This window comes from Phoenix dactylifera, chromosome 16 (assembly GCF_051530095.1).
Source record: "Phoenix dactylifera cultivar Ajwa chromosome 16, Ajwa_hap1_PhDact_Kaust_v1.1, whole genome shotgun sequence".
Lineage (NCBI taxonomy): Eukaryota > Viridiplantae > Streptophyta > Magnoliopsida > Arecales > Arecaceae > Phoenix > Phoenix dactylifera.
This window is the reverse complement of record NC_143205.1, coordinates 7044098-7116186: the sequence shown is the minus strand read 5'-3', so window position 1 is coordinate 7116186 and position 72089 is coordinate 7044098. Positions and strand designations below refer to the sequence as shown.

Sequence of the window (72089 nt, the reverse complement as noted above, 5' to 3'; positions counted from 1 at the left end):
TGATCCTTGATGCAGAATTCTTCCAAAGAACTCTAATGGCTTGCTTTCCTTCCTTTCTTATTTTCTCTGTTTTTCTAAATCTCCTTCTAAGCTATTTGTCCTAAAGAAGACCTCTTTGTCTTGGCTTAGGACAACCTAAAAGAGAGATGTTAGAAAGAAAGAAGACTTGTAAGAAAGAAGGGATAAGAGAGAGTTGGTTTTTGGAACGCCAAATGAATGAAAAACACAGGGAGCGCACTCCCTTTTATAGATGGCATACGGATGCATTACCAAGGATGAATTCCATCCATTCACCCATGAGGAGGCGTGTGATTCAAGGGGAGTGCCTCCTAATGAGGAGGCATATCAAATCAAGGGGCGTATCACATGAAGAGGTGCGATAAGGAGATAAAATGGTAGTTATGATTTCATCCTTATCCACTTATCATCTTTTCACGCCATACTGTCTCATTATTTTCATATCATCACGTCCTCCTACGAAGCCCCATCACGCCACCAGCCTATTATGTCCCCATCCTATGGTGGACATAAAAATCAAGGGCTATGATTGAAGGCGCCATCAAGAAAGGAGTTATGTCATCATCCAATGGCTTGATGATGATCCAAAGGCTCTAATCCAAGGTGCTTCATCACGATCCCATTATGTCTTCATCCAATGGCTGATGAAGATCAAATGGTCATGATGTCACGGCTCCTCAAATCAGGGCTCGACCGGACGCGGATCAAGGTATAAACCAGATCGGGTCGCTGGACGGGTTTGAGGTCTGACCGTGCCTTCTGAAGATTTGGGCATCTTGGAGACCAAATCTGGGCCCTAGGATGACCTAGGGAAACGTGTGCAAGATCTAGGAGGAATACGCAAGAGCATGGGGCTGAGGGCACGTGCTCCAAGGTGTGTATTGGCAAGAATACATGCTGGTTCATCATTAGGAGGAAAGCTGTTGCAACGAGTCTGATTCAGTGTTGTGGGCTTATCTCGAAGCATGGACTGAATCAGAAAATTGGGATGCATGGAAATATGTGCCACTGATGGAGGTACGTGGCATAAGTCTCCAAAAGGCAAGGGACACGTTTTATCATGTTTTCATAACTAAAAGATGTGTGGTTAGAAAACGTGGCTGTAACGCTGTTTCCACGCGTTCTCATGTTGAGGGGCATTTTGGGAACTTGATAGAAGTTCGTTCAAAGTGGGAAAGGTGCCATCTGGAAGGATTCTTCATCCCCCCAGGTTACCCAAGCAATTACCGCCAAAAAGAGAAATCAATCATCGGATTGATTTGGTGCATGGAGCACGTCCTCTGATGCAAACCTCAACGAACCTGCCGTGAGACCCAACAACAAAAGTTTGGAAAATCAATTTCCAGATCGTCCAAAAAGGTTAAAAGAAAAGGAATATAGACCCCGTTGCTATAAAGAGCAAGAAACCTATATTATCAAAGGATTAGGAATATTGACCCCGTGACTATAGAGAGTCAGAAACCAATATTATCAAGGGTTGGAGGTTCAAGTGGTTGTACTTGAAACTACCGTAAGTTCTACACAAGAACAATAGCGAGAAAATTCTCACAAAAAGATTATATTTCGGAATTGTTTGATTACAAGTGAAAACACCAAGTATTTATAGGCAAAACAAGCCTTGGGTGCATTGAACCATCTAGAAAAAACATTAAATGAAAGTTGGTGAAGATGAAAGGAATACTACTTAAAGTCTTGGCAGCAATTAATTAACCTTGGGAAGTTGCAGCAAAACTCCCAACCATTTTGACTAGGTTCATCCTTCATTTGCAAGCCTCAAAAATGTCCTTCAGCCTTCCAAAAGCCTATGATAAATGCACCATAAAGAGGAGTCCGAATTTGAAAGGATTAGACACTTCTTTTCCATATTTAAATAATTAATTAGGCTGGATATTGTCGAAATGGACTTGCCACATATTAACCATCTTCAAGTCCAAATCTTCATGTGGACTAGAACCTTCTCCTTGGGCTTGAGTTAATAAAGTTTGGACAGCTTCTTGAAGTTTCTTGGCCCGAGCTCTTGTGATTGGCCCAATTGGAATCTCCACATCATCTTGAGCATCTTCTTTGTCCTTGTCAAAGTCCTTGAGCTGGATCATATCATTCCCTCCTTCTTGAAAAGGATTCGTCCTCGAATCAAGATCTGCATAAAAGGGAGAAAGATCAGAAATATTAAAGGTAGAACTAATATCAAACTCACCTTTAAGATCAATCTTGTAAGCATTGTCATTGATCTTTTCCAGTACTTCATAAGGACCATTCCCACGTGGATTGAGCTTTGATTTTCGTTGGCTAGGGAATCTCTCTTTGCGAAAATGTACCCAAACCAAGTCTCCTGGTTGGAAAATGACTTCCTTTCTCCCTTTATTGGCATGCGCAGCAGCTTGCTCATTTCGTTTAAGGATATGTTGGCGTGCTTCTTCATGGATTTTCTTCACCTTTTCAGCTTTCTTCTTCCCATCTAAACTGGTAATCTTGTTAACAGGTAAAGGAAGTAAATCCAATGGAGTTAATGGGTTAAAACCATAAACAACTTCAAATGGTGAATAAGAAGTAGAAGAATGCACAGTTCTATTATAAGCAAATTCAACAAAAGGAATGCAATCTTCCCAAGTCTTCAAATTCTTTTTAATTATAGCACGCAACAAAGTACCTAAAGTCCGATTCACAACCTCTGTTTGACCATCTGTTTGAGGGTGACAAGTAGTAGAAAATAACAAAGTTGTTCCCAACTTACCCCACAAAACTCGCCAGAAATGACTAAGGAACTTAACATCCCTATCACTAACAATTGTCTTAGGGAGACCATGAAGACGAACAACTTCCCTAAAAAACAATTCAGCAATATGAACGGCATCATCAGTTTTATGACAAGGGATAAAATGCGCCATTTTAGAAATTCGGTCTACAACAACAAAAATTGAATCTTTTCCCCTTCTAGTTCTAGGTAAACCTAAAACAAAATCCATAGAAACATCAGTCCAAGGGTGACTAGGAATAGGTAAAGCTTTATATAATCCATGAGGCTTCACTCTTGATTTGGCCTTTTTGCAAGCGACACATCTGTTGCAAATTCTGTCAACATCTCTTTTCATGTGAGGCCAAAAGAATTGTTCTTTCAAAATTTCCAGAGTTTTAAAAAACCAAAATGTCCCATTAATCGTCCCTCATGAGACTCCCTGACAAGAAGCTCACGTAAAGAACACTTCGGAACGCAAAGCTTATTTTCCCGAAATAAGTACCCATCTTGCTTGTAAAATTTTTCAAAAGGTTTTGTTTCACAAGCTTCAAAAACTGTTGAAAACTCAGAATCTTGTGGGTACAACTCCTTGATATGTTCAAACCCCAAAAACTTTGCTGAAAGAGTAGATAGAAGAATATACCTTCTTGATAACGCATCAGCAACAATATTATTTTTACCTTGCTTGTATTGGACAACATATGGGAACATCTCAATAAACTCAACCCAACGAGCATGCCTTCGATTAAGCTTACCTTGGCTCTTCAAATGCTTCAAAGATTTATGATCGGTGTGAATAACAAACTCCTTTGACCATAGGTAGTGTTGCCACGTCTCTATTGCTCTCACCAATGCATAGAGTTCTTTGTCATAGGTGGAGTAGTTCAAGGCAGCTCCGCTCAACTTCTCACTAAAGTAAGCCAAGGGTCTCTTATCTTGTATTAGGACAGCACCTATACCAATACCAGAAGCATCACATTCGATTTCAAAAGTTTTAGAGAAATCTGGTAAAAGTAATAAAGGGGCAGAACTTAGCTTTTCTTTCAAGGTGTTGAATGCTTTCTCTTGTGCTTCACCCCATTTGAATTCAACACTTTTCTTGATGATTTCTGTCAATGGAGCAGCTATAGTGCTAAAGTTTGGAACAAACCTTCGGTAGAATCCCGCCAAGCCATGGAAGCTCCTAACTTCGGTGATGGTAGTTGGTGTAGGCCAGTCTTTGATCGCCTTTACCTTCTCTTCATCAACGTCTACACCTCTAGTACTTACAACAAAGCCAAGAAACACAACTTTGTCCAAACAAAATGTACACTTCTTAAGGTTAGCATACAATTGCTCTTTTCTTAGCTCAAATAAAACATTCTTTAAATGCCCTAAGTATTCATGCAAGTTCTTGCTGTAAATCAATATGTCATCAAAGTAAACAACCACAAATTTTCCAATAAACTTACGCAAGACATGATTCATTAAGCGCATAAAAGTGCTGGGTGCATTAGTTAATCCAAAGGGCATAACTAACCACTCATAAAGTCCATGTTTTGTTTTAAAAGCAGTTTTCCACTCATCTCCCTCTTTCATTCGAATTTGATGATATCCAGATTTCAAATCAATTTTAGAAAAGATAGTGGAACCATGGAGTTCATCAAGCATGTCATCAAGACGGGGAATAGGATAACGATACTTTACCGTTATTTTGTTGATAGTACGGCAGTCAATGCACATCCTCCAAGTTCCATCTTTCTTGGGAACTAGCAAAACTGGAACAGCACATGGGCTCATGCTCTCTCTAACATGACCTTTGTTCATCAACTCTTCAACTTGTCTTTGCAATTCTTTTGCTTCTTCGGGGCTGCATCTATAAGCTGGTCTATTTGGAATTTGGGCACCCGGAACTAGGTCAATTTGATGTTCAATGCCTCTAATTGGTGGCAATCCTGGTGGCATCTCTTCTGGAAAAACATCTTAAAATTCCTGTAAAAGAGATATGGCAGTACTAGGCAAAGAATCATCAAGGTTAGTTGTTGAGAGATAAGCTTCCTTATACAAGATCAACATCATTGGCTTCTGTGAAACCATAGCTCTCTTAATCTCTCTTTCTTTTGTATAGAAATTCACTTTTTTTTCCTATTTCTTTTTCTCACTTTTCTTATCAGATTCTTTACTCACAATTTCTTTTGAACTCTCATTTTCATCCTTACTTTGTTTAGCACTGGTTGCTATAGATTTCTTGATTTGATTTTGCTCTTCAAGAAGTTGATGAGGGGGTAAAGGAGCCAAAGTGATGTTTCTGCCATTCTTGGTAAAGCTGTACTTATTTTTGTAACCATCATGGAGGGTACGCCTATCAAATTGCCAAGCAATATGTGACTTGCTTGCATTGGAACCACATCACAGAGGACTTCATCAGAATATCTTCCAATGGAAAAAGATAGAAGTACCTGTTTTGTGACTTTTAATTCTCCACTATCATTAAGCCATTGAAGTCGATATGGATGAGGGTGCTTTTGAGTCTTCAACCCTAGCTTGTCCACCATCAGCTTGCTTGCCACATTCACACAACTTCCGCCATCAATTATCAAACCACAAACTCTTTCTTTGACATGGCAGCGAGTGTAAAAGATATTCTCATGTTGTTGCTCATCATTGTCTGTTTGAGCTTGAACATGGAGGGCTCTAAGAACAACTAAGGCTTGACCAACAACAGCCTGTTCTATATCACTAGCATCTTCAAGTTGTGGCATAGACTCTTTATCATTTTCTTCTTCAGAAACAATATCCCCATTATCTAGCAAGATCATGGTTCTCTTGTTTGGGCATTGAGAAGAAATATGACCAAAGCCTTGACATCGGAAGCATTTAATATCACGATTTTTTTGAGTTTGGTTGGAAGAAGTACCTTTTTCAGATTGTTTGGTCATAGTTTTTTCTTCTTTAGGCCTAGAAGTAGGCTTTTCTTCTTGTTTTGGAGTAGGACTCCATTTGGACTTCCAATTAGATGAACCAGCAGCTTCATGCTTGGATGATGATCTTCCTCCTTTTTTAAGTTGCCTCTCAACTTTCATAGCCATGTGGACCACATCTTCAATTTCCACATAATGTTGTAGTTCCACAACATTCGCAATCTCACGGTTGAGACCACAAATGAATCTAGCCATTGTTGCTTCTCTATCTTCTTCAACATTGGCACGAATCATGGTTATTTTCATCTCCTTATGGTATTCTTCAATAGATTTTGTTCCCTGTTTAAGACTTTGCAACTTCAAATGTAAGTCTCTATAATAGTGTGAAGGAACAAACCTTCTCCTCATGGTAGCTTTCATGTCATCCCAATTATCAATTGGAATCTCTCGGTTTCTTTTTCGACTTAGAACCAATTGGTCCCACCAAACAATTGCATAGTCAGTAAAAGAAACAGCTGCAAGCTTAACTTTCTTTTCCTCCGAATAGTTATGACAATCGAAAACAAGTTCCACTTTTCTTTCCCATTCAATGTAAGCATCAGGATCATTTTTACCTTGAAAAGGTGGGAGAGAAAGTTTAATCGAACCTGTGTTGCGATCGACAATATCTCTATTTTGATGCATGTGCTGGCGATGTCGTCTTGGTCTATGATCTCTTTGTCTTCGTATGGAAGCTAGGGGGGTTTCATCATCAAATTCTTCATTTTTACCTTCATAAGTATCAACATGATCAGCTGGAGGAATGGAGGGACGTCTGTTTTGCCTTCTCCCTCGTGGCATAGTGCCTTGCTGTATTTGATTCACTTGTTGGTCATTATGATCTAATCGTTCTCAGATTTCTTCAAGTTTGGCATTCATCCGCTGGAATTATTGTTGCAGAGCTTGAATGTTCAATTTGGTGTCTATTGGTGCTTCCTCACTTCCGCCTTGAGACATGTTGTAAAAATGGAAAGAACCTCACCACTCCCTCACGTGTTTCACTCAAATATATTTCACTCAATCACTCGTCTTTGCACACAATGATTTGGCTTTTTCCCTCTGATGATCTCACACACTCTTGCCTTTTACCACTCAATTTTCTCTTAAAAGTTCTTGAGAAAACTAAAGTAAATTTCAAAGCAAAGCAAATGAAAAACCAACACACTTAACAATACAGATTTTTGAGGGGAGTCAATATGGAAGCAACAAGTGTGAAGAGTTTAGGAACATAAATGATGGAAAGAAATGGATATGAAAAGAAAAGCAAAGAATATGAAAAGAAAGCAAATGGACATGAAAAGTTGAATGATGGATATGTAGAGATGAAATATGAGAAATAGATGATAATAAAAGGCAAACTTCTCCTTCATCTTTTTTCTTTCAAAACATTTAACCTTCTAACTCCTTTTGATCTCCCTTTTTTTTTGTCTTTTTTTTTTCTTCTTTTTTTTTTTTTTTACAACTTCAGTCTCCTCTTTTTATGTTTTCCTTTCAATATTAGAACCAACAGCAATATCAACAAAGATGAAGCACGAAAAAAATGGTAGAGAATAGAAATGAAATGGTTATGGATGAAATGATATCAAACGATGCAAAAGGATGAAAAAAATATAAATGAGAGAATATAAAAGCAAATAAGGGATAGGTAACCTGATTGGAAACCTTGGCTCTGATACCAAATGATGCAAACCTCAATGAACCTGCCGTGAGACCCAACAACAAAAGTTTGGAAAATCAATTCCCAGATCATCCAAAAAGGTTAAAAGAAAAGGAATATAGACCCCGTTGCTATAAAGAGCAAGAAACCTATATTATCAAAGGATTAGGAATATTGACCCCGTGACTATAGAGAGTCAGAAACCAATATTATCAAGGGTTGGAGGTTCAAGTGGTTGTACTTGAAACTACCGTAAGTTCTACACAAGAACAATAGCGAGAAAATTCTCACAAAAAGATTATATTTCGGAATTGTTTGATTACAAGTGAAAACACCAAGTATTTATAGGCAAAACAAGCCTTGGGTGCATTGAACCATCTAGAAAAAACATTAAATGAAAGTTGGTGAAGATGAAAGGAATACTACTTAAAGTCTTGGCAGCAATTAATTAACCTTGGGAAGTTGCAGCAAAACTCCCAACCATTTTGACTAGGTTCATCCTTCATTTGCAAGCCTCAAAAATGTCCTTCAGCCTTCCAAAAGCCTATGATAAATGCACCATAAAGAGGAGTCCGAATTTGAAAGGATTAGACACTTCTTTTCCATATTTAAATAATTAATTGGGCTGGATATTGTCGAAATGGACTTGCCACATATTAACCATCTTCAAGTCCAAATCTTCATGTGGACTAGAACCTTCTCCTTGGGCTTGAGTTAATAAAGTTTGGACAGCTTCTTGAAGTTTCTTGGCCCGAGCTCTTGTGATTGGCCCAATTGGAATCTCCACATCATCTTGAGCATCTTCTTTGTCCTTGTCAAAGTCCTTGAGCTGGATCATATCATTCCCTCCTTCTTGAAAAGGATTCGTCCTCGAATCAAGATCTGCATAAAAGGGAGAAAGATCAGAAATATTAAAGGTAGAACTAATATCAAACTCACCTTTAAGATCAATCTTGTAAGCATTGTCATTGATCTTTTCCAGTACTTCATAAGGACCATTCCCACGTGGATTGAGCTTTGATTTTCGTTGGCTAGGGAATCTCTCTTTGCGAAAATGTACCCAAACCAAGTCTCCTGGTTGGAAAATGACTTCCTTTCTTCCTTTATTGGCATGCGCAGCAGCTTGCTCATTTCGTTTAAGGATATGTTGGCGTGCTTCTTCATGGATTTTCTTCACTTTTTCAGCTTTCTTCTTCCCATCTAAACTGGTAATCTTGTTAACAGGTAAAGGAAGTAAATCCAATGGAGTTAATGGGTTAAAACCATAAACAACTTCAAATGGTGAATAAGAAGTAGAAGAATGCACAGTTCTATTATAAGCAAATTCAACAAAAGGAATGCAATCTTCCCAAGTCTTCAAATTCTTTTTAATTATAGCACGCAACAAAGTACCTAAAGTCCGATTCACAACCTCTGTTTGACCATCTGTTTGAGGGTGACAAGTAGTAGAAAATAACAAAGTTGTTCCCAACTTACCCCACAAAACTCGCCAGAAATGACTAAGGAACTTAACATCCCTATCACTAACAATTGTCTTAGGGAGACCATGAAGACGAACAACTTCCCTAAAAAACAATTCAGCAATATGAACGGCATCATCAGTTTTATGACAAGGGATAAAATGCGCCATTTTAGAAATTCGGTCTACAACAACAAAAATTGAATCTTTTCCCCTTCTAGTTCTAGGTAAACCTAAAACAAAATCCATAGAAACATCAGTCCAAGGGTGACTAGGAATAGGTAAAGCTTTATATAATCCATGAGGCTTCACTCTTGATTTGGCCTTTTTGCAAGTGACACATCTGTTGCAAATTCTGTCAACATCTCTTTTCATGTGAGGCCAAAAGAAATGTTCTTTCAAAATTTCCAGAGTTTTAAAAAACCAAAATGTCCCATTAATCCTCCCTCATGAGACTCCCTGACAAGAAGCTCACATAAAGAACACTTCGGAACGCAAAGCTTATTTTCCCGAAATAAGTACCCATCTTGCTTGTAAAATTTTTCAAAAGGTTTTGTTTCACAAGCTTCAAAAACTGTTGAAAACTCAGAATCTTGTGGGTACAACTCCTTGATATGTTCAAACCCCAAAAACTTTGCTGAAAGAGTAGATAGAAGAATATACCTTCTTGATAACGCATCAGCAACAATATTATTTTTACCTTGCTTGTATTGGACAACATATGGGAACATCTCAATAAACTCAACCCAACGAGCATGCCTTCGATTAAGCTTACCTTGGCTCTTCAAATGCTTCAAAGATTCATGATCGGTGTGAATAACAAACTCCTTTGACCATAGGTAGTGTTGCCACGTCTCTATTGCTCTCACCAATGCATAGAGTTCTTTGTCATAGGTGGAGTAGTTCAAGGCAGCTCCGCTCAACTTCTCACTAAAGTAAGCCAAGGGTCTCTTATCTTGTATTAGGACAGCACCTATACCAATACCAGAAGCATCACATTCGATTTCAAAAGTTTTAGAGAAATCTGGTAAAAGTAATAAAGGGGCAGAACTTAGCTTTTCTTTCAAGGTGTTGAATGCTTTCTCTTGTGCTTCACCCCATTTGAATTCAACACTTTTCTTGATGATTTCTGTCAATGGAGCAGCTATAGTGCTAAAGTTTGGAACAAACCTTCGGTAGAATCCCGCCAAGCCATGGAAGCTCCTAACTTCGGTGATGGTAGTTGGTGTAGGCCAGTCTTTGATCGCCTTTACCTTCTCTTCATCAACGTCTACACCTCTAGTACTTACAACAAAGCCAAGAAACACAACTTTGTCCAAACAAAATGTACACTTCTTAAGGTTAGCATACAATTGCTCTTTTCTTAGCTCAAATAAAACATTCTTTAAATGCCCTAAGTATTCATGCAAGTTCTTGCTGTAAATCAATATGTCATCAAAGTAAACAACAACAAATTTTCCAATAAACTTACGCAAGACATGATTCATTAAGCGCATAAAAGTGCTGGGTGCATTAGTTAATCCAAAGGGCATAACTAACCACTCATAAAGTCCATGTTTTGTTTTAAAAGCAGTTTTCCACTCATCTCCCTCTTTCATTCAAATTTGATGATATCCAGATTTCAAATCAATTTTAGAAAAGATAGTGGAACCGTGGAGTTCATCAAGCATGTCATCAAGACGGGGAATAGGATAACGATACTTTACCCTTATTTTGTTGATAGTACGGCAGTCAATGCACATCCTCCAAGTTCCATCTTTCTTGGGAACTAGCAAAACTGGAACAGCACATGGGCTCATGCTCTCTCTAACATGACCTTTGTTCATCAACTCTTCAACTTGTCTTTGCAATTCTTTTGCTTCTTCGGGGCTGCATCTATAAGCTGGTCTATTTGGAATTTGGGCACCCGGAACTAGGTCAATTTGATGTTCAATGCCTCTAATTGGTGGCAATCCTGGTGGCATCTCTTCTGGAAAAACATCTTGAAATTCCTGTAAAAGAGATATGGCAGTACTAGGCAAAGAATCATCAAGGTTAGTTGTTGAGAGATAAGCTTCCTTATACAAGATCAACATCATTGGCTTCTGTGAAACCATAGCTCTCTTAATCTCTCTTTCTTTTGTATAGAAATTCACTTTTTTTTCCTATTTCTTTTTCTCACTTTTCTTATCAGATTCTTTACTCACAATTTCTTTTGAACTCTCATTTTCATCCTTACTTTGTTTAGCACTGGTTGCTACAGATTTCTTGATTTGATTTTGCTCTTCAAGAACTTGATGAGGGGGTAAAGGAGCCAAAGTGATGTTTTTGCCATTCTTGGTAAAGCTGTACTTATTTTTGTAACCATCATGGAGGGTACGCCTATCAAATTGCCAAGGTCTTCCAAGCAATATGTGACTTGCTTGCATTGGAACCACATCACAGAGGACTTCATCAGAATATCTTCCAATGGAAAAAGATAGAAGTACCTGTTTTGTGACTTTTAATTCTCCACTATCATTAAGCCATTGAAGTCGATATGGATGAGGGTGGTACCCTAAAACCCTAAAACCCTAATCTTAAGATATTTTCAGTTGTTGGTACATTGAGTTGGGGATCAATGCTACCGGAAAGACAGGGCACATCTTATATATGCTCAATACAGAGGATGATTTATCTCACAATCACTTGTGTGAAGACACTAATACAAAGATGTGGGCGCTCATTAGAGGAATGAGTTCACTGAATTGACCTGTCAAGAGAATATGTTATGGACTCTTACTTACATGTCTAAAAATGATTATCTTAGCGGGAGTTGTGCAATTGATCCTTTGACATGAGATCACCATTGTATCTTTTGCACATGAATCCATGTTTTAGTTTACTCTCATTCATGACAATCAGTTATGCACGGGGTCTTCCAGATATGGTGGATTGTGTACGAAGTTTATGAGTAGGTCAACAAGAAACTATGGTCGTTCACCATTCCCACCATGGAAGTTACCATACAGGTCGTCTCCTTCGTTTTCGGTATGGCTCTGATATCAAGTGTCATATACGAAGGGATCTCAGAATGGATCCCAAAAATGTGCGGCTCAGCCGAAGATAACCGATCAGCCTTCCTGGCGTGGGAACCTAGTCTCTATGACTTAGGTCATGCCTAACAACAATAATACAGCAAAGCACGATACCAGAAAATACCACGAAGGAGAGAGAGAAATACAGGGAAAGAGAACTTTATTGAATAACCACTCAACTGATTACAATAAGCTCTCCTGGTCTCTCGAGCTCTATCCGATACCAATCCCTCCCCTTTGAGGTCCTTTTATAGAGGAGCAACCTCCAATTACAAGTCTCTCACGAATTCCACTTTCCATGTACAAGATAAGGATGAATCCTAGATAAGATAGGAAAACCCCCATTCCTGTAGAATTCTGCGCAATTAGATGAAATGGCCAAGTTCGTGCCCCAACCAAACTCGGATTACAACGAAACTGGATTCGTTGGATTCGGGACGAAAAATACTTCCAGATGGCAGCTTTTCCACTTTGAACAGACTTTTGTAGAGTTCCCAAAATGCCCCTCAATGTGAGAACGCATAGAAACAGCGTTATAGCCACGTTTTCTAACCATCCATCTTTCAGTCATAAAAACGTGTCCCTTGCCTTCTGGAGACTTATGCCACGTACCTCCATCCGTGGCACACATTTTTATGCATCCCAATTTTCTGGATTCAATCCATGCTTCGAGATAAGCCCTCAATACTGAATCAGACTCGTTGCAGCAGCTTTCCCCCTAATGATGAACCAGCATGTATTCTTGCCAATAGATACCTTGGAGCACATGCCCCCGGCCCCATGCTCTTGGATATTCCTCCTAGATCTTGCACACGTTTCCCTAGGTGATTCCTAGGGCCCAGATTTGGTCTCCAAGTTGCCCAAATCTCTAGAAAGCACGGTCAAACATCAAACCCCTCCAGCGACCCGATCTGGTTTATACCTAGATCCGCGTCGAGTCCAACCCCGATTTGAGGAGCCGTGACACCTTATCATTTTATTAATTCCTTGGATGATTCATGGACACATAATAACATGAATAAACAAAGTGCCTGATTCTATTAATTAGTAAAAAGATCAGGTACAAATTTCATGCCTCCAGAACAATCACAATGCGTCTGCCAAATTGGCTTCTAGGGCATACTCCTAATAATCTCCCACTTGTACTAAAGCCAATCAGACATATCTAAGTCTCATCTTCTCAAGATGTGCTTTTGTCTTTTGCTGACTCAACTGCTTAGTGAATAGGTCTTTTCGAGGTAGTCGTGTATTAGATGATATCGTCGCTCAATGTGCTTGGACTTCTGGTGAGACCTCGGCTCCTTAGCCAGTGCTATCGCGCCATTGTTGTCGCAGTAGAGTGTGATGACATCTGATGACATCACGCCTAACTCTTCAACAAACTTTTTGTACTAGAATGCTTCGTTTGCAGCTTCAGAGGCGGCAATGTACTCAGCTTCCATGATAGAGTCTACAATGATCGATTGTTTGGAACTCTTCCAATTTACTGAACTACCATTGCACAAGAACACATATCCTTTCTACCATCAATGTCAGTCATAAAGTTTGAATCTGTATACCCTTCTATCTTTAATTCTGATCCTCCTCCAAAGATCAAGAATATATCCTTAGTTCTTCTCAAGTACTTAATAAACACTTCACAGTTGTCCAGTGCTCTTCACCTGGATTCGACTGATATCTGCTCGTGACACTCACGGCATGTGCTATATCAGATCGTGTACATAATATGGCATACATGAGGCTTCCTAGCTGAAGCATAAGTGATGCAAAAATAAAATTGTTCTCCCAAGTGCAGGAGAATCGCACAAGTAGTAAAATCTCAGGAGTCCGAGGTCGAATCCTCAGGGAACGATCTATAGATTATTAGCGTAATTTTTAGATATAATTAGTACTTTAGTGAATAAATATGTGGATTAAAATGATGTTTTGATTTTCAGAAATTAAATGCAGAGAATAATAAACACAGTTCGATGAAATAAAAATGGTAGGGATCTGGAATCCCCCTTGATGATATTGCATCCAAGGAATAAACTCTATGGTTCTTGATTAAAGATTAAATGTAGGATAGATCTAATCATGGTATATGTTTCATGAACATATGAACTCAATTTCTAAGCATCCGTCGTGCTTTCTACGTCTACGACGAATCAAATACTAAAGCAATCCATATATCAATAATCATAATCCATTAAAGATCTATCTATGAAATAACTACGCATGTATCAAGAACATATCAATAAATATAAACCATTGAAAGCAAAAGTTTAGAGTTTACTTCAAAGAGTAATATATCAAAGGTTCCTCCATCACCCTCCCTAAGAAATTAGCCGCTCATTGAAAACATTAATCCCCCTTTCATTTTCTTTCTTTTTTTTTCTTTTCTTTTTTCGAAAATAGGGGAGGCCTTGTTTCCCTTTCTCTGTTTTTTTCGATGGGCAGAATGAGAGATCTCCCCCCTCGTTTGCCAACCGAGAGCCCTTTATATCTCTCGATGGACCCCCTGATCACACGGGATGCTCCTCTCATGCTGGCTACCGAGTATCCCGGACGCGGAGAGGCTGAGAGGCGGAAGAAGCGGGCGGACACGGATGGATGAACTCGGATGATTGCGAATCCGAGAGGCTGCGAGGAAGACGGAAGGCTGGGAGCTGATGTGGCTGGATCTCCGCGGAAGATTTGCACGCGGACGGCTGGGAGGAAGAAGTGTGGACGCGGACGTTGGAATCGGGAGATGCCGGGATCTTCGGACGCGGTGAAGCTTGGGACGCGTGGGAGGATGGACTCGAAAGCTTCACGGGATGCTGGGGTGCGTGGACTGCTGAGAACTAGGAGAACCTGGGACACGGAGACTGCTCACGGGATGTTGGGCTGCACGCGGATGAGCTTGAGATCGAGCTGATCACATGCGCTGGGATGATCATGAATCCTGGGATTTGCTGTTGTTCCGGGACGTGGAGGATCACTCGCGGGAGAAGTGGAATCTGGGAGGCTCGTGGATGCTGGGTGGACTGGTTCGGAAGGAATGCTTCATGGGATGCTGACCGGCTGGGCTTGAACGCTTGGGATTGGTTGGAACACGTAGGAGCTGATGTGGCTGGAACTCGGGTGCAAGATGGCTTCACAAGCGGAGAAGACGGACTGCTGGTGCTTGGGCTAAGATGCAGAAGAAGCTGGGTCGCACGAGATGCTGGGAAGGGAAAATGAAGCTGCGACGAAGTGGACCGCTGAACTTGACCTCCTTTTAGTGTGCAACTGGGGTCGTCCCATGCGGTTGGCTGGTCACCTATAGTGATGCATTTTTTTGAACCCAATGTGCATTTTAGCTTTGATTTCCGATCACCTGCACCCCACAAAAATATAATATTAATGCGGCAATTTTATCATTATTTGTTGCAATAATACTAATTTAAGTGATGTATAGATCGCACTTTTGTGCTCTCATCAATAAGGGATCTTGCTCATGCATTGAATCTCTTCATATATGTTGGGGCACATCTTTTTGGGAAGAAAAATCCCATGCCTAAGGGATAGCAATCCCCTTTTAGTGTTTTCCATACTGAACCTCTTAAGCACTTCCTCTATATACATTTTCTATGATAGGCCAAGCATCCTTTTAGATCTATCTCTATAGACCTTAATTTTTAAAATGTAGGATGCTTCCCCAAGGTCTTTCATGGAGAATTCCTTAAACAACCATACTTTGACCGAAGTAAGCATGGAAATATCATTCCCAATTAGGAGGATATCATCCACGTACAATACGAGGAATACAATAGCCCTCCCACTAACCCTCTTATAAACACATAGTTCCTCTTCATTTTTGATGAAATTAAATGATTTGATTACATCGTTGAAACGAGTGTTCCAACTCCGAGATGCTTGCTTTAGTCCATAGATGGACCTTTGCAGTTTGCAGACCTTGTGATCACCATCACTGGAAGTGAAACCCAAAGGCTGCTCCATATAGATATCTTCTTCAAGATATCCATTCAGAAAGGCAGTTTTTACATCCATCTGCCATATCTTATAATCATGATATGCTGCAATGGCAAGCAATGTTCGAATGAACTTTAGCATGTTTACAGGTGAAAAGGTTTTCTGAAAGTCAATGCCTTCGCACTGACTATAACCTTTCGCCACTAGTTGTCTTATAGATCTCTATCTTGCCATCCAAACTTAATTTCCTCTTGTAGATCCATTTACATCCAATAGGTACTATACCTTCTGGTGGATCTACTAAGGTCCAAACTTGGTTGGTATGCATGAAGTCCATTTCTGACTTCATTGCTTCCAACCATTTCTCGGAATCGATGTCTAACGTCGCCTCGTTGTAGGTATTGGGATCCTTAGAATGATCCCTATTTTCCATGAGGAACACTTCTCCTACTTTCTCTATAAGCATTCTTAAGTACCTTTCAGGAGGATGGAAAATCCTACTAGATCTACGAGGTGGAGGAGGTTCTATGTGTATTGGCTCAATGTGAATAGGTTCTATAGGTACAGTGGCTTGTTGCTCTTTAGAGATTTTCTTTTCAAGCTCAATTTTTCTCTCACTGCCTTTATCAAGGATAAACTATTTTTTCAAAAAGATAACATGTCAGCTCACAAACATTTTATGATCCTTTGGAACGTAAATTTATATCTTAATGACTCCTTAGGATATCCTATAAAATGAGCACTAATTGTCATAGCCTCTAACTTGTCCGCCTATTGTCGCTTGACGTGGGCCGGACATCCCCAAATCTTGAGATGACCAAGACTTGGTTTCTTACCATGCCATATCTCATACGGTGTGGTAGGAACAGATTTAGAGGAAACTCTATTCAATATATAAATTGCAGAAAGTAGGGCATCTCCTCAAAGAAATAAAGGTAAATTAGTGAAGCTCTTCATGGACTTGACCATATCCATCCGATTCCCCTCTCTAACACTCCGTTGATCTGAGGTGTACCAGGAGGGGTCCATTGTGAAACTATACCATTTTCTTTAAGATAATCACGGAATTCTCCGCCAAGGTATTCACCTCCTCCATCTGATCGAAGAACCTTAATGAGTTTTTCTGTTTTTTTTTCTACTTCACATCAGTTTTTCAAAAGAAGCTTCTGACTTGTATCTCACAAGATACATATACCCATACTGAGAGCAATCATCGGTAAATGTTATGAAGTAAGAATAACCTCCCCTAGCTTGCACATCGAATGGGCTGCACACATCAGTGTGTACTAGGGTAAGTATTTCAGTGGACCTCTCTCCGTGTCCTACAAAGGATAATTTGACCATTTTTTCTTGAAGGCGGGATTTACAAAATGGATATGACTCAGAAATCAATGAGCATAGAAGCTCATATTTTTTCAATTTGTTTATTTTGTCTTCTCCTATATGATCAAGCATGAGGTGCCACAAATACTTTTAATTTATCTCATCTCTAGACTTTTGGATCCTATGGTACTCACTGTTTGCTCAGATACATTCACAGACACATCCAAATGTAAGTGATAGAGACTGTCATCAGAAAACCACGTGCAACTATTTTATTTCTCAAATAAACGAAATAGTAGTATTTATTGAAATTGAATTCAAAATCTTTTTGTGCTAGACAAGATATAAAAATTAAATTTCTGCTAGCAGCAGGTACATAATAATAGTCCCTAAATATCAAACTAAATGCAGACGGTAATCGCAGAGGGTAGGTGCCCACAACAGCAGTAGCAATTCTTGCTCTATTGCCAATCCGGAGGGTTACTGCACCTTTCGTAAGCCTTCTCCTTTAGACCTTGCATGGTAGTGCACAAGTAGCACTAGAACCAGAATCTATAACCCAACTGGAAGTAAAAGAAACCGTTAGATTAGTTTCAATAATGAGCATATCTGACATACCTTCAGAAGGCGTGTCACCCTTCTTGCTCTTTATACTCCCCCCATGTAGATTGGATAGTTCCTCTTCCAAAGACCATCTTCGTTACAATGGAAACACTTTTCCTTGTCTGCGGCCTTTTTCTTTGGAACATCCTTATTTGGCTTCTTCTCGGTCTTCTGCTTCTTTGCAGACTTCTTCTTCTTCTAGGTAGACTTTCTCTTGGAAGTAGAAGTCATTTCGGCAGCGAGAACTGTGCCCCTTGAACTCTTCAAGGCTCCCTCAGTTGTTACCAACATATCTAACAATTCAAGTTTGGTGCATTCAAACTTGTTCATATGGTAGTTTACTATAAACTGTCCATATGAAGAAGGAAAGGATTGCAGGTTCAAATCGGTTTGCAATTCATTGTGCATATTCATGTCGAGCTTCTCAAGCTCCTCGAAGTCCTTTATCATGGTTAGACCATGATCATGGATAGACTGCCCTTCGCGCATCTTGACCTTGAAGAGCCTCTTGGATACTTCAAACCGAGATGTGCGACTTTGTTCACCATACAACTCTTGCAGGTGATTCAATATGTCCCTAGCAGTCCTCATGTTCTCATGCTGGCATTATAGTTCATCAGACATGAATACGAAAATATAACACTTAACTTTATTGTCATCATCCATCCACCTAGCATTCGGACAATTTGGTAATGCAGGGGCGTCATGGTCCAGTACATACCCTAATTTCTCATAGCTTAAAATAATTTTCAAGCTGCGGAGCCCATCCTTATAATTGGGTCCGGTCAATCGGTTGTTCTCAAGGATGCGGGTCAAGGGATTAGAGGCTGACATTTTTATCTGCAGAGAGTAAAGATTCTAGTTAGAGTTTTGTACTTGAATTTCTATTTGTTTTAGAGACTTTTAAAACAAATATCTCCCACTATTTTCTCGAATCCCCTACACTCCTCTAGTAGAGAAACAAAAACATGCAAATTTAGGTTTCAAGTGGGGTACTACGGTCCCACCAATTTACATATCACCTCACTTAACAGTTATTGGTGACACATAAACGATGAGTATACAACACTTTGTACAATGGTTTATAAGCAAGTTGTAGCCAACTTGGTCTCCAAGTCATAAGGGCCTCACCTAATGGTTATCGATCCTGTTCCTTGGTTAAGTAAGACCCACCACAATTCCTGCAGAAGTAAAGTCATCATTGGGTCCTCACCTAACAGTTATTGGTCTCCAACCCCATCATTACCCCCACAACATCTCATGCTAATAGAGAGGTCCACCCTCCCAATGCAATTTGCCCACTGTGTCCAGCCGAGACAAATTGACGTCGGAAAGATCTTAGCAACTCTACCATGGTAGAAGACCTCTAGACTTAATATTAGGTAATCTAGTCTTAGTGATTCCAACTTTGAGCTATTCATAGGAGGTAATTGATGAATTAGCCAGGTAAGCAGGCTCTCCTTACTCAGAGAGTAAGATCCTAATTAAATAACCACCTTTAATACTTTCCTAGACACCAATTAGATCAATTAATCAAATATGGCTAGCTCAATGTATCATTCACTCTCGACTGATTGAGGAGGTTTTAGGTCTTGAATAGGGTTTACATCTTATGTAAATATGAAACTGCTTTCATATGTTATGCGTTTACATCTTATGTAAATGTCATATTGTTTAGATTTACATCCTATGAGAATATGAAATCCTTTGCATATGTGTTTACATCTTATGTAAATGGCATATTAGTTTAGGTTTATATCTTATGTAAATATCCTAACCTATTTGGGTTTTTATTCATATCTCATGTAAAGATTGCTTAACATATATATATTTCATACATATATCAATTTCCTTTTAAGCATAGGCATAAATAGAAATTTATCTTTTATGATCATGAATCTTTATTGAATCTTATCACATGCATCTTATGCATTTAATTTCAGATCTGGAAATTTGAATTAAATATACTATCAACTGAAATTATGATCATGCAAGATACTATTTTAATTATTGCAATCTTGTTGTAATTAAAATTAATCATGCAAGATCTAGATTTTTCAAACAAAATCTGTATGCTGAAATCTGAAATTTCAGCATGCAGAAATTTCAGCAAGCATATAAATTTTTGAGATCTAAATTAAATCCTAATCATGCCTATCAATTTTAATCTAAATCGGGGTTGGACTCGACGCGGATCAAGGTATAAACCAAATCGGGTCGCTGGACGGGTTTGATGTTTGACCGTGCTTTCTAGAGATTTGGGCAACTTGGAGACCAAATCTGGGCCCTAGGATCACCTAGGGAAACGTGTGCAAGATCTAGGAGGAATATCCAAGAGCATGGGGCCGGGGGCATGTGCTCCAAGGTATCTATTGGCAAGAATACATGCTGGTTCATCATTAGGGGGAAAGCTGCTGCAACGAGTCTGATTCAGTGTTGAGGGCTTATCTCGAAGCATGGATTGAATCCAGAAAATTGGGATGCATAAAAATGTGTAACACGGATGGAGGTACATGGCATAAGTCTCCAGAAGGCAAGGGACACGTTTTCATGATTGAAAGATGGATGGTTAGAAAAAGTGGCTATAATGCTGTTTCTACGCGTTCTCACATTGAGGGGCATTTCGGGAACTCTACAGAAGTCTGTTCAAAGTGGAAAAGCTGCCATCTGAAAGTATTTTTCGTCCCGAATCCAACGAATCTAGTTTTGTTGTAATCCGAGTTTGGTTGGGGTACGAACTTGGCCGTTTCATCTAATTGCGCAGAATTCTACGAGAATGGGGGTTTTCCTATCTTATCTAGGATTCATCCTTATCTTGTACATGGAAAGTGGAATTCGTGAGAGACTTGTAATTGGAGGTTGCTCCTCTATAAAAGGACCTCAAAGGGGAGGGATTGGTATCGAGTAGAGCTCGAGAGACCAGGAGAGCTTATTGTAATCAGTTGAGTGGTTATTCAATAAAGTTCTCTTCCCCTGTATTTCTCTCTCTCCTTCGTGGTATTTTCTGGTGTCGTGCTTTGCTGCATTATTGTTGTTAGGCATGACCTAAGTCATAGAGACTAGGTTCCCACGCCAGGAAGGCTGATTGGTTATCTTCGGTAGACCGAGCCACACGTTGTTTGGATCCGCTCTAGAATCCCTTCGTACGTGACACTTGGTATCAGAGCCATACCAGAAACAAAGGAGACGACCTCTACGGTAACTTCCATGGTGGGAATGGCGGATGCGTCATCCTCGACCGTGGATCCCAATCCAGCCTCAGGAGGAGGTACGGCGGTGGGTGGAGCACATCCAGTTGATGATTCCTTGCATGGGTTATGCATTGCATCTCCGGTTATCTCCGTCGATAATCGATTACGGAGGTGCGAGGCCCAAATAGCTGAGGTTGAAGGGCGGATGGAGGACCTTGAGGGTAGGGACGCACCCCTCTGAGGTGAGATCGCTGCTCAGCTAAACTAGATTTCCTTCAATATGGAGCGGCGCTATAAGGAAGTGCTGCGGCATACAAGGAGTTGGAGATCATGGTGAAGGCTCTCCAAAATCAGGTGGTTATCCTTTTAAAGGAGAGTACCACCACAGGTGTATCCTCTTCTCTATTGACAATGGAGGTCGCAAGAGAGGCTATGCGCCGCCCCTTGCACACGCTTGATGTTCCCAAGCCACAGGAGTTCTACGGACGATGGTTCGCGAAGGAGGTGGATAACTTCCTTTTCATCGTGGAACAATACCTATAGGTTACCGGCGTGAGGGAGAAAGCCATGAAGGTGAGCACAGCGGCCATGTTTTCTTGAGGGATGTGGCGATGCTTTGGTGGCGACGTCGGGCTGACGATGTGAAGCGAGGGGCTGTTCCATTCACCACTTGGTTACAGTTCCAAACTAAACTTCGAAAGCAATTCTTCCCCGCATTTGCTAAGGATGATGCTCGAGCACGTCTACGGCGACTCATCCAAAAGGGTGATGTGCGTGAGTATGTGCGAGAGTTCAGCGAATTGTTGTTGGAGGTCCAGACCTCAGCAACGAAGACTCTCTCTTCACCTTCCTTGACAGGCTCAAACCGTGAGCCAAGATGGAACTATAGCGAAGAGGAGTCCAGAGTTTGAACGAGGCGATAGCTCTAGCGGAGGCTCTCATCGAGTTCAAGACTCAACCTACAGCTCCCAAAGCCAAGCATCGAAACAAGGCAAAGGTGGGGGAGCGAAATCAGGTCACATGGGAGATGTAAAAGGCTCGAATCTGGGCTCCTCGAGTGGAGGGGCTTCCCAAGCAAAGGGCAAAGGGGTGGCACAAGGTACCAGCACTATCTCATGCTATATTTGCAATGGACCGCACAAGGTGAAGGACTGTCTATTGAGGGGCAAGATAGTATCTATGGCGATGGAGGAGAAGCAAGAGACCGACCAAAGGCTGGGCTCACTCAGTCTCAATGCCCTGAAGACCAAGGGGCCACGAGGCCGCTCTATGCACCTATCAGCATTGGTGGTCACATCTTCCAGGCATTCATTGATACGGGTGCCACTGACTTCTTCGTGAGCTTAGCTACAGCAAAGGGGCTCAATCTGAAGATTGAACATGATAAACACACATTCGAGGCGGTCAACTCCACAGAGGTAGCTACAAGCGGAACGTCGAAGGATGTTGATATCCAATTCGGTGCATAGACCGGACGGGTGACAGCAGTGGTTGCCCCAATCGACGACTACGAGGTGGTCATTGGTATGTCTTTGCTTACCCAGCTATAAGCCATGGTAAAGCCGGAATCAGATGTGGTGGTAGTCTTGAATTCGAGTAGAGCTTGCGTAGTTCCAGGGAAACGAATTAAAGGGACTCCACGGCGAGTCCTATCGGCGATGCAACTTGCTAAGGGGCTGAGAAGGGGACTTCCAACATATATTGCGTCCTTTCAGGAGGAAGACCTACCGGAAGGAGAGGAGATTCCAGCACCTATCAAGGGTGTTCTCACTGAATTTGAGGATGTGATGCCCCTCGAGTTACCCAAGCGATTGCCACCAAAAAGAGAAATCGATCATCGGATTGATTTGGTGCATGGAGCATGTCCACCAGCTCAAGCACCATATAGAATGGCCCCACCTAAACTCCAAGAGCTGAGGAGGCAGTTAACGGAGTTGGTGGACAGCGAGTTCATTCGACCTTCGAAGAGTCTGTATGGAGCACCGGTACTTTTTCAAAAGAAGCACGATGGTTCGTTGAGACTCTGCATTGACTACAAGGCCTTCAAAAAGCTCACGGTGAAGAACAAGTACCCTATTTCATGGATTGATGATTTGTTCGATCAACTTAGTAAGGCACGATGGATTTCCAAGTTGGATCTTCGCAGCGGGTACTATCAGGTCCACGTGGTGGAGGAGGACATTGAGAAGACTGCATGTGTGACATGGTATGGAAGCTTCGAGTACCTTGTCATGCCTTTTGGCCTCACCAACGCACCAGCAACTTTCTGTGCTTTGATGCAGCATGTACTCCACGACTTCATTGATAAATTCGTGGTAGTATACTTGGATGACATTGTTGTGTACAGCCGGACATTGGATGAGCATGTGGCGCACTTGAGGCAAGTTTTCTCTACCTTACAGCAGCACCAACTCTTTGTAAAAAAGGTGTGTGTTTGCACAGCGGAGGGTGCCATTCCTCGGGCACATCATTGGGGATGGAAGGCTCATGATGGATCCCTCGAAAATTTCAGCCATAGTCGAGTGGGAGGTACCTACACGAGTTACACACTTACGCTCTTTTGTTGGTTTGGCAAATTACTATAGGAGGTTCATCACCGGATATTCGAAGTTATGCGCCCCACTGACGGATTTGTTAAAGAAGTATCGACCATGGCGATGGTCAAACCAACGTCAGGAGGCGTTTGATCGTCTCAAGCAGGTGGTCATGGTGGAGCCGGTCCTCGTGCTACCGAATTTTTCCACTTCTTTTGAAGTCCACACTGACGCATCGAATTTTGCCATTGGAGGGGTGCTCATGCAGGAAGGGCACCTAGTGGCCTACGAGAGTCGGAAGTTGAACGACACCGAGCGCAGGTATACAGTTTATGAAAAGGAGATGACAGCGATTGTGCACTGTCTTCGAACCTGGCGTCATTACCTACTCGGATCTAAGTTTGTGGTGCGCACGGATAACGTGGCCATAAGCTACTTTCAGACCCAGTCAAAGCTCACCCCCAAGTAGGCGAAATGGCAGCAATTTCTCGCTGAATTCGATTTCGACATCGAGTACAAGCCGGGACGAACTAATTCGGTCCCTGATGCCTTGAGTAGGAAGGTACAGTTGGCTGCGGTTTCTTTCTTTTTCGGACTAGCAAGTAACCTAATGGAGAGGGTCAAGACCGAGATGGAGACGGATCCTTGGGCCACTTCCATGGGTGAACTCATCAAAGACAGCAAGGCGCGCCGTTTTTGGACCGAAAGAGGGCTGATTTTGACACGAGGGCGATTTGTCTATGTGCCTTTAGGTGGAGGGCTGAGGTGCGTGGTGTTGCGAGAACACCATGATTCTATGTGGGTAGGACACCAAGGGGTGCATCGGATCCAAGCTCTCATAGAACATAACTACTATTGGCCGAAGATGCGGGATGGCATTGAGGAGTATGTTTGCACTTGTCTACTATGCCAACAAGACAAGGTTGAACATCGACGGCATGCGGGGTTGTTGGAACCATTACCTATACCAGAGCATCCATGGGAGAGTGTCTCCATGGACTTCATCATGGGGCTACCTCCGGTGGATGAGAACAGCTCTATCATGGTAGTGGTGGATCGCTTTTTGAAGTACGGAGTCTTCATTCCAGCACCTACTACTTGCTATGCGGAGGACGTGGCGCGGTTGTTCTTCACATATGTAGTGAAATATTAGGGGATACCGCGGAGTATTGTTTCTGATCGCGATGCTCACTTCATGGGAAGGTTCTGGATAGAGTTATTTCGGATACTCGAAACAGAGGTGAAGATGTCCACGGCCTTCCACCCTCAGACCGATGGCCAAGCAAAGCAAACCAATGCATTATTGGAGATGTATTTGAGGCACTATGTGAGTGCCAACCAGTGGGATTGGGTGCGACTCTTGGACCAAGCCCAATTCAGCTACAACTTACAGCGATCGGAGTCGACAGGTAAATCACCGTTTGAGGTGATTACAGTGCTGCAACCAGACACTCCGGGAAGTATCGCAGCTGACTACATGGGACGTAGTTCGACCGCCTACAAGTTCGTGAGGGATCTGAAGGAGGATACAGATTTGGTTCAGGTCTCCTTATTGAAGACAACCAAACGGATGAAGAAGTGGGCTGACATAAAGCGGCGGGCAGCTGAATTTCAGGTTGGTGATCGGGTATTGGTGAAGCTTTACCATCACATGAAATTGAAGTCGGGCTACCACAAAGCACTCGTGAGGAGGTATGAAGGTCCCTTCATCATCACACATCAAATTGGAGAGACAGCGTACCGATTATCACTGCCTTCCAAGCTGAAAGTGCACCCGGTGTTCCACATGTCCCTATTGAAACCGTTCAAAGAGGACACAACTGACCCTTCTCAGGCTCAAAGCGGGCGAGCTCTAGTGGCCGTGCGAGTTCATTATAGCAAGAAGGTTTCTGAAATCAAGGCGAACAGAAAAAAGGGTAACCATGTGCAATACTTAGTCCATTGGAAAGGACTATCAGATTCAGAAGCAAGCTGGGAGTATGGTGACGAACTATGGCAGTTCGAGGACATCATCAATGAGTACCACCTAGCCTCGTCAGGGGCGACTTCGGCTTAGGTGGGGGAGGGTGTCACGGCTCCTGGAATCGGGGCTGGACAGGTATAAACCAGATCGGGTCGCTAGACGGGTTCGAGGTCTGACCGTGCTTTCGGAAGATTTGGGCAACTTGGAGACTAAATCTGGGCCCTAGGATCACCTAGGGAAACGTGTGCAAGATCTAGGAGGAATACCCAAGAGCATGGGGCCGGGAGCACGTGCTCCAAGGCGTATATTGGCAAGAATACATGCTGGTTCATCTTTAGGAGGAAAACTGCTGCAACGAGTTTGATTCAGTGTTGAGGGCTTATCTACATGGACTGAATCCAAAAAATTGGGATACATAGAAATGTGTGCCACTGATAGAGGTACGTGGCATAAGTCTTCAGAAGGCAAGGGACACATTTTAATGCATTTTCATAACTGAAAGATGGCTGGTTAGAAAATGTAGCTGTAACGCTATTTCCACGCGTTCTCACATTGAGGGGCATTTCGGAAACTCTACATAAGTCCGTTCAAAGTTCGAAAGGTGCCACCTGGAAGGACTTTTCGTCCCGAATCCAACGAATCCAGTTTTGTTGTAATTTTAGTTCGGTTGGAGCACGAACTTGGCCGTTTCATCTGATTGCGCAGAATCCTACAGGAATGGGGTTTTCCTATCTTATCTAGGATTCATCCTTATCTTGTACATGGGAAGTAGAGTTCGTGAGGGACTTGTAATTGGAGGTTGCTTCTCTATAAAGATCTCAAAGGGGAGGGATTGGTATCGGGTAGAGCTCGAGAGACTAGGAGAGCTTATTATAATCAGTTGAGTGGTTATTCAATAAAGTTCTCTTCCCCTATATTTCTCTCTCTCCTTCGTGGTATTTTCTGGTGTCATGCTTCGCTGCATTATTGTTGTTAGGCGTGACCTAAGTCATAGAGACTAGGTTCCCACACCAGAAAGGCTAATCGGTTATCTTCGGTAGACCGAGCCGCATATTGTTGGGATCTGCTTTGGAATCCCTTCATACGTGACAATGAGGAGGAAGAAGAAGAAGACACCTCTCCTTCTTTCTTTGCTCATGCCAGGGAGGAGGAGGAAGGGTGGCCGGCTGCAAGGGGACTTCCATGCTACTATGCTTTACGCCAGGGCCCTTTAATTAGGCATCTCATGCTTATACAAACAAGGAATAATTTCAAGAATTAATCACTCCTTGATTCATCCCTCTAAAATCACCTACACTACACTCCTTACTTAATTCTATCACAACTCTTACTTTGAAGTGATTGGAAAGAATCCAAGGGACATGCGTGTGCCATGTGGCAATCCGTGTGAACAAGAAGGAGGAGGGGCATTCGCCCCTCTTCTTGGCATATGGACCATGAAAGGAAAGGAGGGGCGGACATCCCTCCTTTCTTTGTGCGTGTGAGGAGGAGGGGTGGATGCCCCTCCCTCTTTCCTTCTTTGCTCCACACGCATGGAGGAAGGGATATTTCCCTTCCTTCCATGCATGGGTCTCCTAATCTGATTAGGAATTACATGGTCCCACTTGACCAATTGAATTCTAATCTAATTAAAACCTAATGTGTCCTCCAAATTGATTTATGCGAATCCTAATCCAATTAGGATCCAATTGGACTTCATGAATTAAGTTCTTTATCTAATAAGGAGTTCTAATTAATTAGGCTTTCTCATCCTTATCCAATAAGGTTAAGCCTAATTTAATTAGGTCCAATTAAAGCAGTTAAATTGCAATCCAATTGTAAATCCTTCTTCTTTAACTCACTAACTCTTAGTGGGTTAAACCAATTGGCAATCAAATTGACAATTAAGATTAATTGCGATTCTAAATTGCTATCCAACCATCGGAACGATCAAAACCTCTAAAGTGTGTGACCCCGTAGGTTCTATTCTGACTGGTAGTGAGATATATTATAATCTCTATCATAATATCATCGAAACTCTTTTCAATGGGTTGAAACGATTTCAACTCTACTCTTAGGGTTCACTGATCACCAAGTGAATGCCTTCGAGTCTCACAATTCACTAGTGATACCAAGCAGCATATAGTGACAACCCAGCATAATAGAATGGATGAACCTCTAGGTGCAGTTAGTGTATGATATAGTACCTCTATCATGGATCCCAACATGACGGAGGTTATGGATAACTTATCAAACCCCATCGTCTGTCTTATGTCAAATTTATTTGACTCAAGTTCGAGATTGGAAAACTTTTTTTCCAGAACTGCCCTGGCCAGGGTCTTTTGAACTTAGTCTCATAAATCACATAGGATCACTCCTAATCTATCAAGATCGATAGATTCCATCTAGATGCAGCCCTAATCCGATAGTGAACTAATTGCAGCCAATCTGCACCACAGGGACCCTTAGGGCCCATGTTTATGTGCTCGTCAAACTATAGTAACTTCACCGTGATTAGCTGAGACATCACAGGTCTAAGTACTAATCATACAACTGCAGCATCAAGTAGGTCACTGATGAGTAAGTGACTTTTTGCTTTGGTCACGCTCAGTAGTCAGTACCCTTGTTTTCTAACAAGCACTTGCACAATCACCCTAGTATCCACACACTATGGACTTAAAACTCGTCCATCAAGAAAAGTGATATGTGCATTAATCTCATCGGATCGGTCACTGTCCTTCATGATGATCCATCGATCAGGAGCTATTCATAAATTAACTATTAATTACACATGTCTTAAATTCTCAACTCTTGAGAACATGCGTTTATTATTTTATTAATTTCTTTGACGATTAATGGACACATAATAACATGAATGAACAAAATGCTTGATTTTATTAATTAATAAAAAGATCAAGTACAAATTTCATGCCTCCAGAATAATTACAATGCGTCTGCTAAATTGGCTTCTAGGGCATACTCTTAACATACAAGCCATAAGAGATCCCATTGAATGGGAAGAGAGGGTTATGAACCCTTCTTTCTCCTATGACCGGACGGCCTGGTGATCATTCCAATTGGATTACTTGACTACTAGGATTAAAAACCTTGTTTTAGGCATAAATGTTTAAACTACTTTGAACCTGTGGCTCTGATACCACTGTTGGGAACCCTAGTGGTCGCATGCATATATTTTTAAAATAGATACAGGATTTTAAACATTTATTCTAAACAAGTATGCATGATTTTATGCCTAACATGTAATCATGCAGATTTCAGCAATCTAGTTGAGTTCTAATCCTAATTTCTAATGAGATTAGATCTCATACCTTTTTTGCTTTGAGGACTTTGATGATGCCCTGATCACCTTCTGTACCCGCACACACATCCAGCCTCTACGGATAGTCCATGCGAAGCTCTAAAATGATCCACAACTGCAGGAGTGCTAGCTCACGTAGAGGTGCTGCAGTGGCTGAACTTTTCTCCTTCGAAGCACTCAACTTTTAATTCTTCTTCGAGAGGATGAAGGATAGAGATGAAGGAGAAGGAGGTGAAGAGAGGGGGCGGCAGGTTTCAGAATTTTTCAGAGTCCCTAGGTCTCTCAAAGATTCTCTCTCTTTAACCCTAGGCGTGGGGGTCTTTTTATAGCCAAAAGACCCCCCACGCCTCACACCTATTTTAGCCAACTTGCTTGGCTGATTAAAATTCCAAAAAATCATGGTGAACCGGCAGCTAAGAGGGGAAGATCATGCCTCTTTTTTGTGTGCTTTGAATCCCTAAAAATCAGGGATTCATGCGCCCAAAGTTTAGCCGCACGCCACCCTTCTTTATGCGCCATGTATTCCCTACAAATTAGGAATTTGATTCCAATCTTTTTAGGAAGATTTGAGGTGCCAAATTCATAGAAAAACCAGCCCCACGCCTCCTCTTTCCTCATGCAAAAAATTTGGCCAAAAATAAAGAGGGAGGTGCCATGATGTTAATTTTCTTCTCCAAGAAGGAAAGCTAGGGTCTTAAAATTTAGAGTTTTTTTTCTTATCAATTTCTGAATTTTTGGACTTAGAATTCTTATTAAATAAGGACTTCTAATAGACTCGGATCAAGCCCAATCCAATTAGGTCAAGTTCATCAGTTGGGTCAAGCCAATCTACTCGAGTCGAACCCAATCCAATTAGGTCAAACCCTAATGAAGCCCAAATTGAACCTTATTCAATTTGGCTCAACCTAAGCCCAATCATTCAATCACATTGAGTTCATTAGCAAGCTAATTGCTAATTAATCCTTCAATAGTTCAATAATTATTTTACTACAACTTTTGCTTAAGGTAATTTGTCAATTGAATTGACCGATGTACCCTTGGACGATTCTTAATCGTCAATCAGCCATTTAATCAACCTAAAAACTTTTATGCGTGACCCCATAGGTTCAAACCTAAACGGGTAGCACAAGAATATCTTTCTGTACTAATCAAAATGACCATCTAGCAATGGTACCCGACGTCCGGATAGGCCGAATGATTGCAAAGCAATATTCAAGAACCCTTGGACTATGGTTACTGTATAATTAATCCCTATGACTCCAAATGCCTAGGATGACTCTAGAGTTCTGTCAACTCTTTAATCAGTGCATCCAAAATGTGTTTCAACTTTACAAATCCTGTAACTCCTCGCAAGGATTATCCTGGCCGAGGTTTTGCTAAATTGAACACAAAGGCATTATCTCCTATCACCAGGAGGGGTCAATTCCATCTTGACTCACGCACCGACTTTGCAAGTACTTGACTACACCTAATAGTCATCCATCACTGAATTAGAAATTCAGATAGTCCAGTACCAAAGTACAGTGAGTTGCTTGCAAGTCACCTGGTGATCTCAGGTCTGAGGAATACTTATATCCATATCCACTTGGAATATCTCTTGACAGCAGAGCGTTCCGAAACTGGTCACATTCAGTAAAATATATCAGTGTCTCTACACTTCTTAGTTAAGAGGACAACCAACGATATGACACACAACGACCTATTCTTGATAATGCTATTATCCTAATAATAGCATATCGTTTGGTCGCGAACAGGTTTAAGGACTCATAGACAAATCCTCTTTTACCTTTTTAAAAGAGTCCTAAGGATTTCATCACATTATAAGAGTTCAAGAAGCTGTACAAAATATATGCGATGAATAATGCCAAATAACCTTTTATTAATTCATTAATTTATATACAATTCAATCATCAACAAGCTGACGATTGACTTTTGGGACACAATTCCTAACATTATGAGGATAGAAGATGTATAGTTAGTTAACTGTTTAAGGTTATATTGTATAAAAAAGAATATGTAGCTCAAATAAAAACCTTCGTATTATCAATCACCAGTTGTTATCTTTATCTTTACTTTTTCCTTGCATTTACCTTTAATTTATCTACTTTAGTTATTCTAGTTTATCCTTAAACCATCAAGTAGAACTGTAGCCCTAACTACAACTTCCCTCCTCTTTTGGGTAGACAATATTATAGTAATAAAAGTCCTTGAAAGTTAAGGTTTTAGGATCCGTGCTACCAACTCTTTACCCAATCTTCTTTACCCCTGCACTTGTATGAACTTGCCAAGGACATGCACCATTGTTTCCCTAGCAGAAAATCTAGCATCCAACACTAGGTCTAGATAAAGTCTCACAAGTAGACCTACTATCGGGCCAAACAACCTGCCTAGCTTGCTCATGCTCGAAGTCTTTTGGACGGGTTAATTTAAGCTTGTTGGGCCAAGTTGGGCTTGAAATATAAGCTCGCATGATAAATGGGCCGAGCTCGGGTTTAAGTCTTGAAAGCTAATATGAGCCGACTTGGATTTATATACTATATATGTACGCAATAGACCCATAGCCTATCCTATTGTACCGGGTGACCCAGGTTTAAACTAAACCAGATTGATGAGTCCACAATCCACTATTCACTTGACTCTTTTTGAGGGGAAGCGGGTTCACTTGAAAGAGTAAGGCGTCTAGGGTTCTCGTCCTCTTGGTCTGCCACTTCGGCTAATAGGGAAATGGGACTCCTCTAATCTCCTCTAGAACAACGAAAGGTTCCATGCAGCAAGGAGGCGAGGGAATGGTGGTGGACAAGAACCGGAGGCAATGACGAGGTTAAAAAGTACTAAATCCCTTGGACGTTGTATTGCTCTACCTTCTCTTCATTGGCTTCAACTTCCGCCATTTTCTTGACATCACCATCGACAAAAAGAGCGTAATCGGCCTCAACTGGGTAGTCCATGATCTCTCCTCTAATCAACCCGACCTCTATCGTCCATTCCCTATCTCTATCCACTGAGACACCTTTCATGAAATGCTAGAAGACAACCAGAACATTATCCATTCCTTGCATTTGCTCGAAAAGAATTTGCCTTCCCCTGGATTCGAGCCAATGAAGCCTTTCTAGCACCAGTATGGGCAAAATTTTATCACTAAGACCATGGATCTAATGTAGAACTAGACTGAGCTGGAGAGGATGATGGGCTTGGATGCTGGGGTTAAAGGCATAGGATGAGTTAGAGAACCACGAGCTAAAGGTCTAGCCTGCCGTTGATATTGATGGGAGGGGCTAACAAGGGCAACCTTGCGAAGGGCAAGGCTGCGAGGGGGTAAGGGCGAGGCAACGGGCGGGCCATGGAGTACGCAGCCATTGCGAGAGCGGCGGTTGAAGAGGGCAGGTTCACCCATTGTGATCTCCATGGCCTCGTCGACGAGCTTGGGGTGATGAAGAACAATCATGAAGTGTTTTTTTGTATTTTTTAAACTAGAAAAAAAAAATCCAGCAAGCCTGAGACCAAACTAAAGCAGCCCGAATAAGTAGTCAGCTCAGGACTAGGAATTACGCCCGAAGGCAAGGCCGGGCCACTCGAAGGCATGACTAAATTAAGTTATGCCTTGGGTAAAACCCAACCCGAACCCAGCCAGGCCAGTGAACAGAGCTACTCGCAAGACAGAATGGATATACACATTAACAGAACTTTCACCGTCGTTTTGATGTAAACAAAGCTTATTGTGAACAAGCAAACAATAATGTTTCAGGGTTATAAGGCATCTTCGCTCCATTGTGATTTCCCACATGAAATGATATTAGCAACCCCCAGAATCAATTCCAGTTGCAGCACCTTCAAGATGAATGAGGAAACGTAGTTGTTGAAACTCCTACCAGATGGGCAATAAAATACAGGCCAACCACATGATCAAAGTGCTACTACTAAAGACAATACAAGGCAGCTATGGAAGGATATGATTAAAGTCCACAACTACATTGCCAGATGAACATTCGTTGCGCTTCATTACAAATTTTATCTTTACAGGCATTCTCTACAACAGATATGACAAACATAAACAAGAAAAAAGAAAAAAAAAAAAAATTCAGGCAAATGAAATGGAGTGACGAAAATTGCAGGCCCTATATTGAATAATTTTAATATTAGAAGCAATTACATTAATGGCATCTCATGTTCGAGCTACGAGTTGTGACACCATGCAAAAACTTGGTGAATCCAAGAAAACTGAGCTTGCCATCTGATTGTCTGATCCAGTCTTGCACAATGGAACGGGCCGTAGGAAGGTTCAGCTCCTGCAAACAGAAGTTCGTCAGGTTCAAATAGATTGTTGCTTTTGCATAAAATACCAGATCATCATATTGGTACCTGCGCCAGTTCCTCGACAGAGATGACTTGATTTCCCTCCTTTTCGAAGTACTCAAAAGCTATACTTGCGATCCGTTCCCATCCCTCCAAAGACTCAAGCTGGTAAGGGCTGATTGCAGCAGCACAGAACTCTTCAAAGTCCATCCTTCTGTACAAGAGCGGCTCCATCTGGGATTTAAACTGAATAGCAGTAAGTGTGCCTGTTATATGCCATAAAAAGATTCTAAAATATGCAGGATGGGATGAGACATCAAAATAAGAATGTCATAAATAGCATCATGTAATTATACGAAGGAATAAAGATGAGCATGATTTACTGAAGATCAAATTGTGAGCAAGCAAATGATGAGCTTAAAATGTAACAGCAATGACCATAGCCTGCCCCACATTACAACAGCAGAAGTCATTCACCTCTCATACCAAAACATGCAAAGCTTCAAAATTTTGATTTAACATCCCCTACTAATATTATTTTCACTATGAATAACTATAATGCTATTTAGGGATATGTACAGCTTGGTCATGCCCAACAGGTTGCAGCATCAATATGCAATTTTATGACCATCCTTATTCTCCATAAGTGTGCTCTGAAGACGCAGCAAACTATCCCATTCAGGCACCAGAATATGTTTCTCATGGAATTTCCTTTGAAGGCCAATCAGCTGCCAGGTGAATGACCTTAAGTTCTCTGGTGAAACAGTTCAAATGAAAAAAGATCAATCCTCCATAATCAAGCAGACTAAGAGGTCCTGACTGGATAAGTTGATTAGATTGTTCTGCTGGGCAAACAGCCTAAGACAGTCGCTGTCTTGAAATATCCTGCTGTTAGCCAGAACTATCAGCTGATCAGCTCCATCCACATTGAGTTCTACTAGAGTTGAAAGTACGAGACAGTGACTATAAATGGATACTTAACTTAAAAAATCTTAGGCTTGACAATTCAGTTAAAAGTCAACAGTTGTTAGAATCCATTGTGTTTCATTTTGGTAAGAACTAGAAATCTAGCTCTCAAACGAGCTTTCTTTCAGAAATTTTGCCAATTTCATTTTGGCCAAATATATGACAACTGCGGCATCAGCTGATCCAGAAAGGTTTACCGCCCCAGATTTGACTATTCATCTATTTCTTAAGCTAATGCATTATTTCAAATTCTAAAGTCTGCTATTTTCCAAACAAAAAGAATAATTGAAATAGATGAAGTGGGTTAGATCCCTCATAAGGAACCATGTAGGAAGAAAGATAAACCTGCATCTGGAATTTACTTAAAGGTTAGAGAAAGAAAGAAAGCCGATACTAGTGCAAGGGCATGAAGACCATAGTTCAAGAAAATCATAGACAGTGAGCAGAACACATCTAGACTTGATTAACTTTTCACTGAAATTAGTCAGTGCTTAATACCTCTAGTGGTGGTGATTCTGGATCATGTACTTGCAATGCTTTACTTAAATATATACCTTGGCTTAGGGGCTGTAATTGATATCCACTAATCCGATTGACTCTGACTACTGTAAGAATAAGCAAGTTGGGATCCTAAAACTGATAAGTATATTGGATTTGGTTAAGTATGGCAAAGTTAAACTGATAACCCATTCAAAAATGGATAATGACTTGCACAAGTGACACATCGTTATTAGATATGAATAGAAACTTTACATATTTAAGCAGATTGATAAGGACTGCCTGGGAGAAATAAGGGTTGATATGGTTTTAGAATGCTAAGGCTACTTAAATGATTTGCCGAAAGTTTAGATTCAACCTGAATTTTCAATAAAAATGAACTTACCAGAAAGTAAATGTTCTTGAAGAAAATAGGTAATGGATAACTATTATCTGACCCACCGTTTAGGGTTCTAGGGTCTAAATTGGAGTCCTAAGATCATATGCAATTGAGCAATTAAGATCGAGCAATAGATGGAAGAATTCTGCAGGACAAATCTGATATTCTATATGAGATAAAAACCTATGGGAAATAAAATATGTATGAACTAAGAAGACCAATATTTTTGGCCAAAAACTAAGAGAGATGTATAGGACAGCCTTGATTAGGGAAAACTCAGGGATGCTTAATGGGTCCTTTTGGGCTTAAAAAGGTAGCAAATTTGTATAAGTTTCTAGGATTTATGTTGGTATATGGATGGGATGCAATTTGGTTGCAAAATAGGGTTAAAAAGATGAAATTTTGAGGATTTTAGGTGAGCTGGAAAAAGAAAATAAAAATTTGCTTGTTTTGTGAATCTGAAGGCTAATTGATGGATGGTAGCTACAGGTTTGTTGCTTTTGGTTGCTAGGGTTTTAATGGGGATGGAATTAGATCTGAATTTGAGGGTATAGGGTGCTGTAATTAAAGAAAAAGAAGTAGAAAAAAGATAGATTTTCCAGACATCACACCTAGAATCCTATAGGCATCACACCCTAGGGTTAGAATTGCATCACAACTCTAAAAGAAAGCATAATTGCTTAGAAAAAATCTCAAACTTTTTATTGCCTTCACAATGAGAGATTATAGCCCAATTTATATAGTTCAAACACACCTGCTCCTACTAGCACTTGGACTCTAAATAACAAATCGGTAAGACTAACAAGACCCCACTAAGGACCATAAATAAAACCCCGAAAAATAAAGACCTAAAATACAACCCATGAGCTCTATGGCTGTCCTTGTCCAGAAAATCTGAAAAATTATAAAAATACTCCTCACTTTAAAACTGAAGACAATGTTCATAAACCTGAACAAACATTATAGTACTGCTGAAAACATAAAATTAAGATTCCATAATGAATAGTTGCCCCTAAGCAAGTACCCAAAAGGGCCCCATATCATCCTACACATTCCAAATCAAGGCTTGACTATCAGAATTCAGAACCAATCTTAGGGTGCCTTCTATAGGTTTTCAATGGTTGCTGGCACAATCCTCCATCATCTCTTCCCGGCTTGAGATAACTCGACTCCAGCGAGTATATAAGCATGGAATCTACATAAAGATCATGATCATGCTTTTGGAGCTATTCATCAATGATCCAATTACACTCCAAAAGCAAATGCCCTCTCCATTTGACAAGATACATTTGGTAGCCACCACCTCTTGTAGAAATCACTTGATGGTCAATAATGTCTTCAATCTCCTCCAAATGTCAAGCTGGTGGAAGTCTAGCAACAGGGGTGTCATGTTGTGCATTATTGTCATAGCATTTATACAAAGTGAGATCTTCAACATTAAAGACATTACTAATCCCCATTTCTTCGAGCGGGTTAACATAAGCATTAAAGCTGATTTTCTTGAGAATCTTATAGGGATCAGCACTTTTTGAATGAAGTCTCATTCACACGACAACCATGTCTCCTTTGAAATCAACAAACCATCTCCTCAAATCAGCATGTACTTTATAGCCTTCATTGCTCAAAGCAATCTTTTTTCGAATTTCATCATGTGGCTCATGAATATACTTGGCAAAAGCTTCAGCTTTAACACTACAACATGCTCAACAAGATACCAAATAAACTAGCTTCCTTGGAATTGAACCTGTTACAATCTCAAAGGGGCTGTGACCTGTAGTTCGATTTACCAAACTATTATAAGCAAATTCAGCTATAGGAAGAACTTGATCCCACATGACCAACAATACAATAACAAAGCAAATCAACCAAACTATTTGTGGATGAAATGAAGAAAATTGTAGCTTTGTTTTCAGCATCTTCCATGAAGTGCACCAAAAGAAACTCATGAATTTTGCATCACAATCAAACACTATAGTTTTAGGCAACCCACAATGACGAACAACTTCTTTAAAGAAGACTCTAGCAATATGGAAAGCATCATAAGTTTTCGAAGAAGGAACAAAATGAACCATCTTAGAATAGCGATCCACAACCATACGGATAGAATCATGAACCCTAAGGGTCTTTGGAAACCTTAGAGCAAAGTCCATGCTTAGATCTTGCCAAGGCTTATATGGAAAAGGTAATGTTGTGTACAGACCTATATTTTTCCTTTTTACCTTTGAAATTTGACAAGGCCGATTTCGTGAGACAATTCTAGCAACATCTCTCAACAAACTAAGCTAATAGAGACGGTCCTCAACCATTGCAATGGTTTTATCTCTTCCAAAAAGACCATCCATCCCACTGGAATGTAGTTCTGTAATGACTTCATGTAAGTATTAGGCAAATAGAAGCGATTTCCTTTGAAAAGATACCCATCACGCAAAGGGAAATCTGAATAGTTAGCATGCTGTCCAGCCATCAGATCAGCATATATGATACTAAAATCCTTGCAAGAAAATATTCTTTCATAAGCAAATCAAAACCCATAACTTGGACAGCCATAGAAGAAAGAATACGTGCTACTCAATCAACTACATGGCTGAGAGCATCAGCTGGTTTGTTCTCAGTTCCAGCCTTATGCTTAATAACAAAAGCATATTCTTGTAAAAAGAAAACCAACTTGCCATAGCAATAGCACAATTTCCTTTAAGAGTTGATATATTTGAGAGCTTCATGGTTGGAATACAATACAAACGCCTTAGGAATAAGATAATGTCGTTAATAACGAAGTGCCTAAAACACAATATAGAATTTTTTATCATAAATTGAATACTTTTGCTTAGCTTCATTCAGCTTCTCGCTAAAATAAGCTATAGAATGGCTTTTTTGACTAAGCACACCTCCTACACCAACATGTGATGCATCACAATACATCTCAAACACCTTAGAAAATTTTAGAAGGTGCAAAACGGGTGCTTCAGTCATCTTTTTCTTAACTTCTTCAAATGCCCATGTTGCGACCTTGATCCAGCCAATCCTTTTTTCATGCAATTAGTGGTTGGAGCCATTATAGTGCGGAAATTTTTGATAAAACGCTTATAAAATGAAGCTAACCTATGAAAACTTCGAACTTCATGCAAAGTACAAGGAATAGCCACTCTCGAATAGCTTTCATCTTTTCCAGATCAACCTCCACTCCTTTAGAAGAAACAACAACCCAAAAAGACCACTTGAAGTCATGAATGAAAACTTCTTCAAATTTATGTAAAGCTTCTCTTGGCGAAGGAATCTCATAACTTGCTGTAGATGAAAGATGTGCTCTTCTTTGGTCTTACTCAAGGTTTGCCGTACCGATTGTATTGACGTACCGATGGGCACCAGTACCAAACCGAACCGGTACCATACCGAGCCAACGGAGCAGCAAAGTCCAGAAGCAGAAAAAAATGCACGGACGCGCGCGCATCCGCGTTAAATGCCACAAAGTGGCAGCATTAAATAGCCCATGCAGGCTGTCCCGCGTGGGAGCACGGCCCCGAAGAACCGCGCACGGGCGTGATTCCCTGCAAAGGAAACCGACCGCTAGCGCGGTTCCCTGCGCGGAAAATCGCGCACAGGTGCGAGCTGGGTGCGCGATTCCCCGCTCGCGCTCGCGCTCGCACAGGCGCGCTGCCCCGCACGTGGGCGCTCTTCCCCCGCGCGGGCGTGCTGCCTGTGCGAGGGCAGTTCGCAGCGCTGAGAACTGCATCATCTTCCCTTGTCCTACCGCATCATCGCCTCTCCTACCCCAGTTCATCTCCTCCAAAGCGTCCACTCCGTCCAGGCCCTTGTTCGCCGGTGGTGGGGCCGCCTCCCCAGCTGCCGAAGGAAGCGCAGTCGCCGGGGGCCCGAGCAACGAGCCGCTCACCATTCTTGGAGCTACCCCCTCTCCTCTGTCATCGGCAAGGGCCGTACAAGCACCGTCCCAAAGGGAGGAGGGATTCAGGCCCTCGTGTTGCTGCGGTCACTACGCCACCTTCTCCTCTCCTCCATTGAAGAGGAAGAAGATGAGCCCGATACCAGCCCGGTTCACATCGATATCGGGCTTGTACCGGTGCAAACCGGACCGATTCGCACCGGTACGAAGGTGGAACCGCTCGGTTCCGGCCCCTTTGGGGCCAAAACCATTTTTTAAGGCAGTACCAAACCAGTCAGGAGCAGTATTGATCCGGTACAGGCTGAACCCGCTGATACGGGCCGATTCAACAGACCTTAATCTCACTATATATCAATATATCATCAAAATAACACTACAAAGTGGACGATAAAGGTTTGTAATATATCAGTCGTGAAGCGCATGAACGTGCTAGGGGCATTAGTAAGGCCAAAAGGCATGACCAACCACTCATAAAGGTCATTCTTTGTCGTAAAAGCTATCTTCCATTCACCTCTAAGCTTTATACAATTTGATGATAGCTACTCTTCAAATCTATCTTTGAAAAGATAGTAAAACCACCCATAAAATCAAACATATTTATCAAGACGAGTAGGAAACCAATACTTGACAGTAATTTTCTTAATAGCTTGCTATCAACACAATTGCCAAGAGCCTTCCTTCTTTGGTGTAAATAAAGCAGGAACAGCACACAGACTCAAACTTTCATGAATATGTCCCTTATACAACAGCTCTTCTACTTGCCTTTTGAGTTGCCACTTGGATTCATGTGATAGGGGGGAAGGTTAGACAATTGAGATCCCGGTATAAGATCTATAGAATGCTGCATATTATGCGGAGTTCATTAGGTAACTTTTCAGGTGTTATATCAGAAAACTCAAACAGAAACTTAGTCACTTCCGAAGGCATATTTGAGTCAACCAGTAGCAATTTCTTTCATTTCTCAAGTTAATACAGCACAAATAATACATAATTTCTTGCCCTCAGCAAGGAAGCGCTTCATAGTGAGGTGCATTTTCTTATTTTCAGCAACAAGTTTAGCCTTTGGGTCACCAACTTTCTTCTTTTCAGGAACCTAGAAACTTGGTTTCTTAAATTTTTCCATCTCAACTATAGTCCCTTCAAAACATTATTTTGTTATCAAAAGAGAAAGTATAATTGTTTTCTTTACTAGAACATTGCACTTTTCAATCATAAAGCCAAGGATGACCAAGAATAATATGAGTAACATTCATAGGAATCGCATCACACCATATAGAATCTTTGTAATAGCCAGTAGAGAAGGAGACGACATCTTTGAGTTACCGGCATAGTGTTGTCGATTCAAGTAACCTTGTATGGTTGAGGGAGTGGTTCCCACGGTAGCTAGAGGTGCTCAACTGTGGATGCTGAAACAATATTCATACAACTTTCTCCATCAATAATAAGCTTCTTAGCTTGTCTTCCGCAACAAACTAGCATTTGAAAAATTGAAGTATGCCTCCATCAGAAAAATTGAAGCATGCCTCCAATCTTCTTTCTCCACTTTAGGGGCTGCAAATATCCTTTTGTTTTTTTTTTTTTGGTACACCGGCTCCTCACAGAAAACGAATATGAGTACTGCAAATATCCTTTGAATAATGGAAGGGAGGGAAGTATCCACTTTATCCTCTTCCAAATTGTCAGCTGCATAAGTCCCCATAGAAATCCCGCAATCCTCATTTTCTTCCTCTTGCATTTGCTCATCTTCTTGTTGTTGTTCCACCCCAACATGTAGGTTATTCTTTCTTGGACATTGACACCTCATGTTACCAGGCTCTCCCCCCTTAAAATAGATGTTCTTGTTATCCCTCCCATTTGGTCTATTAGCCGCAACTGCCTTCCCTTTGGAATCAGCCCCATAAGAAGAAGGCTCAGACCCACTAGAACAACTAAAAGACTGTGAAGGTGATGATGTCATTCTATGATTTGCATCATTAGGTCTCTTAGCTGCAGTCTCCCCAGCTTAAGACCCAAATTTTTCTAGTGATAAGAATATCAAATGCTCTTCCATGTCTAGAGCCACTTGAAATGCATGTTCCACACTATAAATTGGCTGTTAAATTAATTCTCTCCTTATATCAGCCCTTAAACAACCCTTAAATCGCGCAAGCATTTGGCAGGGATCTTCCACAACATGGCTCCTAGTCTTCAATTCATCAAACTTTTGCATACACTCTGCTACCTAGAATAAAAATCTTGTTTGGTTTATGAATCTAAAGGCTAATTGATGGATGGGTGCCCCCAGGTTTGTTGCTTTTGGTTGCTAGAGTTTAATAGGGATGGAATCAGATCTGAATTTGAGGGTTTAGGGTGCAGTAATTAAAGAAAAGAGAGATTTTCTAGAAATCACTTCTAGAATTCTATAGGCATCACACCTAGGGTTGGAATTTCATCACACAACTCTAAAAAAAAAACATAATTTCTGAGAAAATCTCTGAAATTTTTTATTTCCTTCATAACAAGAGATTACAGCCCTATTTATAGAGTTCTAATATTCCTACCACTACTTGGACTTGGACTCCAAATAACAAATCTGCAATTTTGACTAATAAGCCCCCACTAGCTTAGATCTTTTCCAGATCAATCTCCACTCCTTTAGAAGAAACAACAAAGCCCAAAAAGACAACACTTAAAGTCATGAATGTACACTTCTTCAAATTTATGTAAAGCTTCTCTTGGAAAAGAAATCTCGTAACTTGCTGTACATGAAAGATGTGCTCTTCTTTGGTCTCACTATATATCAAAATATCATCAAAATAACAACCACAAAGTGTCCGATAAAGGGTTGTAATATATGACTCATGAAGCACATGGATGTGCTAGGGGCATTAGTAAGGCCAAAAGGCATGACCAGCCACTCGTAGAGGTCATCTTAGTCGTAAAAGCTTCTTCCATTCATCTTCAGGCTTTATACAATTTGATAAAAGCCACTCTTCAAATCTATCTTTGAAAAGATAGTAAAACACCCATAACATCCAACATATTATCAAGACGAGGAATAGAAAACCCATACATGACAGAAACCTTGTTAATAGCCTGCTATCAACACACATATGCCAAGAACCTTCCTTCTTTGGTGTAGCTAAAGCAGGAACAGCACACAGACTCAAACTTCGTGAATATGTCCCTTAGACAACAACTCTTCTACTTGCCTTTTGAGTTGCCACTTGGATTCATGTGATAGGCGGGAAGGTTAGGCAATTGAGACCTCGGTATAAAATCTATAGAAGACTGAAAATTACGCAAAGGAGGGAGTTTATTAGGCAACTCTTCAGGTGCTATATCAGAAAACTCAAACAGCAATTTAGTCACTTCCGAAGGCATATTTGAGTCACAACCAGTAGCAATTTCTTTCACTTCTTGAACTACTACAGCACAAATAATACATAATTTCTTGCCCTCAGCATGAAAGCACTTCATGGGTAGGATAGTGAGGTGCATTTTCTTATTTTCAGCAACAACTTTAGCCTTTGGGTGAGCATCTTTCTTCCTTTCAGCAGTCTGGGAATTTGGTTTCTTAAATTTTTCTATTTCAACTATAGTCTCTTCAAAACAATTGTTCCCTTATCAAACGAGAATGTATGTGTTTTCTTTACTAGAACGTTGCACTTCTCAATGATAAAGCCATGGTCGACCAAGAATAATATGAGTAACATTCATAGGAATCACATCACAATATATAAATCTTTGTAATAGCCAGCAGAGAATGAGAAAAGACATATTTGATTTACAGGAATAGTGTTGTCGATTGAAGTAACCTTGTGTGGTTGAGGGTGTGGTTCCCTCGGAAGCTAGAGGTGCTCAACTGTCGATGCTGAAACAATATTCATACAGCTTTCTCCATCACTAATAAGCTTCTTAGCTTGTCTTCCACAACAAACTAGCATCTGAAAAATTGAAGTATGCCTCCAATCTTCTTTCTCCACTTTAGTTGCTAGAGTTTAGTAGGGATTGAATCAGATCTGAATTTGAGGGTTTAGGGTGCAGTAATTAAAGAAAAGAGAGATTTTCTAGAAATCACTTCTAGAATTCTATAGGCATCACACCTAGGGTTGGAATTTCGTCACACAACTCTAAAATAAAACATAATTGCTGAGAACATCTCCAAAATTTTTGATTGCCTTCATAACAAGAGATTACAGCCCTATTTATAGAGTTCTAATACTCCTACTCCTACTAGGACTTGGACTCCAAATAACAAATCTACAATTTTGACTAATAAGACCCCCTAATGACCATAAATAAAGCTCCAAAACATGAATAGATCTAAAATACAAACCATAAGACCTATGACAGCCCATGTCCAGAAAATCTGAAAAATTACAAAATACTCTTGACTCTAAAAACTTAAGAAACTGTTCATAAAACTAAACCAACATTATCGTACCACTGAAAAACATAAAATTTTTAATAATGACTAGTTGACCATAAGCAAGATTCCAGAAGGGCCCCGTATCATCTGGCATATTCCAAATTAAGGCTTGAGAATTAGAACTAGCAGTAGGATGCCTTTTATAGGTCTTCAATGGCTGCTGCCAACATCCTCCATCCAATAACTTAGGATTAAAAGGAAGGAGGAAAAAAAAAAGAAAAAGAAAAAAAGGGGAAAAATAATAGATAATAATGTATGGCCTTCAACATTAACAATCTAGGCTTTGCACCTAAAGTTTGAAGGTCCCACATCTATGTTACAAAATTACACCAAAAGAGGCACATGGAAGATAAATCAATAACTTCATAATTTCATTATCAAATCCGTTTACATAAAAAACCAGATCGCCTGATGGTGATAGCTTATAAAGTTGGTAAAGTTCCCGGCTGTTGGACCAAGCAACTTGAGATCAAATCCCACCTTCACTAACTAACATTTTGGGGATCAAAGGTATCTAGGCTCTTCAATCAAGAGAGAGAGAGAGAGAGAGATGGAGAAAGAAGAAAACCTTCCTGTTTTGAGACCTCCTAACAAGGTCCGCCGTACCGGTACCGGTCCGATACGTACCGGCCGGTATCGGTACAGTACCGGCCGGTACCACGAGCCAAAAACCACAGCGCCTCGTGCTGTGGTTCATAAAAAAAAAAAAAATTCGTACCGGTGCGAACCGGCCGGTTCGCACCGGTACGAGGCCGGTACCAAGCGGTACCGGCTCCGTACCAGCCGGTTCGCACAAGAAAACCGGAGATACCGGTTTTCTTGTGGTTCTGGTACCGGTCTAGGACCGGACCGGTACGTACGGCCCGTACGGGCATTCCATGCCTCCTAATCTTAATTTTTGACTTAAGTTTATAGCTAAATAAAAAAATAAGGGCGACCTTGTACCATCATTGCAAGGTCTTAGGAGGGTCATATGAAAGCAGCCTTACCTTGCAGATTCTATACACCCTATATTTAAATAATGGAATACCTAAACAACTTTAAAAAATGATGCATAAACAGTAATTACTTAAATTCAGATTCTATACACTCTAAATGTATAGATAATGTTTTATATCTAGATGTGTTCATGGAACTATAATAATTTGTTCAAAATCTATTTGTCTGAAGGTTTAAATTCTCAATAAAGGGATCCACACTAATCAGGTGCTAGTATGATATAGTACATGTGCATACCACATTGTACTGATACATGATACAATAGTTGGCGCTAGCATAATAAGCGTGACACTAACTGTCACGTTAGTAACAAAATGATAACAATGGGTGTACCAAGTATTGATCTATCACTAATATCACTAAGGCGTACAGTATGCTAAAACTAGTATGATACAATATTTTAAATCCTTGCCCACATTAAAAAGCAAGGTCCACAAAACTAGTACTAGAAATCACACTGATATATTAGCGGTTCGGTACGGTATAGTACAATTAGTACAGTACATATCCCTACCAATATAGGCTCCTGCACTATTTTCTCACTCTCCGTTATGGCACTACGCAAAACCAAATGGTACGAGTTGGTACCGAGCAATACAAGCAGTTCTGCTCGGTTCAAACTTGTATGGACCAGTTTGACTCATATATCAAACTGAACCTCGACACTATATTATCTTATTTACACAGTAAATATGGTCGGTATTGAGTGATACAAATTGGTACAGGAAACCTTGTTATCAAAAAGAGTTTTAGAACAAAACAATCAAGAGCATATAACCGAAAACAAATTATAGAAACTAGATGAAAATAATGTTTTAACGATAAAGGCTTGCACAAAAAGGGATTTAGGCCACTATTATAACTATTAAAGGAATATATGCCGCACCAATTTCAAAATATCAGGAACCTTGGACTGCTTCATTGCTTCAGTTGCATTTCGCATAAGAGCCTAAATCACAATGGCATAAGATCACATAAGTACAATCATGAAAAAAATTAATAGATCAAACAAATACTAATAATGTATAAAATTTTAATTTACTGTAATAGTAGTCTCTTCTACGATTACCATATCCTACTGCATGTTATAGAAAGTCAAATGCCCAACACTAACCATCCGAAAATTTTCGAGAGAGATAAGTCCATCTTCGCTTGGTTCTAGTAGCTTGAACTGCAACCTAAGATATAAGAGTGCATCCTCTGGAAGAGCTTTAGATAAAGCCTGTCAAAAGCATCAAAATATCAAAAACTATAAAAACCAATTTTGATGTGCCATGTAAAAGGGTGTCCTAGTACATGAGGCCGCCATTACGGAGTCAAGGGAGGGTCAAAAGTATGCAACCTTACTCCATGTGTGGAGAAGTTGTTTCTGTGTTTCAAAGCGATAACCTCCAGATCACAATGGAGCAACCTTACCATTGCATCAAAGCTCACCCTCTTTCTTGTGCCACATACTTTAGTTAAAATAATAAGCAAAATTTTTCAAAACAAAATCCTAATCAACGTTTGAATAATTGACCATGTTGCAATCAGAAATGTTGTAACTTAATTGCCGTTGCAAAAAAGAAAAATATTCATGTTTGATTGTCTATAATTGAAAATTGAAAAGTAAGTAATTTGGTTGTATGATGCCGAAAGAGATATGATAACCCCTAATTTGGTAAGGTTATCCTATGGAAACAATGAATTATTTTCTTTTTTTATTATAATATTAGAATTATCATATTATTTTCATAATTATAATAAAAAACTAATATTATGATGAAAATATTATTGGATTATTATAAAAATAATTACTAAAAGTAATTTTAACGCTACAAAATAATTTGTTATTATAATGATAATATATACTATTACAACTATAAATATATATTTGCAATATTATTATAATAACTAAAAATATTACATAATAGTTATTCTAGTATAATTTAGTTACTTGCTCTATAGATTGCAATAAGTCATTATGTAACAATACTAATTAAATAAGTATATTACAATAATAATTAGATTTTATAGTAATAAGATATACCACTATAAGTCTATAACTATAAATATATATATTCATAATATTATTATAATAACTAATAATTACAATTCAATTATTTAACCTAAAATGATTTTGATTATTATTATTATTATTATATTATATAGATTAAAATTAGTTATATGATACAATAATAATTAAATAAGTATATTACAATCATAATAATAAAGCCATATTATAAAATGGTTATTATACATTATAACAACAACTATCATAATAATAAAACTTTATAGAAGTTGTCTAATATTATAATAATTGCACACATTGCTGTGGTAATAAATTTATATCTAATATACTTAATAAAATAACTAATATATACTTAACATGTTAAAATTATATAATCTTAAATTTCAGTAGTTGGAGAATGGTGAGGGGATTCTCCAGAGGGCTGCTTCCAATTGCAGCCAATTTTCTGTACCATTCCAATTGCAGGATTTGGGCTTTTTGCAATTTGAATCCTACCTGCAGATGCAATTGCAGACAACAGATGGTCATTTTAGATGCTTGCAATTCAAGTGCAGCCTGTCCAACTGCAGGCAAGCAAGCAGCACCTAAGTGGCCAAAAAATTTGTGTCATGTGTATCTATCCATACATGTGCATGTGCTTGCGACTGATATTAAAGCATTAGTTTAAATCCATTCTTACCATTCAAAAAAGAAATATATGTATTTGAAAATTAATTCATTTTAGCACAACAACAATTCTGACTCACTGCTAGCCCACCCCCAACGTTAAACAGAGAATCTTCCTCTCTAGTGTGGTCATTCCTTCTCCAATTCCTTTTTAGTTCATAACTAGCATGAAAAAATATTTTATTTCTCTGACAAATCAAGTCAAAACATAATATCATATAGTTATATATCTTTTGCAGACTTAATTCAAACTCTTCCAAAGTTCATCAATTTTCATCTAGTAAACTTGTCTTCAAGTGAAACTAGGCTGATCACAGCTGAAACATGCAAAATAAGACATATTTAATAGCTATACAGATGAAACTAGCTTTGCTAGTTACCATCCATCCTTTTAAATTTTTATATTACTAAATTCTTAACTTGTTTTGCTTTTAGTATATAAGTTTGAAATTCAACATGTAAAACTATATAGTTTCATTGAAGAAATAATCAACTTAAATCATGAAAATGTCATAACATGCATATGTTACAATATTATTTTGCAAGAATTTTTACATATATTCTACATTTATGCATAGCTCTTTTAAGTTTTAAATATTTTTTTCTTTGAAAATATTAGGAGAGAACTTGTGGTTATCAAGGGATCTCAAAAAGGTATATTTGAGAATGCAACAATGGCAATTGTATTTTCAAGAGTCCCTATCACTTCTTCCCCATAACTTCGACCACCATGTGATCTCTCTCCAACTTGTAACCCCATCATGTTTGCATACATCCTTTCTTTTGAGTAAACCAGGCCAATTTATGTTCAAGTTGTACCTCTAGCATTTAAATAAATCCAAATTAAAAAGTTCATGTTCATGCTCGTTGTAGGTTGTGTTTCAACTGAATCTACTAGAAAAGCATATGTCCTGCTTAAGACATTTCATGAGCTTAAGATTCCTTCTTCCTTCTCACAATCTTAATCTGTAGTAGACAGAACTGACAAAGATGATAAGGCATATAATTATATTTACAAACAGGAATTAAGTAGATAAAATCTGGTAACACGACTAAGCAACAGCATCATGTCAATGCATTTCTAATTAGAATTGATCATTTGACTTAAATACCAATTTCTTTCATCAAGCAGATAAACAAAATCACACAAGTTAATGCATGTATAACGAACATTTCATATCATTGAGATCGATAGTAAAATGTGGAACCAGCATGTCAAATAAATAACAACGAAACAAGAATTTTAAGACTTGTTAAAACCATACCTTCAATGCAGCACGTTTGAGAGGTGTGGCACGAAGGAATGATTTGACTAACTTATATATTAGTACATCTAAAGGGATTTGTATCTGTTCATCTTGCAACCATGGGTGAGCTGTCATCACGGAAACACATTAGTTTCCACAAATAACCATAAATAAAGTCTCACAAAATGGAGACTAAATTTGAACTTCTTAGTCCTACATCTAGCAGTCGTCGAGGAAATTCAGAAACCAGGAAAATAATGGACTAAGTACAAATTTATTAGATGATGAGCAACCTGCGTAATATAAAATTATGAATCAGTAATGAGAACTGGAATCTTACTCAGAGCCTGAGCAGCAGTCATTCTTTTCCTGTAGTCCTTATTCAATAGCCTTTTCACAAAATCTTTAGCTTCCGGTGATACAGCAGGCCAAGGTGAATCATCAAAGTTAGCATCAGCTCTAAGCACAGAACGAAAGATTCCTGACTCAGTTCGTGCCCAGAAAGGTCTACTGCCACATAACAAGATATATGTGATGACACCAATACTCCACATATCTGCTTCCACACTATATGATCTATGTAGGACCTCAGGTGCAACATAGTATGCACTTCCAACAATGTCATTTAGCCTTTCATCTGAACAATCCAACAAATGATGATGATAATAATAATAATAAACAAAACACGAGCATCATGCAGTGAAAAAAGAAAGGAACAAAGTAAAATAATAGTAATAAGTAGAATATCTGATTACCCAGCATCACTTAGTCGATGAAGATTATGGTATTGAAATTACCAACGAAAGAATATTTAAACAATTAAGAATCAATTTTAGTTAATGATAAGCTTTTATTTTTATTTTTAATGTTAAATCTGCATGAGCATGCAGGCACTTTTGACAAACAAGTGACGCAAAAGTACAAAAAACAAAATTAACAAGAAGCACGAATTAAAATGTGTTTGTGTTCCCATATTTTAATAGTTCCAGAAAACTTACAGAAGACAAAGTAAAATGGTTCAACAAATGCAGAAGTTATAACATGAGTATTCCACATAAGAAAACTAATATTCAAGCTTAATGATTCAAGTATTTCAATTGCCCCAACATAAATTGAAATCTTTCCCCTTCATCTAGACTCTTTCCAAGTCTAGGGAAATTTAAAATGTTGCTCCACAGTTGCTTAAGCTGGAAGTTGCAACGAAGAAGGTAAATTACCCTTCCATTCAACTGACAATTCAGATTTCATGGCAGAACCCTCTCTTGTCAAACGTAGCTTTAGCTATGAATTCAAGACTAGTTCAGCAGACTGACATCAGAATAATCATCAAAATTTCTGGAGTTCAAGTACAACATGCTTTGGTACTCAAAAGTTCAGCTTTATTGGTCACCCACCAAAATCCTGCCTGACTCTATTAATTTACTAGAGTATCTTATATTTGTGCTATCACAAATTAATAAGTTAATAAATTAGTACTATTCCTCATAATATCCAGGAAAGGAGTTCCCTATACAACTTAGAGTTTCCATGTAAACAGGCATTGCAAACTAAATCAAGTGAAATTGATGGGAAACACAAAAAGGAAAGCAGAGGAACCTAGAGGGAATTTTTTTTCAAATCATTATAGAGAAACAGGCAGGAAACCACTGCAGACTAGTTTCTCATAAGTAACCTTGTGGCACAAACCTCATGGCCTACATCTTCATGTCATATTATTTCTCGCATTCTTGTTCATGGTGCGCGCGCACACACGCAGAGAGAAAGAGAGAGAGAGAGAGAGAGAGGGTTTAGTAATACACACTCGAGTGTATCGAGACATTAGTACACTTGATGCAAAATCAACCATGGCATCTCAGAATAATGATGCAAGCAATTGATAATAATCTAAGACATCTAAAGTCATTTACCTGTGCATCAAGTGGATACAAAAGTGGACGGTATAAGTGATAATATGTTAAATGCACAGTAGGACATGTAAATTTTCGATCCAATCATGTGATTATGATCTACATATCTTAAAAACATATATGTACCAAAGGTCAACATGTTTAAGCATTAAAACTGCCAATCATTTAGTGCACTGATGCATGGTTATTTTTTTCCAGAATACAGGACTTTCAAATTGTAGGTATTGTGGAATATACATAGCTTAGGAAAAAAATCAAGTGCACTTAATTTCAAGATAAAATACGAAATTTCTGGTAAAACTTATGGTGTCAAAGTGAAACAGATATTGGTACAGCAATCAATAGAAGATTCCATGTAACAAATGCTGCAAGAAAGTCTAATATTTGTATTTCATACTTGAAAATTTCCAGATTCCAAAAACCTAAAGAAAAACAGCAGTATGGAGTAAACAGGCAAACAAGATAGAGACAATAAAGAACCCATCAATGTATATAGTAAAATAGAAGGAACCAATTTAACTTTGCCGCTCTGCTTTATAAAATCAATAATGTGATGAAAATTGATGTAGCAATTAATCAACTTTCACCTGGTCTGATAAAATCAGAAAGCCCAAAATCAATTAACTTCATGGTACCATTTTCGTCTCTATTGGTGAAGAGAAAATTCTGTCAATATGCATCAAAAAGAGAAAAAAAGCAGCAGCTAAGACAAGTTTGATATTTTGGAAAAGAATAATAACTTGAGAAACAAATAAATTACTTCCATGCAGGAAACAACAGATATGTAGAGACCTCTGGCTTTAGATCACGATGCACAACACCTTGAAGATGACAAAAGGCAACTACACTTAATATTTGCACAACAATTGCTTTTGCATCTTCCTCTGTGTACCTTCCACCCCTTTAGAAGAATAGGAAATCAGGATTTTAAGGTAAGAGCATGCCTGATTAAAAAATTAGATATAAAAATACTTAAATGGAAGACTTACATTGGAAGAAGCTATATTTACTTACCTGGATAGAATTCTATCTAATAATTCCCCACCTTCACATAATCTGATAAAAAATGAAGAGAACATCAAGGAAATACAAAATGGATGAACCAACATGCAACAAAGCACTAAATGATAACAAGATCATCAGCCTATACGAACCATATCTTAGGTTATTCATGTCAAAAACAAACTTGTATTGACCAAATCTAGAAAAAAAAAAAAAGAAACTACAAAACTGTGATACAGATGCACATTTAATTGGAAATTAGCAGAAAAAGTAGAAATATATACATAGTTACATCATTATAAATTAGTACAGTTAAAGAAGCATCAAACTGGAAAGATAACAAATATGACATACTCCATAATTATGTAGACGTTAAGGGCATCCTCACATGCATCATACAATTTGACAAGATGTTTATGCCCAGACAAAGCTTTCAGGATTTTCACCTCCCTACGAACATCTTCGATTGATATTGCTGTTGTCATCTGCAGAAGAAAATCAAAAAGTCAACCTAAGAACCCACACACACTATTTGATAAAGAAGCACTGAGCATAAATAAGCAAACTTAGTGTGATTTCACTGTGAAATCTTAAAAAGTTCAGACATTGATCAAGTGCTCCAAACACATAACACAATGTTGGGGAACCCTTTTCTCTTGTTTTATAGCCAAGATAAATTCAACCCTAGACTTCAAAGTTGCTAAAGTACATAAAAACTGAGCTATGGACTAAGGTTCTCATCTCCTTTTCCTTTTTGGTGCATAAGGTTCTCATCTCAGTCAAGTGATATCTTAGCGATTAGACGGGTACAAATCCTTTATATTGTCCCAACATCTCTCCATGCTCTTATGCCAGTTTTCTAGTGTCGTATACATAGAATCAATTTATTGTATCACCTGAAGAAAAGGTGACAATTATGACCACAAATATCTATACATGAATCCAGCCAATAATTTTGGTAGGAATGGGGGCTCCACCTAAATCATGGTAAATCGCATATAACCAATGAATCAAGGTTCGCCGGACCGACTGTACCGACATACCAGTGAGCACCGGTACCGGTATGGAGCTCGTCCGCGGCCCCGCGCGCGCGAACGTAAAAAAAAACCAAAACAAAATGAAAAACAACGCGTCCGCGGACGCGCGCGGACGCATTGAGTGTGGCATTAAATGGCCCATGTGGGCTGGAAGCCCGCGTGGGCACGCTGCCCCGCGCGGGGTACCGCGCACGGGCGCGATTCCCTGCTGGGGAATCGGCCGCGGGCGCGGTTCCGGCGCAGGAAATCGCGCACGGGCGCACGATTCTCCGCTCGTGCGTCCGCGCGCATTTTCTCAAAAATAATCTATTTGCCTCTCTGTGGCATTAAGTCACCCATGCGGGCTGGAGCCCGCGTAGGCGCTCTTCCCAGCGCGTGGGGCACGCTGCCCTGCGCGCAGGCGCCAGAAAAAATAACGGGGTCGACGCGAACCGGCCCGGTTCGCACCGGTACAAGTACGGAACTAGCCGGTTTGGGTCGGAACCGTTTTTATACGTCGAACCGTACCGGTGCATATCGGCACCGGTTCGGTACAGGCTGAACCGACCGGTTCAGCATACCTTGCAATGAATACTCATCCATTAGGGCAAGCAAAAGAACCTTTTTTCCCTTTTTTTTCCCCTTTTGGTAGGGTGGGGGTTGGTTAAGGGAGGCGATCAGTATCTTTGAAATAGCTACGACCCATGCATAAGATCTCCAAAAGAAACATCCCACTCACAGATGGATTATATGAATCACCCTAGTAGTATCTCCCTATTTTTTGTGACGGAGGTTGTCCTTTTCAAAGCTCATTTCTAGGTCATCAAAGAAATTCTCTATTTATATATATCTACTGATATGAAGCAATTATAGATTTCATTGTAGCATTTACCTTAAGAACTAAGCTAATTTCCTCTATTATTCTTTAAACACAATTATGTAATTGTGATTGATATTACTTTACATGATATGTTTCTTTTGATATTGTACAGCATAAGCTCAGAGAAGAATTTTTTATGGAGAACCAAAAGAAAACATTGATTGATGAACTGACAATTGTTAGATAATCCAACACTCTTGATGGATTACATATTATTGTTATTGTAATGAACGCATTTTGCATGAAAGCCACTAACTTTTACCCTTTGCAGAAACATGTCTATTGTAACAATCCATCTTGGCTAATGCAGTACTGCTACGAGAGTGAAGTGGAGAGAAAGAAGGAGAAGAGAGGAAGAGGAGGAAAGAGGATGAAGAAGAACAGAGAAGGGAAGAAGAGTAGAAGGGAGGCAAATTTTAAACATTCATCATCATCCCAGTCATCAAATGCATAGACCCATATATACGGTTACAAAATACAAAAAGGTCCCTACAAATAAACTAATCCCATAAAAACCCTAACATAACAATATGTGCATAAACCCAATCAACATAAAATAAACTTACATCAAATCAGTCCAGCCATAACGAAAGTGGCTGGACCCTCCTCCTGCGATGACCGTAGACTCGCGTCACAGGCGGTCCGGTATTGGTATCAGCACCAACTCCCCCTGGGTCGGAAGAAGTCGACCTTGACGAACGCGGCGCAGTGCAGCTCTAGTAATACTCCAAAAGGTCCGAATCAATACGCTGAAGCTCCTCTTGTGTGATCCAAGTCGAATCAGACTCTGGACGGCCACGCCAACGAACTAAAAAACGTTGAATGCTACCAGCACTGGATAAAATGGTTTGCTCATCTAAAATGGCATCAATAAATTCTTTCTGTGCTGGTGGGAGAGGCAAAAAAAGTGGAGATGGTATGGAATCAGGGATATGGGAAGTAGCGGGCTCAAGAGAAGTCTCAACGAAAGGGTCATCTAGGATGGATGGTGGACCCTTGTAAGCAACCAAATCTTCAACACTAAAAGTAGAGATGATACCAAAATCAAAGGAAAGATCAATAACATAAGCATTCGTGCCCATCCAGTGCAATACCCGAAATGCCCCGCACTACGAGCCTGCAGTTTCTTAACGGTCCCATACGGAAACCACTCCGGCCGAATATGTACCATAACATAGTCCCCAGGTTGGAATATTTTGTCTCGTCTATGAGAATCAGCTTGTAGTTTATATTGAGCATTACTAGCATGGATGCGCTTTTGGATTTCCTGATGTAACTCATGAATATGTTGTGCAAATGCGTGTGCAGACTCAGAAATCCTAACATGGGGTGACATGGGTAAAAGATCTAAAAGTTTTCTAGCTTTGTAACCATGTATGACCTCAAATGGACTTATGCCTATAGACCGATTGACCGAATTATTGTATACAAACTGTGCAACAGGAAAAACTAAATCCCAGTTACAAGTATGCTCTCCGACAAGGCACCGTAAAAGATTACCCAGACTTCGGTTTACCACTTCTATTTGGCCGTCAGTTTGTGGATGATAAGCAGTGAAAAATTTAAGTTTTGTACAATCGAGTGCCACAAAGTTTTTCAAAAGTAACTCATGAAATGTACATCTCGATCGAACACGATGGTGTGTGGAAGGCCATAGAGTTTAACAATCTCATCAAAGAAGAGTTTGGCCACTTTGGAAACATCCGAGGTTTTGGAACACGGAATGAAGTGGGCCATTTTGGAGAAACGATCCACTATGACAAGAATGGAATCATGTTTTCGGACGGTACGGGAAAGTCCAAGCACAAAGTCCAAACTAATGTCATGCCAAGGACGATCAGGTACCGGTAAAGGGGTATAGAGACCAGTGTTATGTTTCCAGTGTTTGGCTAATTGGCACGTTCGACATTGGCTAGTGATTTTAGCAACGTCCCGTTTTAGGCTAGGCCAAAAGAATTGACGTTCTACCTCTTCGACGGTCTTATCTCGTTCGAAATATCCGGAAAGGCCACCGGCATGTACTTCCCACACCAAAAAATCTCTTACTAATGTCCGTGGGATACAAAGCTTCGGTACCTTAAACAAATAACCATCTTGAAGATAAAATCCATCAATTGAGGCTTCTTGTCCATCAGCGATGGTTCTATAGAGTTCTCCTAAATCGGGGCAAAAGTAGTCATCTCTGAGTCTTTCGAAGCCCGTAACATGTACGGACATGGCCGAGAGTAGGGTCACTTGCCAGCTCGTGCATCAGCAGCAATGTTGGAGACACCCGATGTATGTTTAAGAACAAAAGTGTATTCCTGAAGGAACTCAATCCATTTGGCATGCCTAGAATTCAACTTCTTTTGAGAGTTAAGATAGCGAAGAGCTTCATGATCGGAGTAAAGTACGAATTCATTGGGTAGCAAGTAGTGGCGCCAATACCGGAGAGCCTGGACTACAACATAAAATTCCTTATTATAGGTAGAGTATTTTTGCTTAACCTCGTTTAACTTCTCACTAAAGTATGCTATGGGATTGCATTCTTGACTAAGCACCCCACTGATGCCAAGGCCGGATGCATCACACTCCACTTCAAATGCCTTACTGAAGTCAGGCAAGCGCATAACTGGCGTCTCCGTCATCAGCTTCTTGACATCGTGGAATGAGTTAGCCGCAGCGCTAGTCCAATGGAAGTCGCCCCTTTTTAGGCAATCAGTGATTGGAGACATAAGTGTGCTAAACCCCTTAATGAAACGACGGTAAAAAGTAGCCAGCCTATGAAAACTGCGAACCTCAGTGAGGGTTTTAGGTTCAGGCCGCTTAACTATCGTAGTGACTTTATCAGGGTTCGCAGACAAACTCTCTAAGGAGACCATGTAACCTAAGAAGTTGACATAAGAAGTAAAGAACGAACACTTCTTAAGGTTAACATACAGTTTGGCATCATGCAGGGCTGTACATACCAGTCGTAAATGATCGAAGTATTGCTCCTTTGATTGGCTGTAGATGAGGAAGTCATCAAAGTACACGACTAAAAATTTGCCCATGAAAAGTCGTAGTACTTGTGTCATCACCCGCATAAAAGTACTAGGAGCATTCGAGAGGCCAAAAGGCATGACCAACCACTCGTACAGGCCACCTTTTGTTTTAAAAGCCGTTTTCTATTCATCACCTGGACGGATCCGGATTTGATGATACCTACTTTTTAAATCAATTTTGGAGAAGATAGTGGCGCCTGCCATCATATCCAACATATCATCGAGCCAAGGGATAAAAAATGGTACTTGACCATGATTCGATTGATGGCCCGACTGTCGACACACATCCTCCACGTGTCATCTTTCTTTGGAGTTAGGAGTGCAGGTACGGCACACGGACTCAAACTTTCACGAATGAAGCCCTTTCAGATGAGCTTGTTAATTTGTTGTTGCAGCTCAGCATGCTCAGAAGGATTCATTCGATAGTGGGGTAGGTTATGCAGGGTAGCTCCCGGAACCAGATCAATAGCGTGCTGTATGTCATGCAAGGGTGCCAGGTGATCCAGGAGGTCCTCAAGAAAAACTTCAGAAAACTCCTCAAGGATGAGCTGACCCTCTGATGGTAGCTCGCTTGGCGGAATCAGTTGGTTTTCGAGGACAAGTAAAGCGTACACCATAGAATCACTAGAGACTTCCCGTTCAAACTTGGACGAACTCAGGATATGGAGTTCCTTGCGCTTTGACTCACTTGTCTTCTTGCCCTCGTTAAGTGTCCTAGGTCGTAGGGGATTAAGTTTAATCCTCTTGCCCTCAAATATGAAGGAGCAAGAATTAGAACGACCAAAGATGGTGACATCAAGGTCGAACAACCAAAATCTTTCCAATATTAGGTGACCTACATCCATCGGAATTACATCACACCAGATGGTGTCTTTATACGAAAGAATTTGAATTGGGACGAGACACCGTTCTTTGATTTGGATAGAAGACGTATCAATCCAGGAGACCTTGTAAGGTCGGGTCAGAGGAACTGGAGTCAAACCCAAACGAGAGACAATATTTGATGATATTGCATTAATGCAACTCCCGCTATCAATGATAACTTTACAGTCCTTGTCTCCGCACTTAAGATAAGTGTAGAAGATCGAAGTACGCCTCCAGTCAGCCTGTTCCATAGGTTGGGCGAGAACACCGTACTACATTCATAGCGGACTGAGTTGATTCGGTCACAACCGATGGAGTTGTGGTTCGGATGCATCCTAAATTGTCGGTACGTTCTTCTTGGTCATCATCGACGTCGTGGATGTCGTCTAAATTTGGTTCATAGATTTGTTCTTCCAATTTGCCGATATGATCCTCTTGTTCTTGCGCTGCAATGACAAGAGAGGTATTCGCACATTGGGAAGCGACATGACCAAAACTCTGGCACTTAAAGCATTGGATTCGGAAACTTGCCTTTGGGGCTTCGCCAAGAATGCCCTTGCCCTTAGTGTCCCGGTTAGAGGTAGGGTTGGAGGAAATAGGTCTAGAAGGCGTGGGCCCAAGCGAATGTCGGGATCTTGAAGGGGGAGCACTGGTGGGTGGCCCTCGAAGGTCAGAACATCGAGCAAATGTAGACCTAGTTACCTGCTCATAGTCCTGGGCGAATGTGTAGGCCTGGTCGAGGGTGAATATTTCTTGAAGGATGAGTTCCTTTCTGAGCTCATCATTAAGACCCCGTCAAAACATGCTCAGGACCATCCGTTCATTTTCTTCCATATTGCATCGCATCATAAATTTGTCAAACTGGGCGATGTAATCACTAACGGACCGATTGCCTTGTCGCAAGGCATTCCACCGGTCGAGAAGATCATCTTGGTAGCTAAAGGGCAGATATTTTTCTTTCAGTTTTTCTTTCATCTCTACCCAATCGATAATCGCGAGTTGATGTCTCCTAGCTAGCAAATGTTCGGTGCTTTGCCAGAAAAGTTTGGCACGACCAACTAGCTTCATCCTAGCAAACCGGACCTTCTTGTCCTCACACAAATTATACCACTCAAAGAAGTGGTCCATTTCGTGCATCCAGTCTGAAAAGACCTTTGGGTCTAGAAGACCATCAAAGGTGGGGGCCTCAATACAAATGCCTTTCAACACGTCGTCCTCATGGTCACGAGGTTGTCTAGGTTCCACATTATAGCGATGACCTCGGTCAGCATTAGAGACGGTGCCTGATCCTCTAGGGCATGGGTAGGCACGATGACGTCCTGGTAAGGGTACAGTGTCAATTTTTCTGCCGAAAAAAGCCGTGGGTTTCTAGGGTTTCATCGAAGTCTAGATCGGGGAAGTGGGCAACACTATCTTTTTTGGATTCAATGAGCCTATGTAAGGAGAACTCAACTAACTCAAGGCGGGCATTGGTGTGGGTGGATTTAGTGGTCAAGTCTTCGACAGCCTTTAGTAGGGCTTCGATGCGGTCGTCCATGGTAAACTGGATGTCGGAATGTGAGAGGACACGACCATTACGAACGTGCATATGATGATTGAACTCAATTATATGCTATCCTATCAAAGGAGGACAATAATGATGTGAAGTAAACCTAATGCATGCAAAGACGATGAAAATGCAAGGTGTATGCTCAATATAACACAAGACTATGCTCGAACAGAGAAATACTCCAAACTAGGAACTAGAAAGAGACGCAAACCAACAAGTAGCTGCAGTCAAGTAGTGTAGGTGTCCAGTGGATTATCAGGTGTCACAGAACCTTGTAGGCCCCAACGAAGGCTAGCTCTACAATTAATAGTAAAGAGGGTTGTCACAAGGGTTGCTGTGTGTTTCGTGGAGGTGTGTGAGAGCGTGTGTTTTGGATATTCAGAGTATGCCACCAAGCACAAAACAACTATTTGATGCCAAAATGAAAGCAAACAAAATATCCAGGAAAGGACAAACCTGATCCAGTGGAAGGTGACGACCCAAGTGCGGCAAACCGACTCGCTAATCGGCGCAAATTTGACTTGCTGGGTCGTGGTCCGAAGAAAGGAGGGAGAAGGGAAGGCTGCAGTGGGCTCTCCAATGACATGGCAGACCTGTGGGCTTGGTCCGTGAGGATAAAATCGGGTCGGGCCACTGGGCCGAGGTCCAAAGGGAGGCAAGGGCATTCGGGCTCGGGCCTGATGAAGGAGGGAAGGTGGTTGGGCTCGAGCCTGATGAAAGGGCGGCCCGTCAGAGCTTATGGAAGTGGGGGAGGGGAAGAGGGGAAATGGGAGGAAATGAAGACAATGAAATGGGGGGGGGGGGGGCCTGGGAGGTGAAATGGGTTTGAGCTTTTGGGGAAGATGAAAGTGGGCGGCAGCCAAGGTAGAGTAAGCGGCGAGCAAGGGAGGTGGGGCGGCAGCGGAAGAAACGAAAGAAGTGGCGACTCTTCAACGGCAGGGAGGGGTGGTCGTGAAGCTCGGGCGAAGGCGGTGGCAGTTGGACAGCCTGATGTCGGCTGGCCGTGAGGTGGGAGAAGATGCTTAGGTTGGTTCAGGACCCTCTGATCCTCCCATCAGCGGGGTGGAAAGAGGGGTGGAAAAAGGTGGTGGGAGGTCGGAAAGATGAGGGAAGAGGGGGGGCGTTCGTGGTGCGGTGGTGGGAGGCGACGGAAGTGGCGAAGAGGCTGCGGGAGTGAGGGGCGCAGCGGCAAGAGCGGCGCGGCGGCGTGCGTGGACAGCGACGCGTCGACGGCGGCGGCGGCGAAACCCTAGCTCTAGGGTTCCTCTTCATCAGGAAGAAAGGTACCATTTTTTTCTTTTTCTTTTTTTTTAGGGGGCAGCACGTGCAGGTCACGTGCTTTCTCATGGGATTGTCACGTGCGGAAGTCACGTGCGGGAGTCACGTGTAGGTCATGTGACCCTATGTGTTTTTTTTTGGGGGGGGTGGATCCAGGTTACTGAACAAGGGTTAACGGGTCTGGATCTTACCCGTTAGCCAACTTGAAACTCTCCGACGGTTTCAAGCGTGCGTGCCGAGATTTACGCCCACGGTTGCAGGTGGCTCTCGGTGGCCGATCGTGCCGAGGTTCATGCCAGCGGTTGCAGGCAGATCTCGGTGGCCAGTGGTGGTGGCCGGCGACCGGTCACCTGCTCTGAACACGGACTCTCTTCTCGGATCTCTTCTCTGTGAGTGGTGGTCTGCGGCTGCTACGGTGGATCTAAGAGACAGAGACGAAAGAAGAGAGACAATGCTCCTCTTTTTGGCAATGCGAGTTGCACGTGGCCCTTCAACACGCTCCGGCGTTCGTGGCGTGCGGGGTACAGCGTAGATCTCGTGCGGCCACCTGAATCGTGGAATCCGATGCTGTTCCGCCATACACCAGGGTGGAGATTCTGTGGGACTCGACATTCTCCAACAGAAATCAGTGGTGCAGCGGCGTTGTGAGGCAGTTCTGGCATTGCAAGCGGCGACTGATGGCAGCGGTGGGCTCAAGTGCGATGACGGGGAAGAGCCAGCCAATGAAGAAACTGTTCCCCTTTTTATGGTGCGAGATCTGAGAGAGAGGGAGGAGGCAACAGAAGGTTTTTTTTTTTCTTTTTCGTGGCTTGTCCCACTGCAGCCCAGAAAAGAAGATGGTTTTGGCGACAGAGGCAAAACTCGGAGCTCTGATACCAAAATTGATGCAGTACTGCTACGAGAGTGGAGTGGAGAGAAAGGAGAAGAGAGAAAGAGGAGGAAAGAGGATGAAGAAGAACAAAGAAGGGAAGAAGAGGGAGAAAATAGAAGGAAGGCAAATTTTAAACATTCATCATCATCCCAGTCATCAAACGCATAGACCCATATATACGGTTACAAAATACAAAAAGGTCCCAACAAATAAACTAATTCCATAAAAACCCTAACATAACAATATGTACATAAACCCAATCAATATAAAATAAACTAACATCAAATCAGTCCAGCCATAACGAAAGTGATTGGACCCTCCTCCTGCGACGACCATAGACTCGCATCACTAGCGGTCCGGTACTAGTGTCCGCACCATTGGCCTTTATTGGAACATTATGCCCCAACCCTGAAGAGTAAGGCTTGTAGGTAAGGTCTACCTTACTGACCTATACTGACAATACCGTACCATATAGTACTAAGGTTCGCTTTGGTATATGAGTTGAACTAGTCCATACCCATCCAAAACAAGTGGAACTGTCCTATAATGCCTGGTACCACCCAAAACTATGGTGCGTATAATACCACTCATACTATTTCGTGCGATACAAAGTGAGAGAAGGGGCTAGGAGCTATGTCAGTATGCGCTGCTTACTATACCGTACAAACTGTACTGTACCAAACAAGGAATGGACCAGTACAATACCAAGATTGCTAACCTTGTAGATCTCTTCAGACCACTACATGGGTGCGAGTGCCTGAGGAGAATATTTTTTTTAATGAAAGTGAAAATTGGTGGATTGTTCAAAAATAACTCATGACTATTAACTATTATTTAGTTTTTGATAGCCAAGATGTGTTATGTCAACATCTTCTAGACCAACCAATTCTTAGTTCCAACAACAAGAAGCAGGTGTGGGTGTGAGTTCAGGGAAGCGAACCTTTATAAAAACTTCTAGGAAGGAGGTGCTTAGGAAGCAGGTTCAGGTCCAATGTTCCAAGAAGATTCTGAAGCAGGTGCATTATCTTAGGGAGAGGAATCTGGGTAAGGTCTAACTTGCACTTTTGTGAATACTTCCTTCCACTTAGATATATGTCAATAAGTTCAAGTCCTTGGAACAACAAACGATATATGGATGAAGAACGAAAATTTTAAGAAGTGAAATCTAATAGTTAACTAAAAACAAACCTATACTCTTTTTTCCATACTTAAAGCTTACTAAGTAATTTTCAAAACCCAATATAGGTAGAGACAAAATGCAAATAAACAAAATATAAAGCACCTAAAATCTAATTTTTAACTAAAGGAAAGAACTCAAAAAAAGTCTAACAAGATCAAGTACTCAACTTGCAAGCACGTTAGGCCATGAAGGAGAAAGAAATAAGAAATGGATGTCGGAACATGCACAAAGAAATGAGAGATGAGTTAAAGAAATGGGATTTCCTACATAGCTATTGTAATATCTCCTATACTAGATTTACCAAGTTATTTATATAGATTCATAAAAACCAAAAGACTTTAAATTTAAATGAGATTTGAATGAAATTTCCATTTATGAGGATTTTTTCTATGCCATAAGAGACCTTGCTTCATAATAATGGATAGATCTTTGGGGGGTGATTTTAAAAAAGGGGCAAAGCTTTGTGAGGTTCATGCATGGTTTGGAATGTACTCGTATAGTTGCCACTAGAAAGGGAGATTGTACACATTATAAACCTAATATAGTCAGCACATGTTCTTCAAATTTAGTTGGTTGTCCTATTTCTTTAGGTGGTCAAAAATAATACCAAAGTGATCAAAACATGTATACTCCAACTAAGAACTAAAGTAACCTATATAAGAACATTATACTTGCAACACCCTGATGAAGAAGGGATAGGGAAGGGTACTTTCAGGATTTCAGAAAAGCCGCAGAGCACATTTTAGGTACTTATTTCTCCCAGTGAAAACCACTCAAATATTTTGGCTGAATAGCTTTCTAGATTAAAGGAGAATAAATACTTTCTTGCTTATTCCAATATCATAGGCCTGAAAGATTGTATCTTTACGTGACAATAATGTTTCTTATCAACAAAATAGGGTATCTTTCAACACCACATGCGCATTGTGTGAACATGACAAGGTTAAATACAACATTCCATCAAGGATTTATTTCATGAGCTAAACTTGTATTAAGTTCTTCAACATAAAACTAAAAGTTTGCATAAAGTAGGAATTTACAGTGACTAAATTACACTCTATGATCAAGGTAGCCGAATCAACCCGAGCCGCCCAATTCGAGGCATACCAACCCGAACCCTACACTTGGTTTCGCTCGGTTCCAGCTTTTTTAAATTCAAAAAGCTTTCGACCCTTTTTCGTTTCCCTTTTCCATCTTCTCTATTAACTTTTTTCTTATTTTCCTTCCTTTCTTTTTCTTCCCCCTTCCTTTCTTTTTTTCCTTTTTCTTTTACTTTCTTTCCCTTTTTCCTTCATTTCTTTACTTTTCTTCTCCCTTCCTTTATTTCTTTTCTTCATTTCTTTCTTCCTTTTCTTCTTCTCCCCTTTCGTTCTTTCTTTCCTATTCTTCCTCTTCCCTGCTTGCATGGTACTTCATACACAAAATAAAGTGCCACAATATTATTCAAAAAGGTCAATTATCAGTCATAATATCATCAACCTTATAATAATTCTCAAAAAAAAAAAACAAAAAAAATGCTGTACTAGTACCAAACTAATATGCATACTGAATGTCGATGCAGTTCAATTTGGTATTGTACCATCTCGATCAGATACCTGTATGGTATTGTTGCCACCCTTTCCTTCCCGTTCCGGATGAGCCAGGGAACTTGGGATCCCACGGAACTTGGTTGATTGGTAGAGGGTGCACACCGAAAAGATATGGATTGAAAGGAGGATAGAGAGTAGCATTGATCTAGGTGTGTTGACCTTTAAGGATTTTCATCACTATCATATCACCATTCAAAGGAGATGAAACAAGACTACATAGGGGTGTAGTGCTAGGCAATGGTAGGGGTGCGGCACGGGGTTACAATAGAGTATAGCACTAAGCTATGGTACAAAATCTAAGTTAGATCTACTCCTCGGATAAAAGATTACGATAAAGACAGATAATCTGATTGGATTGGTTGGGCTACTCCTAAGATGTAGCGCTAGGCTACCGGCCTGGAGGAGTGACCAGCTTGATAGTTTTTAGCCTTCAATGTGTCCTAGGAGACTGCAACTCTTGCATCACGGATTTGCTTTTTCCATGCTCGAAATTTCCATCTTCTTTTGGATGGTCGAGCCAAGAGTCGTCAGCCTCCTCTTCTCATCTGAGCCACAAACAGACTCAGATGAGGCATCTTCTCTTGATACTAAAACTCTTAGACCAATCTTTCTTGATTGGCCAAGAATCCCTTCCACCTTTGGCTGCTTGATTAAGGTTTTCCTCTTATTAGCCAATCTTCGAGATTTGAATAGTCAGCTTCTAGTGCTGCCCACTTTAGAAGGTCCTACTTCATAATCGTCCTGCACATCCAACTTGTTGAACTTGTATCAGCAGTATTTGTGCTGCCGAAGTAGCTCTCTCGATCGAATTGCCTCCCATCTTATAGTCCCACAGTAAGAACATCGTCCATCCAAGCATAGGATTAATGAGCCAAAGCATGATCAGCCCCATTTGCCACATCGTACACCAAAGTGAACTACGACAATTGGAAGTGACTAGTGAGCACCTCAAAATGTCGATAGGCCTATTTCAAGACTGAAGTCAATAAAGCCTAATTCTACTCCATGAATGACCTTAATATTATGGCCACTTGACTATGACCACCTCCAAAAGGTTACGTTGACCTTCATCAATGTGGACTTTGACCTACACAACCATGTCATGGAGAGAACCGGCTTGAGAATGAGTCATCTCCATTTGGGAGGAATGGCTTTCTTGAGCAAGTTTTCTTAGAGGGGTAGAATCCACACAATTGCCGAGGTCTTCAACTCTCCGCGGGATTGGAAAAGGCAGTCCAATCGGCACTGGTTGAGAATATCGAGACTCCTTGATATGAAACAATGGACTGCCTGGTTGTTTGGCTATTGAAACTTTTACCTTCTTCCATGGTGGTACAATGGCAGCTATGGAGTGGTCCTACCGAGCATGCTATTTCAAGCTTATTGCCACCCTTTCCATCTCGTTCCGAGTGAGCCAAGAAACTCAAGATTCCAGACATGGTCTGTGCCGGTACCAGACACCGGACCGGTTGTCCGGCAGCACGAATAGCATCATCATGCCGTACCAAGCCTGTATCGACACAGTAAAGGAGGCGGGGGAGAGCGAATGCGAGAGAAAATAAGAGAGAGAGAGGAGGAGAGAGGGTGGCGGAGGCCGGTGGATGAAATAGAGGACCCGGCCGCTAAAAAATTCGCAATTTTTAAGTGAAGTCGGCAAGAGATTTGCCGACTTCACTTAAAAATCGCAAAAAAATTTAGCTGCTAGACCTTCGTTTTAAACGAAATAGGAGATTCGGCCGCAGCATCCGCCTCCTGCCTAGGCACCAGCCTTTGCCTTTTGCCCAGGTGTCGGCCTCTGATGGCCCTCTGCTAGCCTCCTTCCCTATCCCTCTCCCTCCCTCCCCCGCTCACTCTCTCTTTTCCTCTCTTTCCTTCTCTTCCTCCAGCAACGGGTTTCGTTTTCGTTGCCGGAATCATCCCGATCTGCCGTCGGGACAGCTCGGTACGACCGAAACCGTCCGGTTCGAGACAGTTCTGCCGATCCTGATCCAAGAGAACTCGATTCATTAGCAGAGGGCATGCCCAAGCTTGTTTGGACAAGGGGAGATGCGTGCGGGCATACCGTCAATGTTAGACTAGGGGGTAAGATGTGGATTAAAAAGAGAATAGAAAGTAGCATAGATCCAAGTAACTTAACCTTCAAGGACTTTCGCTACCATCACACTATCATTCAAAGGAGATGGAACTAACTAGGAGTGTGGTGCTAGGCTATCGTAGGATTGTAGCGTTGGGCTAAGATAGAGTTGCAATGCTAGGATATGATAAGAGTGTAGTGTTGGGCTATGGAACACCCCATAACAACACATGGTAAGTTATTGGAGTCTAGACAACAACTATCAAACATGTCGATATAATACTGCATTAAGTCTCCGTACTGCACTGGTACCTTATGGAGTCCATACTGTGTGCATGGTATAGGGCGGCATAGGTTAGTGTAAAAAACCTTGATTTAAACAAAAAAAACATGATCCCTAAGGCTGACTCCTAAGAATCACCAAGAAGCAAGTTAGAGACTTATGAAGCCAAGAAGCCTTAGAGCCTAGGCAATTTACATAAGTACATGTTTAATGTGCATCTATTTACCTGCATTTTTAGCACATATACACTATATAGCACACTAATGATTCAACGACCAATGTACATGCTAGAGACCAAAATGAGCACTTGCATGCACAATGCATCATATTAAAAAAAAAAAGTGTTACCTAGCCACTCCATTTTTTTTCATTTTTTTGACGTCTTGAACACTTAAATCAAATTATGATGCCATCATCATTAGGTCTTTGAATTTTTTGAACTTTTATATGAACATTTTCACTTCAAACATAAAAGTTAGCATCCATTTTATCAAATCTTATGATCTTATGGAAAATAGATCTGGCTTATTATTCACCAAACACATAGATCGGTACATCTTACCACCCATGTATAAGACACAAAAGTGTCTTCATGTTCGATTTTTAGAAGATTCCCATGTCAAATTCTTCTGGAAACTTGGGCACTTGACAGCCCACATCACTTATCCAACTAACATTGAAGAAAACTCCTAAATTCTAATTTTAGTTTTTCTGAAACTTCCACATTCAGTAGTATAATTCTCTTGAAGGCAAAGAATATTTCAAACCTGAGCTCATGTTCACAAAATAATTTAACATAGGTGCCAAATTGATACGATTAAAAAGCAAAAGTTATCTACATTATATATCAGATGCAAAGGGAAAACAAGTCAAATTCCATCCTGCGCTTAAAATCATTCATCACTGTTAGACTCTGAGTTGGATTAGACACAAGCCACATGGACTAACGTCTACATAGGCTCCTAAATTGAGTAGCAGAGTGAAAGAAGTTTCAGTTGAAGTTGTAATTGGGGCTATGCCTTATCTCCAATTGTAGTTGATCCTGTAGAAGTTAGGACTCCACCCTAGATGCTCTAGGAAACAAAAGGACACATGGTGAATCGCTGCTTGATCCTTTCTCTCTCTCTCTCACACGCGTTCTCCAAACTCTATTTTTAGTTCCCATATGACATCCAGGGTTTTGAGGTGCAGAAACTTAAGAGAAGTCTCCTCCTCTGACCGATGGCAATGAGCTATGGCGATTTGCCGACCAGATCTGGCAGACCATCGATTTTGTAACCCCATGGGATTGTAAGGCAGATATCAATCTAAAGTAAGCTTCCCTGCATACAATCTCTAAGTTATACAATAAATTTGAAGAGGAAGCCTAATACAAGCCTAGGGTCATTAACATATGCATGCAAACCAAAGAAACCTCTCACTTTTGTTTTCTTTTCTTTACCAGTTATGAAAGAAATAATGCATCAAAGAGCCTTCATAGCTACTGTCATAGCAGCCCCTTATTCAGGTTCATCAGCCCCTTAACAAAGAATATATGTTAACACGTTGAAAATAAAGCTACCTTTTTCTGTACTGAAAAAAGAAGATATTTTTTTTACACTAGTCGGTCAGAATGGCATGAACAATCCCCACAACACACTAAAGCCTGAGTGAACAAGATTTCCACCTTGATACCGATTTTGCAGTAGAAATCAAGTTTCGATATGAAAGAAGAAGAAAGAAAAAAAGCTGGAAAGGAGGGGACAGAAATCCCTTTCGAACATACCACCGCACCTTATCTTTGGAGATGATCTTAACGGCGACAACCTGTCCCTTGATTTCCCCTTTCTTCGCCGTGGCCAAGCACGTGTGCCCGAAATGCCCCCGTCCAACCTCCTTCCCCAGCTCGTACTTAGCCCCAAAGTTCTTTCCGTACCCAAAATTCTTATCGAGGGGCCTTTCCACCTCCTCCCCGCCGTCCTCCGGAATGGGGCCCTCCTTGGGCTTGGGCGGGCCCAGGCGCTTGGCGAGCGCGGCCTTGATGTGTTTGGCTGGGGACGGCGGCGGGAAGGGCCGCCGGAAGAAGCGCCGGGGCGTAGACCTGGCCGGCGAAGGGGCGATCCCGGGGGGGAGCGGGCTGGCGGAGCCCGGGGGGCCCGGACTGGGCCAGGTGCTGGGGGTGGCAGAGGAGGGGTGGAGCGGCGTGGCGGAGGAAGGGTGGACCGGGGTGGAGGTGGCTGCGCCACCGTTGACGGGGTGCAGGGGGGTACGGCGGTGGCGCTCGCCGTAGCCGCCCTCCGCGACGGAGATGTTCTTGCCGTAGCACTGCCCCATCCTGTCCCCCCGTCGTTGGCCGCCGCCGCGCCTCTCTCTCTTCTTATTCTTGTCCGATCAGCGAGGGTTTGGAGAATTCTCGGGGGAGATTGCGGCAGGGTCAAAGGGGAGGCATTTGGAGGAGGAGATGGACAAGGGGAGGTGGTGGGGGGGGGGGGGGGGGGGGGGGAGGGGGTGGTTTGTTATTGGATGGGCCCGTCGGTTGGGACCCAAAAGAAATTACGTGGAAAATAAGGGAGGGCGTGAGTCCGAGAGAGCATGGGGAAGAAGTATCGAATTTGGTGATTTTGTTTCTTCTGGTCTTATTTTATTTTACTAATCTTATGTACAGAAACAAACGTTAAAGAAATTTCCATCAGATCATTCGACACGTTCGCAAAGAGTGCACGTGGAAGTCGTATACTGGATCGAGAGGCTGAGGTCGAACACGGATTCGGTCAGGTGTATGGATTCTCCTTCATCGGACACGGCGTGTCGCGGAGCGCGTCGTAAAGTGGACATCGTCCGTTACGGGAACGGAATGGAGAGGATTTTTCAGAAAATAAAAAACAGATTATGATTGGGGAAAAAGTGAACCACCCTACACATATAATTAAAGCACCCAAATCCGACAGCAGCCATAATCTCGATAGATATGGCCTCGGCAGGCAGAAACTCGGCAGGCATGACCGCGGCAGGCACGATCTCAGCAGGCATAACCTCGGCAGACTTGACCTCGGCAGGCATGGTCTCGGTTGGGCAAAGCCCGATTGACCTCGAGATCAAGGAAGACCTTGTTAGAAGCTGAGATCAACCCCGACGTCACCAACAGTCAAGCCGGTCCGCCTAAAGAAGGGATCACCAAATTCTCCATATCCGGAATCAAATCCTGCAGTCTCCGCCACAACGGCTGTCAATATTTGAATCCTCGCAATCTCAATCGATTGCCAGCTAGCCTGACATCTCGTATCATCTAAGGTAATTCATTTAAACCAAAATTTGTGCAATCACATCCGATTGCGTATAACCGCTACACCCCCTCCTATAAAGAAGGTGATAGGAGCCCTTGCAGGCTGCATGCATTTATTTTCAAAAAATTACAGCGAAAGCATTTAAAAATTAAACTATTTAATTTTCATGCATGTTAGAGATTAGATCTCTACAACAAAAATAAGAACCATGATTTAAATGTTTATGTAAAGCATGAAACAATGATTATATGTCTAACATACAATTCTAAAATTTCATCAACGATGTTTAAGATCTAATTTTAACTTTAATGAAATTAAATCTCATACCTGATTCCTTGGAGGTCTTGGATGACTTCTTGATCACGTTTTGCAGCCGCACACGTGTCCGGCCTCTATAGATTGTCCACGCGAAGCCCTAGGTAGATCGTTTTCCGCGGGAGTGCTAGCTCGCGCAGGAACGCTGCAATGGCTGAAGTTTTCTCCTTCTAAACACTCAACTTTTGATTGTTCTTCAAGAATATAGAGGATGGACATGAGGAATAAGGAGAAGAAGGGATGCAGGCCCTCAGAGAATTTTTTCAGAATTTTTTTGAAACCTCTAAATATTGTATATCTTGAACCCTAGGCGTGGGGGTCTTTTATAGCCAAAAGACCCCCTCACGCCTTATACCTAATTTAGCCAATTAATTTGGTTGATAAAATTTCCAAAAAATTATGGTGATTTGGTAGCTAAGAGCAGATAAGCGTATCCAAATTTCATGCATTTTGAATTCCTAAAAGATAAGAATTCATGCGTCCAAAGTTCAGCCGCAGACCACCCTGTTTCATGCGCCATGAAATCCCTACAAATTAGGAAATTCATATAAATCTTTTTAGGAAGATTTGAGGCGCCATTTTTATAGAAAATATAGCTCCCTCCTCCTCTCTTCTCACGCCAATTTTTGGCCAAAAATAAAGAGGATAGGCATGGAAAATCTTAGGGATAAATCAAGATGTCATTCTTCTCCAAGAAGGATAAGGATGGGTTCCTAAAATTTAGGGATTCTTCTCCTTATCCAATTCTGATTATTTGGACTCATAATCCTTATCAAATAAGGTCTTCTAATTGATTTGGATTAAGCCCAATCTAATTGGGTAAGTTCCATCAATTGGGTCAAGCTCAATCTACTTAGGTTGAACCCAATCTAATTAGGTCAAATCCTGATGTAGCCCAAATTGAATCCTATTCAATTTGGCTCAACCTAAGCCCAATTACTCAATCAAATTGAGTTCATTAGCAATCTAATTGCTAATTAATCCTCCAATAATTTAATAATTATTTTAATGCAACTTTTGCTTAGGATAATTTGTCAATCGAATTGACCAAATTATCCCCAAATGATTCTTAATCATCAATCAGCCATTTGATCAACCTAAAAACTTCTATGCATGTGAGCCCATAGGTTCGAACCTAAGCCGGTAGCACAAGAACAACTTCTTGTACTAATCAAAATGATCATCTAGTAATGGTACCCGACGTCCGAATAGGTCGAATGATTGCAAAGCAATATTCAAGAATCCTTGGACTATGGTTACTGTATAATTCATCCCTATGACTCCAAATGCTCAAGACGATTTCAGAGTTCACTATCAACTCTTTAATCAGTTTATTTATAATGTGTTTCAACTTTACAAATCCTGTGACTCTTCACAAGGATTACCCTGGCCAAGGTTTTGCTAAATTGAACACAAGGGCATTATCTCCTATCATCAGAAAGGGTCAATTCCATCTTGACTCACACACCGACTTCGCAAGTACTTGACTGCACCCAGTAACCTTCCGTCACTGAATTAGAAACTCAGATAGTCCGGTATTAAAGTATAATGAGTTGCTTGCTGGTCACCGTGGTGATCTCAGATCGGAGGGACACATATACCCATATCTACTCGGAACATCTCTCAACAGTAGAGCATTCCGGAATTGGTCACATTCAGTAAAATGTACTCCTACACTTCACTTGTGTGACATATCAGTGTCTCCACACTCCTTGGTTAAGAGGACAACCAACGTATATGTCACACAACGACCTAAACTCGATAATGTTGTCGTCGTAGTAACAGCATATCATTTGATCGCGAACAGTTTTAAGGACTTGAAGATAAATCCTCCTTTATCATAAAATAAGTTCTAAGGACTTCATCATATAAGAGTTCATTTGAAGATGTACAATGAAATGATAAATAATGCCAAATAACACTTTATTAATTTGTCAATTCATTTACAAAATTCAATCATCAACATACTGACGATTGACTCTTAGGATACAATTTCCAACAACTCCCACTTAGCCTAAAGCCAATCGGCACAATATCTAGTACCCATCTTCGACTTGTATTCGTTGAACTCTTTGATGCCGATGACTTTGGTAAATGGGTCAGCCAGATTTTCTTTTGTATCAATTTTCTGTAGATCAATGTCACCTCGTTCTATAATCTTCCGAACCAGATAATAGCGTCGCAGAATATGCTTGGTCCACTGATGTGCTTTAGGTTCCTTTGCCTGAGCTATGATTCCAGTGTTATCACAAAATATAGGAACTGAACCATCAATTGAGGGTGCCACTCGAAGCTCGGTGATGAACTTGCGCAACCATACGGCTTTCTTGGCTGCATCAGATGTTGCGATATATTCTGCTTCGCATGTAGAATCCGCTACTGTGTGCTGCTTGGAACTCTTCCAGCAGATAGCATCACCCTTAAGAGTAAAGATATAATCCGACATACTTTTGCTATCATCTCGATCTGATTGGAAACTGGAATCAGTATATCTCTCAAGTTTCAAGTCAGAATCACCATAGACAAGCTACTGGTCCTTAGTATTTCTTAAATACTTAAGGATGGTTTTTACAACCTTCCAGTGGTTGCTACCTAGATCAGACTAGTATCTACTCACTACTCCTAGTGAGTATGCCATGTCTGGTCTAGTACATGTCATGGTGTACATTATAGATCCCACTGCTGAAGCATATGGAATTCTATCCATACTTTTTCTTTCTTGAAGAGTTGTTGGACAATCCTTCTTAGAGAGGTTAACTCCATGGACCATCGGAAGATAGCCTTTCTTGAAATTAATAATGCTGAACCTCTTCAGTATAGTATCAATATACGTAGATTGGGATAATCCAAGCAATCTTATAGATCTATTTCTATAGATCTTCATCCCAAGGATGTAAGATGCTTCATCCAAAT

The 72089-nt window shown here is 40.8% G+C and overlaps 2 protein-coding genes across 6 annotated transcripts in view; both read right to left on the bottom strand.

Moving 5' to 3' along the window:
• The window catches only part of LOC149751101 (uncharacterized), a 13406-nt gene extending 6626 nt beyond the window's left edge, over window positions 1-6780 (bottom strand). The window contains exons 1-4 of the mRNA XM_089927928.1: window positions 5194-6780; window positions 3160-4699; window positions 2753-2968; window positions 2216-2701 (exon numbers count right to left, since the gene is read on the bottom strand). Coding sequence (XP_089784054.1) covers window positions 2216-2701; window positions 2753-2968; window positions 3160-4699; window positions 5194-6495 — 3544 coding nt within the window. The 5' untranslated portion in view covers window positions 6496-6780. The remainder of the gene's footprint in view (window positions 1-2215; window positions 2702-2752; window positions 2969-3159; window positions 4700-5193) is intronic.
• A 25884-nt stretch (window positions 6781-32664) lies between these two features.
• Window positions 32665-68051, bottom strand: LOC103696570 (CDPK-related kinase 3-like). Of its 5 annotated transcripts, none has more exons than XR_015974186.2 (11): window positions 67372-68051; window positions 51346-51476; window positions 51004-51045; window positions 50782-50890; window positions 50577-50655; window positions 48423-48719; window positions 48101-48210; window positions 45273-45380; window positions 45045-45107; window positions 33074-33273; window positions 32665-33000 (listed from the first exon to the last, which is right to left on the bottom strand). XR_015974186.2 is itself a non-coding variant. In XM_088712925.2 (11 exons), exons 1-11 carry the CDS (start codon window positions 67909-67911, stop codon window positions 32866-32868), a joined length of 1794 nt encoding a protein of 597 aa, XP_088569051.1. In that variant the 5' UTR covers window positions 67912-68051; the 3' UTR covers window positions 32665-32865. The 5 variants fall into 5 exon arrangements, 4 of the variants coding, with proteins under 4 accessions (XP_088569051.1, XP_088569052.1, XP_088569054.1 ...); XM_088712925.2 differs by having other exon boundaries at window positions 33074-33253; XM_088712926.2 differs by having other exon boundaries at window positions 33074-33241.
• Window positions 68052-72089: the final 4038 nt, after the last annotated feature.

Bases quoted from the DNA above. Each gene is read 5' to 3' on its own strand.
- LOC103696570 (XM_088712925.2), bottom strand. From the start codon at position 67,911: ATGGGGCAGTGCTACGGCAAGAACATCTCCGTCGCGGAGGGCGGCTAC. The intron at 48,720-50,576 runs GTGAAAGTTGAT...TGGATTGTTCAG, and splicing joins TTCTGATTTTATCAGACCAG to ATGAAAGGCTAAATGACATT. The intron at 33,254-45,044 runs GTGCGGCATATA...ACTGCTATTCAG, and splicing joins TTCCTGATATTTTGAAATTG to TTTAAATCCCAGATGGAGCC.